The 71246-nt window shown below is 47.2% G+C and overlaps 1 protein-coding gene across 1 annotated transcript; it reads right to left on the bottom strand.

Annotated features, from left to right (window-relative positions):
• Positions 1 to 1191: 1191 nt before the first annotated feature.
• On the bottom strand, positions 1192 to 30099 carry CALB2 (calbindin 2). The gene is made up of 11 exons (XM_060650197.2): positions 29933 to 30099; positions 17733 to 17809; positions 15078 to 15167; positions 11837 to 11917; positions 8493 to 8549; positions 7834 to 7911; positions 7295 to 7350; positions 6941 to 6980; positions 6147 to 6200; positions 5483 to 5554; positions 1192 to 1890 (listed from the first exon to the last, which is right to left on the bottom strand). Exons 1-11 carry the CDS (start codon positions 30024 to 30026, stop codon positions 1774 to 1776), a joined length of 816 nt encoding a protein of 271 aa, XP_060506180.1. The 5' UTR covers positions 30027 to 30099; the 3' UTR covers positions 1192 to 1773.
• Between the last annotated feature and the right edge of the window lie 41147 nt (positions 30100 to 71246).

The following is a 71246-nucleotide window of genomic DNA, read 5'->3' on the forward strand; positions in this document are numbered from 1 at the left end:
GGCAGAGCAGAAAGCGGGCCTGGGAGAGGGGACTCCACCAAACCCCATCTAAGAGCTGCAAGCTCGGGTCCCAAGCCATGACAGCTGCTCCTCCCCCTCTTGCCTGGGATGCTTGGAGGGAAAGCGCAGGCGGGTGGAGCAGCTGTGAGACTGCATCCTCTGGGGATGCACCTGGTGGGCAGGAAGTGCCTTTGTCTGATGCCTAGGGAGGGCAGGGAAATCGGAATCCACAAGTGTAGCAGGGCCTCATGGGAGCTGCTAGCTGGCCCACCTGCCCTGCACTCTCTTTGTTTCTGTTTTGTATTCTATTCCTTCTTTCCTGTGTTTTTCTCTGCACGTGTTCTCCACTGCTCTCTGGCCGACTCCCTGTCCTAGTCGCTGGGTTCTACTCCAGCATTAGTTCGGGCTTGGTTTGGGATTGCCACCTCTTGCCTCCAAAGCTGTATCATCACCTAGCTTCAATGCCACACACTCTGATGGCCCTGGATGTCCACCTCGGGTCCCAGGAGACACTAACTGGCCCAGTCAGCTGAGGGCAGGTGGACGGAGGTCAGGTGACCTCCTGGGCTGTATCATGCAGGTGGGGAACAGGATGGGCTCCCTCAGGGGAGGGTGTGGCTGCGAAAGAAATGAGGCTTCTTTATGATCCCCGTATAGCCCTCCCTGCCCCCACCTCGGTGGTATACTGCCTCAGTCAAGTTGGTGACCAAGTGCCTAGCCACGTTGGTATACAACGTGGGAGTTGTATCACCCTGAAAAAGTTAATGTCTCAGCTCCAGGTTCTACTTCTGAAAATGGGATCCATCCCATAGGATTGCTGCGGCATTAAATGAAGTAATGTCCAAATGCATCCTGTAGACAGTGAATGACAGCATTTGAAAAAATTCTCTATTTTAGGATCTTAGCCCTGTAGATCCATGTGAGGCATCAGATGAGTTGTGGGGTAAATTACACTTTGAGGAGGAGTGGCTAAATGTGGGGGGGTCCAGAACTCCTGGTTGGAGGTACCCCTGCTGGGGGTGGGGGGCTACCTGGTCCCACTGTTGCCACACCCAGTTGGTGCCCCTACTAGAAGGAATGTGGATCCAATCTGTGGGATCCATCTCCAGGCTCTGCCCTGCACTGGCTCCCTCTTGGGTCAGTAGGCGCTGCTAACTGTAGACAGAAGTCAACCACTTGCCCAGAACTGGGTGAGCTTCCACACAGAACGCTTCCCTTTATTGTCTGTAAACTCTTCTTTGGTAAACAAGGAGACAAGGAATCCACAGAGAAAAGGAGCACGCTGAGTCAAGAGGACAAAGGGCCGGCACCCTCCACGAACAGGGACTTCGAGAAGACAGCTATGCTATTAGCAAGGTGGTGGATGGAGCTTGGGAGTTTGGGTGGGTGGTGGCATGGGAAGGAGGGGAGCAGAGCGGGAGGGAAGGGTCCACTCCGTGGGACACAGAAGCCTAAATCGTACAGCGGAGGAGCTCATGCATCGCAGCGGAGAGGGGCAGGGAAGCTCCGCCCATGCCCCGCCCACCTCCCATGCGGTTGGTGCCCTACTGCAGGCTGAGCAGTTTGCCGGGTCAGGTCAGGGGGAGGGTGGAGGGGGCATCGGAAGGCCCGTCAGCAACCCTCCCTCCGTCTCTCCTTTTCTGCTCTGCGGGCTGGTGTGTGCAGGTTGCAGGGGCGGAGGAGGGGCGCTCAGGATCTCTGGGTCCGGGTAGAAGTGGCAGGGCAGCCGGGGCAGGGTTTGGGGGCGGTGGAGAAGCAGCCCCTGGCCCCCCTTTACATGGGGGGCTCGCTGCAGAGGACAATCTCCAGGTCCTTGCGGTAGAGCTTCCCCGCCTCAGCCAAGGACATGACGCTCTTTCTGTAGTTGGTGAGCTGTTGGATATTCATTTCCTAGGAGACAGAAGGAATGAGTTAGAGACCCTCACTGGACGGCCCCACCAGAACGTCTCACCTACTCATTCGCAAACACTTGGGCCACAGCCTTTCTCTTCAGCAAAGCATGGGCTTTGGAGTCAGAAAGCTCTGGTTCAACTCTCACTTGCTGCATTGCTTTGGGGAGAGTATTGAACCTTTCTCTCAGCTCAGCTGCCTCATCTGTAAGATGGGTACACGAACCACAGTGTCTGCCTCATTGAGGTGTTAGGATGGTTAGCGGAGGGAATGGGCCTGAACACATAGCAGGGCACCTGACATAGAGCATGCGCCCCCAAATCGGTAGCTATTGTGATGGCAGCCATTATCTCTGCATAGTTTGTATCCGGTCCTTTACTTCACTAGGCCTCCAGTCCCTCCGTCTGGGTCCTTGCATGTGAGGAAGAGAATGCTGGGAAAGTGCTCTGGTCTTGTCTGCAGGCCCCATGGACCATCCTTTCCTAAACCTCACCCATTTAAACAAGGAATTCTAACTCCTGCCTCCTCCAGCAGCAAAGCTCACCTCCTACTTCTTGTTCACTGGCTTCTGTGACCTTCAGGGCCCACTAAGACAGGTGACCCACGGACATATGTCCATTGTCTCAGGTAAAATAGAGGCCAACATTAAACAGAACATTAATACCTGATATGCCTTGTGTTGAATACCTACTTTACAGTAATTGATTTGAACACAAATAACCATTAGGTCTGAAACATAGCAAGGTCATCCATGGCTTATACTATCTTATTCTTTTCCTCTCTCCCTGGCTTAGACACACCTTCCCTCCTACTCCCCCCCCCCCCCCATCTTTTTTTAATCTTGAAAATGTTGGCAGATTTTCTTTCTTTTCTTTTTATCCCTATTCAACTAATGAGAAACCTGAGTATAAAGACTAAGGTATTTGCTAAAGGGCTGGACCAACTCTACAGCCATAAATATCCTCAGTCTCCTGGGTTCCAAGGTCTATCTAATATTTACCTAGCTCACCTGTCCTCAGTCACCTCTTTTTTTGGTGCTCGAAGGTCAGTCTTTTGTCATTTGGTTTTCAGGACATCCCCTTATTTGACCGGTTCTTGGTTTTGTGCCACTACCCACCCCAAGGGCCCTTTGCGAGCGTCTCTAGCTTTGGGAAGCGTCTTCCCTCAAGTTGTGAAGTCCGTGGAAATATTACCTAGTTCATAATACTATCTACCATTCAAATTAGGAGCCAAGGAAGGAACCCCATATATCAACCTGGAGCTTGAGACCCCTCCTCCCCTCCCCCTGCCCCACCGCCGATTCAATGTGGCATCAAGAATCTTAGCAGCGTGAAGGGACGGGGCTGCACGGTTTTCAGGTCTAGAAGTTCTGCTTGGAGCCGAGGACGGCTTTCGCGAGCTGCAGTTGTCTCAGGAGTGGTGAGAAATACTGAGGTTGGGTCTCACCAGCCTGTTCCTCAGGAACATCAAACACGCATCTGCTCAGAAACCGTATCTCAGTCCTGCACCATCAAAAGGGAATGTGGGTCTGCTAGGTGGGTTCACAAGAATGGCCTCTCCCTTCCCAGCTCAGGTGCTGCTGTTTACGGTCCTGGGGCTCTATGGACTCATCCTGTCCAGCCCCGGGGGCCACATCTTGAGCTTTGTACAGGTAGCAGGCTCCCAGGTAAACAACTGTATTAATATCTTTGTTCTCTAACCTTCAGGGGTGCTTCCTAAACCCAACCCCTGACTCTGTTTTTGTTTCCCCACCTCAAGTGAGGCTGTGCAGCCATCTGAGCTGTATTTTGTGGTAATTAAGAAAGAGCCTACTTAGGTCACTTTCAAGATGTAATGCTTGGCCTCAGGGCTGATCACCCTCAGGTGTCCAGCAGGGCCATATGGAGAATAATTATGCCTCATTAATACAATTACAGTTAAAGATATTTCCCATTAGGATGCCCAACATTCCTTGGACACATAAGGGTGCATAAATAATTTTCTTCTAGAATTTGATGCCAGGAAAAAGTCTGCCGAGTTCAAACACCTGGTGAATATGTCCTTCTTCCTAAGTAGTATTTGTTTATAATTTATTTTCTGCCTCTTTCAAAAAGCACTTGAAGATAACAAAAACAAAATAAATATAGGGTGAAAGGAATGAAGAATGATATTCAGGACAAAGATGAAGAAGTCAGAAAGCAATTGGAAGGGGAGACAGACTCAGAGGCTGCGATGAATTTTTTTCCCCCTGAAATCGAGCAGTAAATTTAGTTCTTGCCTGGCAGCAGAGGCAGTTAGACACCACAAGAAATTATAGAGTGTTCATCTAATTAAAGAAAACCGCAAAACTATTTGCTCAGAGAAAGGCATTTTCCTGGAGGTGAAGGAAAATGGCTACAAAAAGAGCTGCTGGATCCTGGTCCACCTGCCGCCCCGCCCCCTCCCTGCTCCCCAGGCACCTGGATGAGCCCGTGGAGGGCCACATGAGGTCTGTCCCTGGAAGCAAAGTAATAGTTCTCCACCTTTTCTCTGAGCAACAAATGCTTCTGTGGCTCCTATGAGCCTCTTGCTCAGCCCCAGACTCTGCAGTTAATTGATTTGGAATATCTTCACCTCCCACTGGACCCTTCTATCTCAAATCTCTCCTTGTGCAAAAAGACTTTTCTGATGGCAATTTGGCTGACACTCCATGAGCTGTGCTAGTCAGGCTGCCAGTGCCCCATCATAGCATCATTCAAAACTGCCAACAGGTGGAAACAACCCAAGTGGCTGTTGACGGGTGAGCAGAAAAAAAGATGGTATAGACACGCAATGGAGTATTACTCAGCCTTAAAAAGGAAGGACATTCCAACACATGCTACAACATGGATGAACCTGGAGGACATTATGCTAAGTGAGGTAAGCCGATCATAGACAAATACTGCATGAGTCCATTTCTAGAAGGCACCAAGAGAAGTAAAATTCGAGACAAAGTGGAATGGTGGGTGCCAGCGGGCAGTGGGGAGCAGGGACTGGGAGGGGAGGGAGGAGCAGACAGCAGTTGTTTAATGAGGATGGAGTTTCAGTTTTCCAAGATGCCGAGAGCTCTGGGGGGTGCCTGGGTAGCTCAGTCGGTTAAGTGTCCAACTTCAGCTCAGGTCATGATCTCACAACTCTTGAGTTTGAGCCCCACGTCAGGCTCTGTGCTGACAGCTCAGAGCCTGGACCCTGCTTCGGATTCTGGGTCTCCCCTCTCTCTGCCCCTCCCCCGCTCATGCTCTGTCTCTCTCTCTCTGTCAAAAATAAACATTAAAAAAAACTTTTAAAAAAGATGCAGAGAGCCCTGGGCATGGTGGTAGTGATGGTTGCCCAACAGTGTGGATTATTTAATACTGTTGAATGGTTATGATGGTAAACTTTGTGTTAAGTCTATTTTACTACATTAAAAAAAAACATAAACCAACCAGCCAATCATCCAACCAGAAAAACAAAACAACAACCCCAAAACTGCCATTGCTTAGTTATGGGTGATCAGAAGAGCAAAATGCACCCCACATTCCTTTTCCACCCTCCCTGAGAAGCCTCTCTCCTGCCCCAGAACCACCTTCCTAGGCCTCCAGACTCCGTTGTTTACCTTCTTGTTTTTCTCATACAGGTCCTTCAGCAGGGCATCCAGCTCATTCTCATCAATGTAGCCACTCCCGTCCTGGTGATGGGGAGCAGAGGAGAGGCAGCACAGAGCTCTAGAACTCAGGCCCCGCCACCCCTGACCTTGCCTCCCCATTCCCCCAACTCTTCCCGGGAGCCTGCAGAGTCTAACCTTCCCTTTACTCTGTGCAGAAGGTGTTCACACTGTGCGGTGCCAGGATGACACCTAACTGCTGACTTTACCAGTCAAGGCAGGAACAGGACATTTTGGGGCAAATTTGCATTCTGGTGTTTTTCATTTACATTAAAAATATAAATGAGGTTCAAGAAGCATTTAGCTAACTCCATGCGATGTCAGGATGAATACAGGGGCTATTTGAAGTTTATCCCCCACCCTTCGGTTATGAGGGGGACTACAGGAGTCACACGGGTGGGGGCAGTAAAGGAAGGGCTCGTGCGTGGTCAGGAGGCCTTCTCACTCCCAACTTCTTAGCAAAACAATCGGCTCCAGTGCACAATTATGACCTGGCACCAAGGGCGCAGTACTGAGCGCCTCCTGATTCCGAAGGACAGGGTTGAGCCATTTGGCCAGGTGCTCCCCTGCGGATGGGGCCCCCTGCTTTTCCATCGCATGCTGTCCTCCCTCTTACCTTGTCGTAAAATGTGAAGATCGCATTGAACTCCTCAGAGGTCAGTTTCATGCCCTGTAAGGTCCAATGTATTAAAGAGAGAAGCAAAAGCCCTGGAGAGTGTGTGCGTGCTACTGAGGGCATGTGTCTGTGCACGCGTGTGTGTGCATGTGCATCAGTGAGTGCATTTGTGTGTGCACGTGTATGTGTGCATGTGTGTGCATGTGCACAAGTGAGTGAGCACGTGTCTGCATTTGCATGTGTATGTTTGCATATGCACATGTGCATGTATGCACAAGTGAGCGAGCTCGTGTGTCTGTGCATGTGTATGTATGTGTGTGCGTGCATGTGTGCATGAGTGAATGAGCGCATGTGTGTGTTTGCACGTATATGTGGGTGTGCACACGTGTGCACATGTATGTGTGCATGCACACACATGCGTGTGCACTTGTGCACAAGTGAGTGAGCATGTGTCTGCATGTATATGTGTATGTGTGCATGTGTGTACAAGTGAGTGCATGTGTCTGTGTGCACGTGTATGTGTGCATGTATGTGCATGAGTAAGCGAGCACATGTGTCTGTGTGTGCACACGTATGTGCGTATGTGTGCATGAGTAAGTACGTCTCACTGTGCACCTGTATGTGTGCATGCACACGTGTGTATGTGTGCACGAGTGAGCAAGTGCATGTGTCTGAGTGCGCATGTATATATGTGCATGCACATGTGTGTGGAGGGTGGACAGGAGGGTGGCAGAGTGAAGCACACAGGGATGAGGGAAGGGAGGAAGTGAAGAAAAGCAGAGTGGTTCTTTTACCTGAAATTTAAGCAGGAAGTTTTCCTGTACAGGCAACAGTCTGGAAAGAAAGTGTTAGAGCAGAGCTTAGGAGACAGGGCAGAGGCAAGAACAACTTGCACGTGGGGGGGATGCAGAAGCAGTGCCTGTACTTCTGGAACCATCTGTGAGCACTTAGGAATTAGTGGCAAGTTCTAAAAAGAGGGAGGCAGACACACTGAGGTACTGACACTCTATCTAGCTTGGTCTTGAGCTTCAGGACCCCTGAACTGTCACTCTCCCTGCTGATTGGTCTTAGAGCCAGGGCAGGTGGCACAGGAATGGTCTGCACAGGTCCTGGTAAAAGTGATCGTGGGGGTGAGGTCAGGCACTTACCGGGACATCTCCGAGAGGCCCAATTTGCCATCCCCGTTCAGGTCAAACATCCGTAGCTGTTTAGGACAGACAGAGGTGCCTGGGTTATTTGCTTTGACCTCTCATGTGGGACCTTGACCTGCCATCCCCTTCTACTGGAGAGGAAGGAGGATGGGTGGGGTGGCCTCCTGCCTCTTCTGAGGTCACCTGGAGGTCAGGGACCAGCACGGTCTAAATTGATCACTGCTCCTCTCTCCCCTTCTCGGGGCGAGGGCCACAGAAACAAGCCAGCCAGCACCAAAGGCCCACCCTCCCCAAGCCCATCCTCTCCTGGAGCTGTGGAGGTTGTCATGGAAACAGATGCTCCCAGTCTCCCACTAGCCCAGTGAGGATCTCAGAGAGAGGGTGTGTGGGGCCATGAACTAGCATCCCTTTTGCCAGTTGCCACTGGAGTCCCTTCACCTGGGCCTGAAGACTCAGCCTGAAAACCCAGAATCCCACTGGCTTGGGGCCCCAGTCCTATGCCCCTGGAGGGGTAAGGGACACTTCTGCCCACTTACTATGGTTTGGGTATATTCTTGGAGCTTGGGCTCGTCATATGGCCGGTTTGCCTTCTTCAGCAGGTCAGACAGAAATCCCTAGAATACAAAAGGTCTCTTCAGAGCTCCTGACTCATTCAGTAGTTCTTCCCTCATTACTTGTTCAGTTAGTCAACGTTGTTTTCTGAGGTCTACCATTTGTATGGTTTCCATCCTTCATAATCCCCTAATCCCTAATGCTTGTGGAATGACCATGAAGGCCTGGAGGTAGCTCCTGGATGCAACTTCACCCCATAAGATAGGCTTCTCAGAGGGCCCAGGACACAGGGCTAAGCAGTGCCTGGGGATCACTAGTTCCAGAGGAATGTAGGGGTATATGTAGAAGTCAGAACGCCAATCTGATAGGATTGCCTTGGAGGTGCCTGTCCTGGGCACTGACGTGCAAAGGAGCGCAGTCGGGTTGAACTCCGTGGCCCTGCAGCTCCATGTTACTGATTTCACATGGCTGTCCTGAACATGTTCACCAATTCAGAGCCAGGCTTAAGTGTTCCTAGGCAGAACACGAACCCATGTTCCTCACCCAACGTCTCCTCCCTCCCCAGGTTCCTTACACCTACCACCAACTGTGGCCTCAGTCCCTTTCTCCATGCCTTCCATGCCCTCCCCCAGGCCCATCCTACCTTGAGCTCGTTGGCTTCAATGTAGCCACTTCTGTCTGTGTCATACTTCCGCCAAGCCTGCAATGGGAATGCCAACCCAGTTGCAAAGACCTGTCAGTATCTATAAGCCTCCTTCCAATTTCCTTTAATGGACTGGGCTGGGTCTTGATGTTCAAGAATATTACAGTGGGATGGGGGCATGGAGATGGGCTAGCCCAGTCCCTTTCAAGTCACAGAAGAAATGGGAGAAAGTGTCTTGGCCAAGGTCACATAGAGAAGGAAAAAAAAAAACCTGCTCGGACAAGGTCTCCCTACTCTATCTGGCTAAAGCCTGGGTCTCTTTTTGGATCATTTTGTAACTAGGGTTATGTTTTGTTTTGTTTTTTTGAATGGTTTTCTAAGGTGCTAACCAAGCAACTTCTAGCACTAACATCTGATGGATCCAATTTTTGCTGTGGGTATATAGCGTGTCCTTTCACTGCTCTCAAATCTTCTCATTCTCTGGGTGGGGGACCTCACTGTACCCCCATCATGGTGCACATGGCAGCCATGTCTGCATGAGAGCAGAACTGTAGTACAGTCCGCTTGTTTGGAGTATCCCAAGGCCACTCCCCATCTGTGTGATAAAAAAACATTCCTTTTTCTGTTTTTAAGGAAACCACCCCTCTCCCTGCTCAATCCAGAGAACCCCGTTTCCCCAAATCTTTGATCTATGTTGGTGCCTGATCATATTTCTTTTATTTTCTTTCCAGTGTTCTTGCCTTGGCTTTTCCTCTCTTCTCCCTCAGCTCCAGACTGCACACTGGACACCAGTGACACTTGGTTTTATGAGAGTCAGCAAGCACAAATTATTTTGCCAAATTTGGATCTCCTGCCTCCCTTCCCTTTCCCATGCCATCTCTCCCTTTTATTGCCAGGAGTGTGAGTTTATGGATATCCTAGGATCTTTCTTCCATACCAGCAAACAAGGCTGTGTAATTCTCCTGGTATAGTTGTGGATCAGGATATCTGATAGTTTTCTTTTTATCCTGATTTTCTAAAAAGTTATGAGACACAAGCAAATCCCAACAAAAGGGCAGCCTTATATCAGAGACAACTTGGATAGCTGGTATCTGACTGTGGAGTGTCTTTTCTCTGGGGGGAAAAATGCTCTGGTTCCATCAAAATATTCTTTCTGATGCCCAGAAAGCCTGCCTTTGAGAAAGTACTAAGAAATATGTGCAGGTTTACAAGTATGACTTCACCATCCACCTGCATATACTTAGTACATTAGAATTTAGTTCATCCGAGTCTTGACTGGGAAAAAAGGCAGACACCCCCTAAGTTTCCTAAAAGGAGGGTAACCTGAAGGGACCCTAGTCCTCACTCAGAGCAAAGCATCACTTTGCTTTTCGCTTTTTTTTTGGAGAGATCCTCCCACTGGGTCTGACCTCCCTCCCTCCCTGGATCCTCCCCTACCCCCACGCTCTCCACCCCCATGCTCGCGGCTCACTTCTCTCCCCACCAGTACTTTGTGCTCGTCCATCAGTGAGTGGGCCATTCTCTTCCCATTCAAGGAAAAGAGTTCAAGAGACCTGGGCTTTGTGAAATCTCAAAGAAATCCTGAGGCATCACTAAAATTAGAAATTACAATGTTGTGCTTAGCAGTGGGACAGAGCTATCTGACAGCACAAGGCTTTCAGAGCGGCAGAGGGACCAATTCATGTTTCCAGCTGATAAAAATGGAGCAAATGAACAACCCAGGGGGGTGGTACTGTGGGATGGTGGGGTCTCAGGAAACTTGGTGGGGGTGTTGGCTCAGCAGTTATACTGTGGATTAAAGGATGAAGACAGATAAGAATATGGAATTATGTCAGCTACACAGAGAGAAGCCACTAATGATTTTGACACACAGAGACAGAGACAGAGAAAGATATTTTTTGCTTCTCTTTAAGCATTTAAGCAAGCTATCGCCATCCCCATTTTCCAGATCAGAGGTAGAATAGAAGCCAGTCTTTGGCTGCCTTCCTATCAGTGAAGGAGCCATCAGGCATAACTCTCCCTTTCCTACACAGCAAAATCGACACCCACAAAAGCAGCATTCTTACAAGTATATGCAGACTCCTCACCCCCACCCCCATAGGCAAGAGAATGGACTAAGAACAAAATCCAGATTCAATTATTAGCTATGGAATCTTGCCATCTTGAAAAAAAAAAAAAAAAAAACTGGAGAAAATTCTTTAAAGCACCATACAGTGAAATCCGTATCTGATGCTTAGGCAAGGTGCCACTTAAAAAATGACTTTTCTGCCCTTAGAATCGGTTATTTCCAACCAACTCTTTATCCATGAGGGGAACTCAATGCCATGTGGGGTTCTGGGCAGGAAGTCACGGAGAGGGGATTACCGGTGTCTGGAAAGGGATTTAACACGAGGAATGGCAACTCGAGTCAAGCTGAAGGCCAGTCATTATCATAGCAGGCAGTGTGTGTGGGGTATGGGTTGAGTTTCACTGTGAGGGACACATACATTGAATGGCTAGGGTGCAGAGTCCCAGAAAAATACCAAGAAATAATTGGTAGTTTTCCAGGTATCAGGATTAGTAATATATCTAGTTGAGCCATATGGAATTTGGAATTTTTGTAAATCAAAAATGGTCAAATAGCAACAATTTCACATGGTTCAATCTATCGTTTGAATATTACTCAAAAGACACGTGAGTAAGGATGTTCTATTTCACATGAAGATTTCAAAGAATTTCTGTTGCCAAGATCTATTTTAAAGGGGGGGGGGGCAGTGAAGCGCAGACTACAGTTAAAAATCAGGACTGGAAGATACCACAAGCTGGAATTCTCCCTGGGTTTTTCCATCTTCAGGATGGCACATAAATCCATGCTCCCCACGCATGCTCTTTAGAACCCTGACTTCAAGGGACACTAATGTTACTGAGAACAAATCATGTGAGATCTTGGAGCCAAATAATGTGAAACAGGCCTCTTCACTGCAGGATTTCTCAGAGACCATAAGATGCAAATGTCTATGACCAATTCCCAAAGGGGAGATAAGTGTGTACATGGCATTTCCCAAAGGTACTTGACCACACTTAATCCTCACCATACTCTCCACACTTTGACGTGCACATATCATTTGGGGATTTTGTTAAAATGTAGTTTCTGATTCAGTGGGCCGGGGACTCCGCATTGCTCACAAGCACCCAGGGGATGGTGATGCTGATGCCGCTGGTCCACGGACCCCACTTGGTGAGTAGGGCTCGGAGGGCTTTACCATCTCCCAAGGGACCATTCCCTGGCATCTGGGTGGGCCTGGCTCTGAACATGGGAGAAAGGCAGAGGAGTGTGCAGGGAAAAGGCAGCGCCTCGGCCTCACCTCCATAAACTCGGTGCTGGAGCCCACGTGCTGCCTGAAGCACAGAAGGAAGTTCTCCTCCGTCGGCAGGATCTGCGCCAGCTGTGGGGGCCAGAGAGCAACAGAGACATTACGGAGGGTCCTGCCAGGAGAGTGGGCGAGTAGCCTTTCCTGTGGGGAGGATGGTTAAATGGCCAGTGGCAAGGCAGGGTGGGAGCTGCAATTTGCTTGCTTTCTGAGATTCGTCCTTCAAAAGGGAAGAAGGATGTTCTGAGAAGTGCATCTGGGTCACCCCGATTCTTAGGAGTATGAGCAGCTGGAGGGACAGGAAACTGGTGCCACTTTAAAAGGCAAGTATCCAGTCTCAAGAGAATACTTAGTAGAGCATTCATTCCATCTATATAAAATTCTAAAAAATGCAACCTAATCCTAGCTTAGCGGTTGCCTAGGATAGGATGGCCCGCACCAGGTGGAGGAACATTTTGACAGTGATAGAAATGCTGTATGTTGATCGTGGGTGGTAATTACATGGTTGTACACAACTGCCTCAACTCACGGAACGGTACACTTCAAATCGATGCAGTTTATTGTATGTAAGTTTACCTCAGCAAATCTGATTTTTAGAAAATGCAGATACCTTTGTTCAGCACACACTGCTGGCCATCCCCCAGTCCCCCACTTACTTCGCTCTGGGCTTCCCCTGGTCACGGGCACATTCTGATTGGGCTGGGTCAGCTACATGTGCTCTTGTTTCTCTTGTCAATGATTGGCTTATGGGTAGGCATGTGATCTCGCTCTGCCCAGTGAAGTGTGAGGGGAGGTGTGCTAAGGGTACTTCTGGGAAAGGTTTCCTTGTACCTGTGAGGGGCCAAATGAGGTGGATCCTTTGTGGTTGTGTGTGGATGTGCTGCCTGGAACTGCTGCAGCCATCCTGTTTACCAGCCTGAGGATGAAGCTGCTTTGGGGGCAGAGAACAGAACCAAGAGAGGCAATGGGGAATCTGGGTGGCACAGTTGGTTAAGCACCCAACGCGATCTCGTCTCAGGTCATGATCTCACGGTTCGTGAGTTCAAGCCCTGCATCAGGCTCTGTGCTGAGGGTGTGGAGCCTGCTTGGGATTCTGTCTCTCCTTCTCTCTGCCACTACCTCACTTTCTCTGTCTCTGTCTCTGTCTCTCTCAAATAAACTAAAAAAAAAAAAAAAAAAAAAAAAAAAGCAAAACCTGTTTGACAGGCTAGTTGTTTTTTAAAAAAAAAAAAGAACTGCAGAGAAGCAGGGCTGGGGACCTGGACTCCTTCATCCGGAGCCAACCTTTCCCATGGCTTTTCTCATTAGGACCCTCTCATAGTTTAAACCAGGAGTCAGTAAACAATGATCCATGAACCAAGTCTGGCCCAGTGCCTATTTTCTATAAATGAACATATACTGGAACATGGCCACGCCCACGTATTTACATATTGTCTATGGCTGCTTTTGTGCCACAGTGGCTGAATTGAAAGAATTGTAACAATGTATGGCCCACAAACCCTAAAACATTAACCATAATCTGGCTCTTTACAGAAAAAAGTCTGGTGACCCCTGGCTGAAGCCCATTTGAGTCCAGATATTTTGAGACTTGCAGCTTTAGGAATCTGTGCCCTTGGTGCGTTTTCTAGATCCCCTTTAGCTTAGGCTGGTGGGCCATCCCTCATGATGTGAAGGATGACTGTAGTGGCTCATAGCTGTCCCATGCAGGAGAGCTGCCCTCCACCAAACTGCCATTGCCCCAGTCACCCTCCCCCCCCGCCCCCCCCCAAAGGGGGAGGGAGCTGCCTGTACCAATGACTGACTGAAATGGGAGTACAAAGGGCCACCCCATGCTTCGCCTCAAGGTGAGACCAACTGTGTGGCACAATCTACACTGCAGAGCTCCCTGTGAGATCAGGCCACGACCAGGATCCAGCTGAGACCACATCCTTCCTAAGCTCCTTCCTCTGCCCTCTCCTGCTGCACTCTTCCCTTCTTTTGGGAGTTGTCTCTTAGTAAGTCCCATCGGCTTGAATCTCTGTCTCAGTCTCTACTTCCTGGGCACTGACCTAAGGCAGCTTCCCAACCAGTCCACCCTGGGAGGAGCTATGCCCAGGTTCATGTGCTGCCATCATTATTCTTGACCTCTAGAACACAGGTCACCAACTAACTGCCAGAGCTATTCGGTTAGGCACGCACACACATGCATATTTGTATGTGTAAGTATGTATATATGTATGTATGAACGTACGTGTGTGTATACATAAGTTATTTCATTAAACAAGGAAGCCATTAAACGCAGTGGCCTTAATACCTCAGTGGCCTTTGTGAGCAATCCAAAGGTGAAACAAGCAGCCAAAACAGCCAACTAGGCTTTCCCAAATAACCATTTAAGCTATAGTCAATCAAATAACTTCCTTGCCCTGCTCCCACTTCTTCTCTATAGAAGTCTTTCCCCGAGCTACTGTTGGTGGAGTGTTCCTAGCCACTTCTGGTTTGGTGCTGCCTCATTCGAATCAATTTTTGCTCAAATAAACTCTTTTTTTAAATTAAAAAAAAATTAATGTTTATTTTCAAGAGAGAGACAGAGTGTGAGCAGGGGAGGGGCAGAGGGAGGGAGACATAGAATCCGAAGCTGGCTCCAGGCTCTGAGCTGTCAGCACAGAACCCAACGCAGGGCTCGAACCCACAAACCATGAGATTTTTGACCTGAGCCAAAGTCGTATGCTTAACCGATTGAGCCATCCAGGTACCCCATTCTTTAAATTTTTAATAGGCCTCAGTTTATATTTTAACAATATGTTTATATCTGTGCATGTATAAATGTATGTATGTATATATAAATATATAAATTATACCTGCTATATATGTAAATTATGTGTTGCAATAATTAATTGATTAAAAATTTTGCCTTTGGATGCCTTTAGGTGGGACATGAACTCTCTTGTTCTCCAGTCGTCTCCCTCCTTTCTCTCTTAAGCTGGGCTCATCACACATTTGCAATAGCTGTGGGGACACTGAGAGCATTTAAGGTCTCCATCCCTGTCTTAAACCAGTGTTTGTTGCTTCTTTCCTTGTGAGACACAGAAAAAGTCCCACCTGTTCTCTTTGGTCAGCCTAAGTGTCGGAGGTGGGGTGGGGGCTCCTAGCCCACCACCTCACTGGGAAGTGTAGAAAGGATGCTTGCCCACGGCACAGGACGCTCCCCCCCCCCCCCCCCCCGGCCCCAGCTCTTAGCCTGGACAATAGGACTCACCTCTGCCATTTCGATTTTCCCATCCGAGTTCTTGTCATATTTCTGCATGAACTCCTTCATCTTCTCCCCAAAGTTGTCACTCTTTGACATCTGGAGAAAAACAAATGGGGCTGATTGTGCTGCCAGGCCCCATGCGAACCGTGGATCTCTCACCTGCTGGGTGCAGCACCATTGCAAATCATTTTGCGCCCCAACTATGCAGGCACAGAACCAGGCTGGGCCAACGCCCTGAGTGGTCAGGGCTGCACTCTTCTCCTTGCCAAGGTCCCTCCAAATCTAAGTAGTCTCTTCTTCGAGGCTCAGTCACATGATGTTCAAAGAGGGACAGGACATATGCCCCTGTATCATGTAATTTGTGTAATTAAGCATGCCCCTCCCTCTGCCTTTGAGATGGGATTAAACCACAGCTCTATCAGAAGGGTGAGGACTCATTGCCATCACTCAGATGTGAGAACTAAGGCCCCAACATTTTACCAAGGCAGCTTGTAATATAACCCAAATTATTCCAGTGCCCCCCAGTAGGTACTAAGCACTGCACCGAGAAAGGTGAATTGTGCATTTTCTTCTTTCAGATCTAACAGCAATTCACCATATTTTTTACTCGGACTGCATCCCAGGAGGAATGTAAGGAGAAATTCTTCAGAAAGCCAAGGTAATTTAAATCATCCATTAGATTATTGTGACCATTACAAAGACACAGAACTTCAAAAGCTTCTTTAGCCCATTGTTGCCTATCTTAAATCTAAGGCTCTCCGAAATTCTCAAATCTTACCCTGGTTTGGGTGCTGCAGATTTAATTATATGCATCAATGAGCTCTTCATCATCCCTAACCAATGGTGAATCTGCTTGGGCAGCTGATGCCTCTCGGCCTCTATGACGACTCTGGGTGCTCTGTGTGCTTCCTTGAACTGGGCCCAGGAGAATCCTACTAATTCTTTACTTTAGAGTCTTTTCTGTATCCCTTCAATTGCTTTCTACCTTTGGAACTGGCTTCAATTTATCACTATTTATTCAACAATATGTATTGCTTTACACTTACAAGTGTGCACAGAATGATCCGAGGCTCTTATCACAGATGTGGTCATCTGATTTAGCTTTAACAACAGCCTCAGTGAGGTGAGAGGCCCGTCCATTTTACACACACATGGAGGCTGAGGTGAAGTGACTTCTCCCGAGGTCACCAGCTGGTGTAGCTAGAATTGGAACTTGTGGCTCTGGCTTCTAAGGCCAGTATTCCTTCTAGCATAGGACAGCTGCTCTGAATACCAGTCCTGGGTGGTGTCAGTTGAGACTGTTGTTGACAGACTTGAGAATCACCCCTGATGGCTTCTGAGGAAGGGAATGACTAAGATTTCAGACCAGAAGCACTTCATAAAAACACATTCCTCCTCCTACCCCATGATCCCAGAATCTGTTTTGAAGCCTGTATTTTCTGTCCTCCAGGCTTCATTATCCTAGTAATGAGGGGTGATGGGAGAACAGTTGATAAACAAACCCATGAATCACCTCCATCGCCTAAGCCCATCGCCTGGACCTCCTCCTCACTGGGCACTCTGTTGAATTCTGGACCAGGAGCTCTTTGCTGGGTTTGTGACTCATCTCCCAAACTGTGCCGTGAAGACTTGCTAATAAGCAACGGATTGGCCAACAGACACACAGCAGGGGAAAGCAGAGAGACCGCCAAAGGACCAGTGGGACCTGGGGTAGGGAATGGATCTGATTATGTATATTTGAGAACTAGACGTGGGAACCACAACAGACTAGTTCCAACTACCTTATCTTTTCAGTATTTCAGACAGTCCTCCAAAGGCCTTAGTGAATTTAATAGGGCCAGCTTGGTACTGTGGGAAATAATGACCCTGCCACTAAGGGGTGGGGACATGATTTGGAGTTGCTTCAGGCAGGCTGAGAAAGGCAGTCTGGCACCTCCATGAATGAGGCTGGTCAGTACTATCTGGTTCAGATACTGGTTTGGAGCAATCCTCTGTTTGCCCCTAGATCCTTGCTGAGGATTCTAGACTGGTCTAGAACAGTGGTTCTCTAGTGGGGATTATTCTGTGTCCCCCGCAGGGACATTTGATAATGTCTGAAGGCAATTTTGATTGTCACAACTTGGAGGCGATGCTAGTGGCACCTCACAGGGAGAGACAGTGATACTTCTAAATACCCTACAATGCACAGGACAACCCCACCCTCCCAATAAAGAATTACCCAGCCCTGTCAATAGTACTGAGGCTGAGAAACTCTGGTCTAGAATAAAGACACTCGAAACCCCCGAGGCATCCAATCTTGAGTCACGATCCCTCTGAGAATCTTAGACTCTGGACTATTCCTTAGGGGAAAATGAAGTTTTTATATACGCATACACAGACACAAAGCTTTGCAGTTTTTTGAGGGGATTCATTAACCCCTAGTATCCATTCATGAACACCCCTCAATCCCAGACACCCAAAGATATTGAAGCAAGGCTCTTTTTTCAAGGGATGATTCCAGTTAAAAAAAAAAAAATCCTTACAAATAAAAGAAAAACTTGGAAGGTCAAAACCAGAGATGTCAGGCCGGCTTAAGAGATACAGAACTTGGGACAGACAATGCTCAAAGCCATGGGCTAGATGATAGAAAAATCAAACAATGGGACAGAGTACTGGTCTTACCATTCCAGAGCCTTTTCTTGCCTTCTCCAGCTCTTGGAAAAAGTTTTCTAGCTCTTTACCTTCAATATACCCATTTCCTGTGAAGAAAGCAAAGAACAAAGCAATTGACCTCAGAGCTAAATAGTGAGACTGATGGGCGTGGGGGTGATGGGGAAGTGAGGGGCTTCGTGGAGAACTTCTCCTCACTGGTCAACAAGCAGGTGTCTGGGTTAGCCTTGGACTGTGTAGTGTTAGGGATGTGGGTCCTGCCCTCAGGGTGTTTGCAACTGATACAGCTGCAAGATTAATAGCTGTGTATCTTTGGGGGTGTACATTCAGTAGTCGGAGAACACTGGGAGGGACCAGCATCTGGGCCAAGCCGGTAGAAGTGAGCAGAGCTGGGAACTGTCCGTAACTGGCTGGGCAAGCAGCAGGAGCTAGAATCCAACAGGGGACAAAAGGTATCAGCATCTGGGTTTGTCAGCAGGTGGTAGGCCCTGGTCACAAGGGTGAGTGAGGTCCGAGGCAGAATTTGGGGCTCTGGAGTAGGAGGATGTACTGAGTCGAAGAATGTTTCCACACTGGGTGCCTGGGGGGCTCAGTTAAGCATCTGACCTCGGCTCAGGTCATGATCTCACAGTTTGTGAATTCAAGTCCTGCTTTGGGTGAGCTGGAGCCCTGCATCGGGTGAGCATGAGCCCCACTTCAGGTAAAACACAAGTCCCACTTTAGGTGAGCCTTGCTTCTCTTTCTCCCTCTGTCTCTGTCTCTGTCTGTACCTTGTGGGATTCTCTCTCGAGCCTCTCTTTCTCCGCTCCTTGCTCACTTGTACCACCCCCCTCAAAAAAAAACTGTTCTCCCTGGGGCGCCTGGGTGGGTCAGTCAGTTAAGCATCTGACTTGAGCTCAGGTCATGATCTCATGGTTTGTGAGTTCGAGCCCCATGTCAGGCTCTGAGAGCATGGAGCCTGCTTCAGATTCTGTGTCTCCCTCTCTCTCTGCCCCTCCCCTGCGTCTCTCTCTCTCTCTCTCTCTCAAAAGTAAATAAACATTAAAAAAAAAAAGTGTTCTCCCCTCCCCCCAAAACCATGTCCAATTAAGATGAGGTCATACTAGATTAGGGTAGGCCCTAATCCAATGACTGGTGTCCTTATAGGAGGCCATGTGAAGACACAAAGAGACACACAGGGAAGAAGGCTACGTAAAGACAGAGACAAAGACTGGAGTGATGTATCTCCAGGCTAAGGAATGCCATGGATTGCTGGTGACCACCAAGAGCTAGGAGACAGACACGGAAGGACTGTCCCTTAGAGCCTCTGGAAGGAAGCCATCCTGCCAACACCTTAATTTTGGACTTCCAGCCTCTGGAACTGTAAGGGGAAAAAAAATTCTGTTGTTTTAAGCCACCCAGTTTGTGGTACTTTGTTACAGCAGCTTCAGGAAACTAACACAGAGAGGAAAAGTGGGAGGAGAAAGGCAGGACATCTGTCCTTTGGGCTGGGGGCACCTTGGTCACCGGGATTACGTGTAGGGGAGACAACCCACTGCAAGGCAATGAGTGGAGGCCATGAGGTCTGTGAGCACAGAGTAAAGCCCTGTTCTGCACTTATTACCTGCAGGACTGTGGAAAGGCATTTCACCTGCCTCATGTGCAAAATGAGTAATTACAATTAAATGGGATTTTGTATGTAAAGCCCATCATCCAACCCGTTGAGTGGACGGTAAATGCTGCTGTTGTTTGAGTTCAATTACTAGAACCTGTGTATAAGAATCTGGGTGAAAACTGCAATTATCAGGACCGGGCCCCAAGGTCAGGGCCTGACTTTTAAGATCAGGACAGGCGAGAGACCCTTTAGGCTCTCAAGTCTTGAATCCAGATAGCCCAGAGACCGGGTTAGCTGAGTCCATGGCCATGGTCATTAGTCTCTGCTGTGATTGAGAGGAGGCATTTGCGGCTGGGAAATCAGACAGGTCTAGGGCAGTGCTCCCCACACTCCTGCAAACTGGACTCTCCTGGGATTTTAAAAAAAATACATGGACATCTGGCTCCTACCCTCAGACATGCTGATGTCATTGGTTTGGGGTATGAACTAAGCATCATGATTTTTTCTGAAAAAAGCTTCCCAGGTGATTTCCATGTGCAGTCATGTTTGGAAACCACTGGCCTAAAGTCAGGTTTCAAATCTGATCTAAAACAATTGAGCACGGTTCTTACAGAGAATAGTCAACTGGTAGCTTTTCTTCAAGGGCATTGGAATTACGAACGGCACAAAGAAAATTAAAAAGGGAGTATTTATCCTGGCCTTTGGGGATGGGGTATGTGTGGGGAGGGTCTTTCTCCCCCTTAACTTCCCTCCTCCCCCCATCCCCTGAGAATTTCCATTCCCAGTAAATAACCAGAGAGGAGCCCTCTAGTGGAGAAGACGCCACAATACACATTGCATGCAGAGAACAGGGGGGAGATAAATGATGTACTTTTGTCTGGGGTGGGGAGATGTGATTGTAATTAGGGTGTGGGGAAGGAAGACCTGAATTTCCTTTTTTCACAGAGCATACAGTGGTCATCGTTCTTGGGAGAGTTGGAATCTCATGAGTGTGCGTGTCTAATGGCTTGTGAGGCCAGCTGGAGAGGGGGAATGAGGGAAGGTCCAAGGGCTTTCTGGGCAAGAAGGCAGTCTAGTTGATGAGAACTCTGAGTTGAAGGAACAAGCAATTTTTCTCTTCCTCGGTACTCCTTGCAGTGGTCTGGCTATTCCCCCATTTCTGAGGCGGAAAGCTGAGATGAATTCTGGGCCCAGGCACAGCTTCCAGAAGCCTGGGGCTGGGTTGGAGTGGGGCTCAGAGCCGGCACTGTGAGCACGTATTGGGGTTCAAACCGGCAGAGGCCCCAGAGGTGGGCCTCAAGGCGGGGTGGGACAGACGCATGAAGGAGGGAGTGTGAGTCTGTTTTGTGAGTGTATTAGGAGGAGGTGGACGCGGACTTGAAGGGGTCAGCCCCAGATGCAGGAGAATGGATTTGAAGGAGCAGCTGCCACTGAGCTCTGAACAGCACCCCTCACCACCATTGCTCCTGCTTTGCATGGTGGCAGCAACGCACTGTCATTTCTCCGCTGGCTCCCGAACCTGCCGTGGAGGGGTGGGGCGGGGGTGGGGGCGGTCATTCGCACTTCTCGTGGAGGCACCCACACCCAGTTATCTTCCTGGCTCTACCACTCACCGGTTCACTCTGGGGTGTCGCCTCTCCGAACCTCAGTTTCCTCACCTATAAAACGGGGCTAATGAGGGTGCCTTCCTCACACGGTTGGCAGTGAAGACCCACGGAATAATAACACAGATAATGTGTTGGCCCACAATGAGCCTCCGAGATGCCAGTGGTCGTTACCACCATGGCGGTGTTTCTGCTGGCTGCCCAGGCTGGGGAACACCTTGGCTTTGGGCTGCTTGCTTTGGCTAGTAAAGTTTGGGGTGCAGAGGGAGGCCGAAGCACGTGAGGCCAGCACTGAGCCATGTCCCACTGAGCAATCTGAACGGGAAGAAGAAAAGCATCAAGGTGCAGACCTGTGTGACCCGCCTTTTCCTTGGGGTGTCTCTGAAATTTACAAAGCATACATGTATTTGTGTTTATTCTTGTTCTAGAAAAGTTTTAAGGTGGTTTAACAACCTTAAGAACCAGACAATCAGCCAGCGCCTAGCCCAGCAGGAGAGCACGGACACTTGTGAATATCAGTTACTCCTCACAGATACAACACTTTTAATCGCTCAAAGCACATCTGCTTCTCTCTTTGCTGCAGCAGATCGTTTGAAGCCTCACTATGTGTAAGGCCCTGTGTAGGTTACCATGTGGGGGTATGACGATGTACAAGATCTAGCTCCAGTCTTCCAAGCTGTCACAATCCTTTCAGACACACAGGATCACAACAGGGCAGAACAGAATCCTCTTCTTGTGACAAAGAAATTTGAGGCACAGAGAAGGTAAGCAATCTGTTCAGGAACACACAGCAAGGCAGGACCAGAATTGGAGTATCCTAATTCCTGATCTAGGTTTTATTCATTCACTCATTCATTCACTCAACATTTATTGAGCATCCACTTTGTGCCTGCTGTATGCTAGGCACCAGGGATGTAAAAGTGAGGTAGACAAGGTGTGCCGTGATGGGGCTTATGTTCTAACTGGGTGGGGATAAGGGAGGGGCAGATGGACAGCAAGGAGAAGGAATGATGAGGCAACAGAACAGAGATGGACCTGCCAGGGCTGCTTGATAGGGTGGGCAGGGAAGGCCTCTCTGAGAAGCCCCAGCTACTGGGCAGGGAGGACAAAGGGAGGCGTAAAATCAGACACGGAGAGGAGCCAGGATAGTGCCACGGTAGAAACCAGTCCCCTCCCTGGATCCACCTTGCACGGCGTGGGCAGCAGGACTGTCCCAGAGGCTGGCAAGCCCCTCTCACCCTGCTGAATATCCCACCACCGCTTCCTCTCTGTGCCCCCAGCAAAGGGACAAAAGGTGCTTCAATTCAACAAACATATATTGTCTGAAGTAAACAACAGTTCAACTTTGTGCCCGGTGCTCAGGGAGCTGTAGATAATTCTAGATGTGGGCTCGTTCCCAGGGAGCATTTAATGGTCTAGTGGGGTGAGGCAGCCAAACAAGAATGGCCAGGATCTACCAGCTGAAGGTGGAGGGAGAAGAGCAGAGATGGGATAGGGAGGCAGGGGCTGTGGGCCTGGAAGGAGCATCCTCCATTTTTGTGGGGGAAAGGCCTTTGCTACTTGATCTCCCTCAGAGCCGCCTCCGTCCATCACCCAGGCGGCAGCTACTGTCTGTCTGGCTGGCCAACATCCTTCCAGGGAGGACTCTAGCACTAGACAAATGCATTGCTTTTTCTATGACCCTCTTATCAGGGCATGGGGTGACCGGCCACCACAAAAATCTCAAAAATCTCATGTGGATGGGCATTGACAAGAATGTGGTTACCATAGCAACTGCTACTCCTCACCTTCCTATCAAACCACTTCCTGTGAATGTTAGGAAGGGGCTGGGTGGGAGTCAGGGACCCTGCCTCTTTCCTTATTGTACTCTTGCTACCATTCTTCACCACCGTGCCTCAATTTCCCCAAATTTATTTATTTATTTATTTATTTATTTATTTATTTATTTATTTTTAATGTTTATATCTGAGAGTGAGAGAGAGAGAGAGACCGAGCATGAGCAGAGGAAGGGCAGAGAGAGAGGGAGACACAGAATCTGAAGCAGGCTCCAGGCTCTGAGCTGTCAGCACAGAGCCCGACGTGGGGCTTGAACTCCCAAACTGCGACATCATGACCTGAGCTGAAGTCGGATGCCTAACCTCAATTTCCCCAAATATAAAGTGAGACAAAACTGTTTTACAATTAAGCTGATCACAGACACTGGAAAGCCTTGACCAAAGGTTGCTCTGCCCCATGCTGGAAAGAGGCCGACTTGTTTCTCACTGAGACTTGTGTGTACATCCGGAGTTTCTAAGACCTGAACAGGCAAGGGAAATTGGAGTAAGAGGTAACAGCCACCAGCTCTGTGGCTCCGAGCCTCAATTTCTTGATCTCTAAAATTGGTATAACTATGTATGCCCTTTCTACTTTATAGAGCTGTTGTGAGAGCCACACAAGGTAATGTTGTGAGAGCATTCTGGAAAATGTAAAATCTCATACAATTGGAAAGCATCATTTTTATACTCTGACTTCTGAACCAGTCCATGGCTGTAAACTCTTCAGCTCAGAGTTTAGAGCATTGGTTCTCAGCCCAGGAGGTGTATTTGAGTCACCTGGGAAGCTTTTAAAACAACACCATTGCCTGATTCTCCCCTCCCCCCGCCCCCCCCCCCCCCCCCCCCCCGCCCCAAGCTTCTGATTTAATTGATGGGATGGGGACTTCTTGTGGGCATGTTTTCAAAGCTCTCTCTGTGATCTGAACGTGCAGTCAGGGTTAAGGACTGCTTTAGAGCAGTGAGTCTCAAATGTTAAGGTGTGCAAGAATTGCCTGGGGATCTTATTAAAATGGAGAGTCCAATTTAGTAGGTCTGGAGTATAAGGGCCTGCTGTTCAAATTGTGGTCTGTGGAACAGTAGCATTGGAATTGCCTGGGAGCTTGTTAGAAATGCAGAATCCCAGGCACTATCCAAGACCCACTGAGGCGGAAGCATTGGGAGTGAGGTCCAGACATCTGTGTTTTAACAAGCCCTCCTACACGCTCAAGTTTGAGAACTACTGTCTGTGTCTCTCTGTGATGCACAGGTTAGAGAAATTGAGGACAGGAGTTACGAAGTTTCAGACTCCTCGTTAAGAAAGTGTTCATGAGGCCAAGCCACTTGGTTGTTTGTCTGGGGTTCGAATTTATGGCAAGGCAAACAGCCCTGTACCTCCCAGCCTAAGCACCCTTTGAGACAGTCAAACACCACCCTTTGGGGCTAGAAATTGGCTTCCTGAGATCCTGCCCTGATACTAATATTACTTTTCATGGTGTGAACCATTTACAAAGAGGGTCCTACTCCCCACCCCTGCTGGTTGGTCTTCAGGACTCGGCCAGGTAAGCAGACAGGTAAGGATGCTAGAGAGAGGGAAAGAGATGAGTCACAGCCTAGAGCCTGGTGTCCTATTCATCCCAGGGACGACCTCTGTCCAAACCTGCATTTGTCTTGGCTTCTCTCTTTGTCAGTCACCTCAGTGACTTCTAGGGGTGAAAAAACACAGTGCAAACAGCTACTGGATGAATGTTCAGACACGACTTTGAATCTGTTTCTGGGCTGCGCCACTTCTGGAAGAGTGGTTCTGGGGCTGGGCTGGGTCCCCTGAACCTGTGGACATCTGGCAGCCTAACGCTGGGCCGATTCCCAGGCATGGGGGAGGTCAGAAGTATAGGCAGATTGGGCGAGAGAGGAGGGAGGACAGTAGAGAGCCAGGGAGGAGCGGGGGAGGGCCGAAGCCAGAGGCCGCAGATGGGCCTGGCTGGGCAAAGGAGGGCATGGGATGCCGTTGGCCAGGAGAGCCACCAGGGAGAGGCACTGTTTTTGAAGAGCCTCGCGCCTGCTCTAGTAATTCTGGCTCCCCAGGTGTTGGAAGAGATTTCCCGGAGGGGTCTTCTTAGCCTTGGAAACCTCCCTCAGGGGCTCAGCGAGTGCAGCCACTGGAGTCTAGAGGGGAATAAACAGGGTGAGCGGGCAGGGACGTAGGCTCCCTGGGCTGGTGGCTGCCCTGGCGAGGCGGGCTCAAGCGTTTTGTTTGTCAAAACGGGTCTCAGGGCTGCCTCCCTGGGGAGCCCCAGTGCCTCCCTGGCTGGTGCAATCACCCCGCGGAGGCAGGCTACTGGGCCTGGGGCACACATGGAGGCCACCAGCGCAGGGCCGCCCAGCACGCCGTGAACACTCCATATCAAAGGGCACTGTTAGAAAAGCATTTGGGAGTTTAGGGGTGAAGCAGAGCGGGGGACTGATTCCTAGGGCTTACTCTGGATAGGACAGGAGGCTACTTCCAAAGAACCCCACATCCTGCCATCACAAACCCCAAATCTGTGCTCTGCTCTCCCAGATGGACACATGGACCTGACAGAGATTCGCTTGACGGGTAAAAGAAAGCCTCCCTCAGATAACTCTGAACTTGGCTCCCTGCACCAGATGCCTCTGACTTTTTTGTGCCAAGAAGTGGTCGTTTTTATGAGTCCTATAGTCACCTTATGAATAGCACAGTTATAGTGCATTGTAAATGTTGTAGTATTTGTGTAAATAATATATACCGGATATTCTGTAACCCTGTTTGGGAAAAAAAAGTATCTTTTTTCACTGTTCCAGGAGCCTTCATTTAGTATTTCATTGCGAGTGGCCCAGTCCTCTCTCTCCACCTGGGTGAGGCCCTATGGCTTAGCTCCCTGCAGGTCACAAACTTAGCAGTGACCCACACTCTGGCAGAGCCTGCCTGGGCGCTCGGGTTGGAGGGTGTTCGCGGTGCGTGTGTTTTAGGGATGTTTCTGTCACTCCCATTGGGTGTAGGAGGGCAGAGCAGGGAAGAAAGGGCAGGGCCTCCCTCTCCCTAATTTTCAAAGGTCTGCAGGCCCACACAGATAGGGAACACAGCTTCCTCTCTGCAAGAGGCTTTGAGAACCACCCCGTGTCACCAGGGCCATCTGGAGGCAGACGAATGCCCAGAAGAGTCTGGGCAGATTCCCACAACTGGAGATAAATAACTTTTTACATCTTTACTGTTTGCCAGATGAACACAAGAAACACAAACTCTTATACAGTTTTCAAACATGACAGAAATTAACTTAGTAAAAGCAAATGCCTTTTAATTTTATCTCAGCCAGTCTGTAGAGAGAACCACTGTTCTCTATTGTCTATGTTATATTCTGTCAAGTATCTTCCAGCAACTTGCCTCATAAATAATGAAAATGGGGTCATACTATAATCATCCAGCTACCATTTAAAAAATCTTTCTTTTTACATGTTTAAAATGTTTATTTGTGTGTGTGTGTGTGTGTGTGTGTGTGAGAGAGAGAGAGAGAGAGAGAGGGAGAGAGAGAGAGAGAGAGAGAGAAAGAGAGAGTGGGGGAAGAGCAGAGAGAGAGGGAGACACAGAATCTGAAGCAGGCTCCAGGCTTTGAGTTGTCAGCACACAGCCTGACATGGGGCTCGAACTCACACACCATGAGATCATGATCTGAATCGAAGTTGGACGCCTTACCAACTGAGCCACCCAGGTGCCCCATAAAAAAAATCTTAATAGTACATCTTGGACATTTTCCCACAGCAGTACAAAAGACCCACCTCACTCTGCTTGGTTGTATAATATTCTGCTCTAAAGACTGGCGCAATTCATTTTTCTCCTCACTAATGAAGCACATTCCCCCTCAAATTTTCAGTATTCCAAAGAACTCAGTAAGAGACTCCTTCTCATACCACTTTTTGCATAGGTACAAGTGTACCTATGTCAGATAGATTCCTAGGGTGAGTGGGATTCTCTACTTGGATCTGGGATGTCTGCTGGCCTCTGGGAGAGAGTCCATCTTACCCTATGATTTCAGTTGCTTCTGAAAGCTAAGGTGTTTCCCTTTAGGGCCACGACTTGGTTCTCCATGGAAATTCCCACTAGCAGAACAGGAGGCTGGTGGCCTGTCTGATCAGAACCACTCAGCTGCTTGAATCTTGCAGAGTGAGGATATTCCTGACAAAGAAGTGAGCAGGTAACAACAGGGCAGTGGACTTAGATATACAGGGCCATGGAAGGGTCACTCAGAGCGTGGAAGTGGCACGTGGGCCATACGGTGTGCCTGGCTACTGTCTTTCCTACCTCTGCCTTTGAGAGATGACATCTGAATCTCCCCCAAATGCGTGAACTTGGGTGACTGAGGAGGAAGGGTTCAGGGATGGTACAGGATTCCTGGCCCCCGCCCCCAACTTTGCTGTGTGATCTTGTACAAAGAACTTTGACTCTCTGAGTCCCAATTTCTCTCTCTCTCCAAACACCCACTCCTTCCTTCCTCCACCATGAGACTGATGATGATTTTGAAAAGACTCTAACTCTTAGGGCAAAGTCACCAGGATGACTCTTTCTCCTGGTTAGGAATAGGCTGAATTAGAGTCAGAGCCCCCCACATCATCTCCACTCTCTTTGGCATTCAGCTTCTCCTAGATCTCCTTGTCTTTGTTTCCTAGGGGGTCCAGGAGGAGTGGGGCGGTGGCTCCCTGCCCCTGGTGGCTGTGCCTAACTGGGCTCCAGGGACCTGTGAGCTGCAAAAGAGAGGCCTGCCAGAGCTCTTTAAGTTTGTGAGTGGCAGGGGACTCTGTATCAGGAAGAAACCCCCAGATGAAAATAGAAGCCAGACTTAGCAAGCGGGGTGCTGGTGGGGGAGCAGATAGTGCAGGGAGCTACTGGGGCCTCCCCAGTAGCCTTTCGGTATGCGGGACAGGTAGGGTAAGGAAGGTATGGAGCAAGGCAGCCCACAGCCTAATAATTCTGGGTTCTTTAGTAGAATGCTAACTTGACCATATCCTCATTTTTCTAAAGCACCTCTGAGCCATCTCTGGCATTTTAAGCCCTTTTGTCTTCTTTCTCTGTTAGGTCTGCAGCCCTTTCTTGGGAATTCCCTGAGGCCATGACCAGAGAGGGCAACGGGGTGTCTGGTGGACAAGGAACCAAGAAGCAAGCATTTAGCTCCCCTTTCATTTCGGAGGAGACAGCCAGAGGCACAATGGCTTTGGGGGCCTTTCAAGACTATTGTGTCCAGTGCTACCTTAGCTATGCTCCAGCCCAGACAAGGACCCATTTCTGAGATTAAAGGAACCGTCCATCACCTCCAAGCCTGCGGATTGTGGAGGCTCTTCTGTGGGCAAATGAGAGGGCAACTTGTACCTATCATCATGGAAAAAACCCTCTTCCAACCCAAACGCATGTCCAAAAAGTAGGGCATAAACACTGGCCAGGAACCAGCCCCACTACTACCTTGCTATACAACCTCAGAGAATTCACGCCTTGTGTCTGGTTCCTTGTCCGCACAAGGAGAACCGCGACTGCCCAGCAGCCTCACAGTGTGGGACTCAAGAAGGTGTGATTGTATATTGAACAGTACGAGGTCTCAGATAAATGTAAGGAGTCGCCTGATTATTGGGAGTGCTATTGGCTGTCCCCCCGAGCACAGGGGGGAAGTAGATCTATGGAGTCCTCTGTTTATTATAGCTGACTCATCTGGCAGGAGGCCGGTGGTGTAACCTTGGCCACTTGGTAACTTTCCTTGAATCCTGAAAGTCTCTGGTGCAGATAAACTGGCAGAAGGATCCTTAGGGAAGGTGCACGTCATCTGGAATATTAAGAGGCTGCACCTTACAGCCCTTTTCACCAAGGGAGTTTTATGGCACAAGCTGGGGATTGGAAGTACAACCCCTCCTTAGCCCCATTTTACAGATGTAACAGTCTACCCACCTCCTTCAGTAATTCACAGGCAGATCACTGTCCTAGCCCAGGTATTGCTCACCCAGTCCTTTGCTTGGCTCCAAGAAAACAAAACTTTACTAATGAGCATCCCTGGACATTAACCTTTGCCTCTCCAAGCGCTATGGGCGGAGGGCCTCTGTTTTGTCATTTTCATGCTCTAGGGAGGTGAGGAAAGGAGGAGGGAAGAATTAAGTGAACCAGGGACTGATCCTCTCTCTGGTTCCCATCCCCCTCACTGTCAATCCCAGGATAAACACCCTGAGCCACCACCCTGCCAATGGTCTGAGATGCCAGAACATTTTGGATGCCAACCCCAGCCGGGAATTCAGAGAAGGGAATCAGATCACTTAATTTTTTTTGGAGTGGTGGAGAAAACATTTCTAGTGATATCAGAAGCTCCTGAAGGGGGGCCTCACTTTATGCCGGAATCAGACCATTCATAGACTCTTAGAATGCCAGCGCTGAGAGCCACCTCCAAAGGTCATTCAGTCCAGCCCTCGATTTCTGGGTAAGTCGATATCTCAGTTGCATTTAAGATTGTGCCTCCCCCACCCAGAGATGGTGTCACCCAAAGCACCCAGGATTATCACCATGAGGGAATGTCAGGTTTGTACCTCACCCCTGCCCCCACCACACCTACTGCTGCTGTGTACGGGACTCGTCTGCCCAGGGAGGATGGGAAATGGGCAAAGGAAGCCCAAGGGGTGTTCAGGGCCCCGATGTCACTCTCCACTCCCGCTCCCAGCCAATCACTCTGGGGAGGCCAGGGGTTTCCCTTCGGTATCCCCCAGCTCGCCTCAGCCTCCAGGACAGTGACGGGGGTCGGGGAGGAGGTGGGGGGTAACCTAGTATTAAACAAAAGGGGAACCTCAAGAAAGAAACGAGTGGGCTTTTGAGACCTGTGGCTGCAGCAGCTGAAGGCAGGCCATTACCTTGAAGAGAAAGGCGGGGAAGGTAAGATGGCAGGGGGAATCATGGGGAGCCTTGCTGGCCCAGGCCTCCTCCCTGGGAAAGCTCCAACTTGCCCAGAATGAGGCTGCAGAAGCTGGTGGGCTCTCTGCCGTCTATGTCAGGGAAGAAAAGTTGCTGACAGTTGTCACCAGAGCAGCCAGGTGTTTCCCAAACTCCAGACCCCGACCTCAAAAGGTTTTGCTACCCAAACACCCCCAGGGACCAACGTACACCTGCCCGCATCAGCAAAGTCCCCTTCCCCTCCACCGCAGGCTCCCTGGGGGCCAATGGGCACAGAAGTTGAGAGATCTACTGACCGTCTGCGTCAAAGTGCTTCCAGATTTCCAGGAACTGGGACGCCGTCAGCTCGGCCAGGTGCAGGTAAGGGGGCTGCTGCTGCGGGCTAGCCATGGCGAGCGGCTCGGAGACCTCAGGCGCACAGCGCTGTCCCTGCGCCCGGCTCCGCTCCCGCACTCGGCCAGGTCCTGCGCGCCACGCTGCCTTTATATACAGTCCGGAGGCTGCGCCCGCGCCCGGCCGCCAGCAGGGGGCGCGCGCGCTCAGAGAATCAGCCCGGGTCTCGGCGGGCGGCGGCCGCGCAGCGGTTCGGCCAGTGGGCGCGCGGCGCGGGGAGCGCCGGGGACGCGCACGTGGGCGCTAAGACCGCTCGCCGCCAGGCCAGGGAAGCAGGGGCCCTTCGGTGCAAAGAGCGGGGAGAGGCTGCTCTTGCCTCTCTCTGACCTTCTTCAGCACAGCTACCAGGTATTGTTACTAGCAGTAGCAATAGTAATAAGGGTAGTAGCCGCAGCACGACTAATAGTAATAATAATGTAAGCTTGACAAATAGCATCTGCACTTCACGGTTCACTGGGTGTCTCTCATGCCTGCTCCCGTCTGACCCTTACACAACAGGAAGAACAGGGACTAATTTTCCGAGGAGGGGACTTGAGACTTCAAATGACTACATGATTTGTACAGCAAAGAGGGGCCCGAGCTAGAATTTGAACCCAGCTCTTTCCCCACACTCTCATGGTCCCTAAATGGGGCGCATATTGGGGAGAAGCCAAGGATTCTCAAGGCTCTGGAGGTGGGGGGAGCGGCTGGAATCAGGGACACCCAGGGAAGATCCAGATGGAGTGGAGGAGGGGCTTCCACTGTCCCCCTGGGGTCTTGGTTGTTGCCCTCCCCAAGTCCCTCTGTGCCCTGGTTACCTGCCTCCTCCTGGACAGGCTCTGGGGGCTTTTAGACAGTTCTTCAAGGAGTGGCAGAACTACCTCCTGGTGCTGGGTCTTAACCGCACCCACCTAAGGACATGATGGGAATTTGCCTAGGCCAGTGGGCAGAGAATATCCATTGCTGACCTAGGAATGTTCTGTGCTGGTCTCAGAGAAAACAGAAACAGCTGCTGAGGGCAGAGTCCTGAGAACAGCAGACAGGACTCCCCAAGCTGGGCACTAGGCTCTCTCCCCACTCTCTCCAGTAGCCTGAGCTCCTGAGCCCCTAGGCCTGTGCACCCATTACCCCTGGAGCAGCTGCTAGTCCCTCCTTTCTCCCCTCTCCTGCTGAGCGACTGAGAAATGGATTGATGCTCATTAACACGTACTAATGAGTGTTAGCTGAACTGCCTTCCGAAGGGAGAGCGAAAGAGAAGGAGGTAAGTGAGAATCAAAAGGAGGTCGCTGGGGCAGAGGAGCCAGGAGGAGACAGAGGGGGAAGGTTGTCCCTTGGAGGGAGGGACAAGCCTAGAGCGAGACTGAAGGAGAAATACAGAGTGAAGGTCCCCACACCACTTGATTTTGCTCAGAGCAAATGTGTTCAGAGTTTCTTGCAGGAACAGACTGGGAGAGAGGAATCAGAAAAAGCCAGCTTTTGAGGACTGTATGCATTCCCCTCGCCTTTGTGCCAGAGGAGAGTCCTGAGCTGAGAAGTTCACCAAAGCCAGTGGGTCTCTTTTGTACTGCCCCCGGGGGGGCAGGATTGTTCATTGGTTAGGAGCAGACACTCTAGAATCTGGGTGCCCAGGGTTTGAATCCTAGAATAAGCTGTGTGACCTTGGGCAAATTATGTAACCTATCTGTGTCTCAAATTTTCTCTTCTGCAAAATGGGAATGTGAGTATTTACTTCTTAGAATTGCTCTGAGATTTAAATGACTTGATGTTCCCACTGCCCTTCATGGAGCCAGAGATCAGCTGTGATTAGCTTGGCAAGATATTCTTTGGCCAGCATCCATCTTCTGGAGTGGTGAACGGCTCCTGAAGGGGCCAACCCCAGAGGGAGGCCAAGGGGAAGGCTAAGCAGGAGCTCTTCACTGTGCTGTACAGCCCCACAGGGGCCAGGCTCAGCCCCTTCCAGCTTTGATGCTGTCCCTTGGGCTCCTCTGTCTCACCTCCTGCTCCTCCCCTTTCTCAGATGTGTGGGGTCAGAGAACTCATCCCTGGTACCTCCTTGTTGCTTTGGTTTTCCTGGTGAGGAGGAGAGAGTGGATCTCCTGCTTTGTACTTTTCAGAGCTGCTGAGATGGGGGTTGGGTATGAGGGGGGTACTTTGGCTTGACGGGGGAGGTCCTGGGTATGACTGTAGTGTGGCCCCGGTGACCTCCAGCTCTGCATTGGGACAGCCTGCATCATTCATTTTAGATGCATGGTTAGAGTCTTTCTGAGAGGCCCATTCCTGGGCCATCTCAGACAGAGAGGGCTGTAAAACCCAAGCAAGTCCCTTTGTCCTTTGTCCCCAGCCAAGTACTGCAGGAGCAGTGATGTTTAGGACTTATAAGCTCTGCTCTGGGGTCAGAAAGCTGTGGGGTCAAACCCACTTTGAGGGCCTTGAGCAGGCCATTTAACCTCTTTGAACCTTAGGAAAAATAGAGGTAATAAAGGTGATACTGGCCACACAAAGTCAGCGTAAAGACCAAAAATAATGTAGTCAAGGCATTAGCTAGCAAGAATCCTGGTGGTGGTATGTGCTTAATTAGAAGGTAGTTATTACATTAACATAGGGTGTCGGGAGGAATTTTTCTTGTTGTTCTGAAAAGGGGCTAAGTACCCCACTTGTAAAGTTACCCCACAGAATCCAGGCACCTCCTGTCTGCTGGACTCGCTAAGCCTGTCCTTCACTTCCACCCAAGGCCATGGGCTATTCGAAGACAAGGCTGTGGGATGGGGGGGGGGGGGGGGGGCTTGTGGGCGGAGCCTTAGCCTTTGGGCAGTGCAGCATTTGTGGCTCCTCTGGGGCCAAGTGTTTTGGGGGGTCTTCAGAAGACCTCTCCAGGTCATGGGGGGACATCTGCAGTAAGAGGATGCTGGCATGCCCAGCTGGTCCCGGAGTAGAATTCTGGAGCCTGGGACCCATGTGAAGACAGAAGCGGTGCCGTTTTTGACTCAGGGTTGCCTGAAGGCCCGCACTGTCCTGTCCTGTGCCTGGAAGGATTGCACCCCATTCCTGTTTTGTGCAGCCTTTGGAGGGTGCTGTGCCTCCTGAGAAAGGTGCATGGAGTTTAAGGAAGGAGCGGAAGCCAGATACCTGCCGGTTAGTCCTTGGTGTTGAAGGAAGTCAGGGCGGAGCTGAAGGCCGCTCTAGGAAAAGCTTCTTTCTACTGTGCTAGACCCTCTGACTCCCCAGACACCAGCAGCAGTAGCTGTTCCAGCACACGGGGACCAGATGGGTGAGGAGAGTTCCTCCCCAACTTCTCCGGGCAAGGGGATGTTTCAGAGCACCCCCTCCTCACCACGTCATGCTTAGCCCAGGTGGAGCCAGAGCCCTCATCCAGTCTGCATTGGGGCAGATGGGAAGCTTTGAATCGGAGAAGACTGGAGTTTTAGGCTAGACTGGACCACGTTTATGTAACTGAACTTGAGTAGAAAACCATGAACTCAGAACAGGAAATTGCTGAGGGATGGGGAAGAGAGATTCGAGGAGCGTGTTTGAAAGCAGTGATGATGCTTATATCTCAATGAGTTGAGACTCTTGTAATTCATTTTAGATGTCTGAGGTTTTGCTACTTTAGATGCTTTTATAGAGGGTTTTGGTATGTCTTGTTTGGTTTGGGCCTTGCAACTAGCCTAGCAGATGTGCAGTGCGAGAATTAGGCCCATTTTAAAGGTAAGGAAACCAAAGCTGGGAGAGATTAACACCCAACCGAGACCCAGCCAGGGTGGGACCCTGAAAAGCTCTGGCTTTTTCAGTTTCCTGTTTCCAGGGCATATGGAGTCCTTGGGGACGAGGTGCCAAGCCCCTGGCTGGTGTGTGCAATGTGCTTCCTAGACCCTGGCCACAGGGCGCCTCCCTGCAGCAAGGAGTGATGCCATGTCCGCTGTTTCCAGGATGCCCATGGGTTCAAGGTGATGGCTGGCTCCTCCCTTCTCCAGAAGGGGAAAATCTGGTAACATTCTCCTTTTTGCAGCCCCAGCCCACCAGCTGTGCCCCGAGTACTGCAACCTAATGCCAAGGATTGGCAAGAAGACCTGCCCGACTTGCCCTCTGCTCAGACCCCAGAATCACTTTCCGAAGGGAGAGAGGCCTGCTGACTGAGAGGTGCTGAGATGCTGGGGAACAGATGACAGACTCGCAGCCAGCACCCACTGGGCCCAGGTAATTGGCTGAGCTCCTCAGAGCACCTGGTGTTAGTTTGGAGCGCATCAAAGAGAAAACCACAAGCCCGATATGGTTCCTCCCTCTGCCTAGAAATATTTCTTCCAGATATTGCTTCTTTGGTCTTTATAATGGTTAGGCCTGGCTACCTGGGTGCTGGAAAGCTGGCCTTGCTTCCCAGAAAGGAGGATAAAAGGGATGCAGGAGCCCAGCAGTTTCCATGGAAACGGATCAGGTGGAGGAGAATAGAGTCCGGAGGAACCCAGAGGTGGGAGCAGGACTTTTGAGTAAATTCGGTCTGAAGCCTGAGATTCTATGGATAAAACATTTCCCTCTGACGAGGGGGTTTGGGTCACCATAATGGCAACAGGATGTGGAATAAAAAGAGCTGGAGGCTGTTGAGGGACACCCTCCCCCAACTGGCAGGGAATGGGGGCCGAGACCTCCGGCTCCAGAATCCCATAGGTCCCTCCCAGCTTTTTTTTTTTTTTTTGGTTCTGCTGCTAATCCGCAGTTTTGCCAGGTGATGGCTGTGTGATCCTGGGCCAGGTGTCTACCCTCTCTGAGCTTTCATTTTCTCACTGGTAAAATGAGGATAATTCTGGTAAATTACTTGTATGGCTTTTGTGAGTGTTAAACATAGTAACACATGTAAAGGGTGATGTAAGGCCTGGGATATGATAAGCGCTCAAATGTTGTTATAGATGAGCAAGTAGAAGGCAATTGGCAAATCTAATCCAATGAGTGTAGCAATCCCCCTGACCAAAGTGATTGGTTCAGAGATAGGCAACGAGAGATTGTATCTCAGAATGTGAAGGAGCTACAGAAAGGATACCCTCTCCACTTGCAGATGTTTTGGTGCGAAGCAGTGAGGTCTGGAATTGCTGCAGTCATCTTGACACCATGAGTGAAGAATCTAGAGTGGCCTAAGATGGGGAAGGGCATAGAGTGGAGATCGAGGATGAAGCCCATATTGCAAAAGGCAGGGCAAAAAGACTGTTAGAAGTTGGGTTGATGTGATGTTGGGGTCTGGGAGCGAACGGTCGAGGAAGAATTCTTGAGACCTTTTCAGTGCGAAAAAGGTGGTTTTATTAAAGCATGGCGACAGGACCTATGTGCAGAAAGTTGCACTGGGATTGTGAGGAGTGACTGATTATGTATATTTTAGTTAGTGGGGTTTAGGAGTAGCATGAGTCTCTAAGGAATTTGGAGCAAGGCTTCCAGGATCTTAAGGGGTTAGCTGCTGTTAAGATAAGGTTAATGGGGGGCGCCTGGGTGGCTCAGTTGGTTGGGCGTCCGACTTTGGCTCAGGTCATGATCTTGCGGTCCATGAGTTCGAGCCCCGCGTCGGGCTCTGTGCTGACAGCTCAGAGCCTGGAGCCTGTTTCAGATTCTGTGTCTCCCTCTCTCTCTGCCCCTCCCCTGTTCACGCTCTGTCTCTCTCTGTCTCAAAAATAAATAAACGTTAAAAAAAAAAAATTTAAGATAAGGTTAATGAGACCCTTCAGATGTATACCAGTGGGCCATACGTTTGAAGGATGATTGCTAACATACATCGTGAGGGTGATAGACATAAAGGAAATTTCCAAAGGGGTTTTTAAAGAAGACTTACAGGATCCTGGAGGTCTGGCTAATGTCAAGCTACAGTTGCTTTTTGCCTCCAGCAAAGTATTCGCATTTAGGTAGTTGAGTTCCTGGAGGAAGGTCACTCTGCCTGCCTCAAGTGTTTGTCACTGGGTTGCAAGTTGTAAGGATATTTCATTTTTTTTTTTTTTTTAACATTTCTTTTGCCTTTGTTCTTCACATCAGGGTCCCATGTGACATCATTTGAACTGTTGGATCAGGCTGAGTCTGAAGTACTGTTAGACTTCCTCAGTTGTATGAATCGATATACCCCCATTAATGTTTAAGCCCATTTGTGTTGAATTTTGAATTTTGTTTCATTTGCAACCAGAAAGTTCTAACTCCTAATCCAAGAAGAGGGCAATTGTTCTAATGGAAGCTGAGCTTGGGGAAACTTTAAGAACAGAGGCTTCTCTCTTTCTTGTTTTCTTAGGGTAGCAGGGCCACTCTTTCATAGATTTTGTCTCCATTTGGACAGTTTCTTCTCTTCCACACCAAGCATCTTCCCAACCTTGCCTCCTCCTCGCCTATCGTAGCCACCCAAGCGTCAATTTGTCCTCAAGAGTCATAGCTACCATTTCTCCTGATAGCCTCTCTGTTTCCCTATACCAAATTCCCAAGAGAAGAATGTGATTGGTCTAGCCCATCTTTTTCTGTTGGCCTGTTCAGATCATAGGTTGCTGTCCCATCGTCCAGCTGGGGGCAGGAAGTGGTGACAGGACAGGGAGGGGGATTTTTCTCTTAGAGGTGGGGGCATGGTGGCATTAATTGGGTGCTCAAGGTGGAAAACTCAAACAGGCAGTGGGACATGTTTGCTGTAAAACTGAGTAAAAAACACTCTGACCAATGAATCCACATGTAAAACACAGAGTGGGATGTGTGAGGAGTGTCATCTAGAACAGGGGTTGACAATGTTTTTGTTTTTGTTTTGTAAACTTTTTTTTAAGGCCATTAGTAAATTCTGGGCGGCTTTGCAGGCCAGAGGGTCTCTGTCTCAACTGCTCAACTCTGCCACTATGGCACAAAAGCAGCTACAGACAATATGCAAACAAATGAACATGACTCTGTTTCAATAAAACTTTATTTATGTTATTTTTATTTTTATTTTTTTATTATGAAATTTGTTGTCAAATTGGTTTCCATACAACACCCACTGCTCATCCCAACAGGTGCCCTCCTCAATACCCATCACCCACCTTCCCCTCCCTCCTACCCCCCATAAACCCTCAGTTTGTTCTCAGTTTTTAGGAGTCTCTTATGTTTTGGCTCCCTCCCGCTCTAACCATTTTTTTTCCTTCCCCTCCCCCATGGTCTTCTGTTAAGTTTCTCAGGATCCACATAGGAGTGAAAACATATCGAATCTGTCCTTCTCTGTATGACTTATTTCACTTAGCATAACACTGTCCAGTTCCATCCATGTTGCTACAAAAGGCCACATTTCATTTTTTCTCATTGCCACGTAGTATTCCATTGTGTATATAAACCACAATTTCTTTATCCATTCATCAGTTGATGGACATTTAGGCTCTTTCCATAATTTGGCTATTGTTCAGAGTGCTGCTATAAACATTGGGGTCCAAGTGCCCCTATGCATCAGTACTCCTGTATCCCTTGGGTAAATTCCTAGCAGTGCTACTGCTGGATCATAGGGTAGGTCTATTTTTAATTTTTTGAGGAACCTCCACACTGTTTTCCAGAGTGGCTGCACCAGTTTGCATTCCCATCAACAGTGCAAGAGGGTTCCCGTTTCTCCACATCTTCTCCAGCATCTATAGTCTCCTGATTTGTTCATTTTGGCCACTCTGACTGGCGTAAGGTGATATCTGAGTGTGGTTTTGATTTGTATTTCCCTGATGAGGAGCGACGTTGAGCATCTTTTCATGTGCCTGTTGGCCCTCCGGATGTCTTCTTTGGAGAAGTGTCTATTCATGTTTTCTGCCCATTTCTTCACTGGATTATTTGTTTTTCGAGTGTGGAGTTTGGTGAGCTCTTTATGGATTTTGGATACTAGCCCTTTGTCTGCTATGTCATTTGCAAATATCGTTTCCCATTCCGTGGGTTGCCTTTTAGTTTTGTTGATTGTTTCCTTTGCTGTGCAGAAGCTTTTTATCTTCATAAGGTCCCAGTAGTTCATTTTTGCTTTTAATTCCCTTGTCTTTGGGGATGTGTCAAGTAAGAAATTGCTGCAGCTGAGGTCAGAGAGGTTTTTCTCTGCTTTTTCCTCTAGGGTTTTGATGGTTTCCTGTCTCACATTCAGGTCCTTTATCCGTTTTGAGTTTGTTTTTGTGAATGGTGTAAGAAAGTGGTCTAGTTTCATCCTTCTGCATGTTGCTGTCCAGTTCTCCCAGCACCATTTGTTAAAGAGACTGTCTTTTTTCCATTGGATATTCTTTCCTGGTTTGTCAAAGATTAGTTGGTCATACTTTTGTGGGGTCTAGTTCTGGGGTTTCTATTCTATTCCATTGGTCGATGTGTCTGTTTTTGTGCTATAAAACTTTATTTACAAAAACATGTGGTGAGCTGGATTTGGCCTATGGGACATAGTTTACTGACCCCTGATCTAGTAGAATGAGTTCTAGGCTCTCTCTGACCTCTCCAAGCTTCAGTTTTGCTTTCTGTGAAATAGAGACTGTAATAGAACCCATGTAGAAGGACTGCTGTAACATGTCGGTAAAATAATGTATGTAAATTACTCAGTACAGTGGCTGGCACAGAGTGGTAGATATTGGCTGCTTTTCTTCTCTTTATCATTGGGTGGGATCTCAGAATAACTGGATTCTGGATCCACCAATTTGCTTTGTGAATCTAGAAGCGTCCCTTCATATTCTCTGAGCTGAGCTAGGAGCTGGTAGTCCCTCTTTTCAGAAGGTGGGACAGGATTCCTAAAGAGACTATTGGAGGAACTAGAGAAAGGCAATACTCTGGCTAGGAGGGCAAAGGGAAGGATAGCTGCAGATGAATCCAAATCTGGATGCCCTGTGGCCTCCGTGTGAGGCTGCCTTGGCCTCTGCTCAGGGACCTGGCAGGGAGCCCTGGGCTCAATTTGCAAACAAACCTACTCCGTTTCCTGCCAGCATGGGACTTCCTGGTGGCCAGGAATTTGGAACCTTTCACCAAGGCTGGGAAAAGGGTCCCTGAAGGAGGAGTGTCCTACTTCCAGGATTTCCCAGGAGGCGGCAGAAATGTCAGAATGAAATACTCAAAGATAAGGGCTGCATTCCTTTTATTAATGGATTCATTTAAAATTTAATTTGTTCGGGGCGCCTGGGTGGCGCAGTCGGTTAAGCGTCCGACTTCAGCCAGGTCACGATCTCGCGGTCTGTGAGTTCGAGCCCCGCGTCAGGCTCTGGGCTGATGGCTCGGAGCCTGGAGCCTGTTTCCGATTCTGTGTCTCCCTCTCTCTCTGCCCCTCCCCTGTTCATGCTCTGTCTCTCTCTGTCCCAAAAATAAAAAAAAAAAAAAAAAAAAAAAACGTTGAAGAATAAAATTTAATTTGTTCATGCCATCAAAAAAAAAAAAAAAAAAAAAAAGATTGACTAACCATCTACTTTGTGCCAGGCACTGTACTAGGCCCTGGGGATTCAATGGTTAGCAAAACATAAACAGTTCCTTTCCTCAGGAGTTTAAAGTCAAGGTAGGGAGGCAGACATTGATCAAACCACACAGTTGAACACAGAAGTGCAAAGTGAGTGTGTAACAAAAGTCCTGTAAATACCTGACATTTATGGGAAATCCATCCTGAGAGTGAATTAGGTGAAGGGAGGTAGTGAGCACGCCTGAAACTTAAATCCCACCACGCAAAGGCTAGAGGGGTTCTGTGGTGGAGAAACTGTAAGAAGGTCAGCGGGACTGGAGCATAAAATGGGTGGAGTGTATGGTGGGGTGACCCTGGAGAGGTAGGCATCGGCCAGGGTCCGTCTTCCAAAGTGAGGGGCACCTCCCTTCCGCCAAGGGCAATCCCCTAGAGAAGGATACAGGTGTGACAAGTGAGTGGCCGACACCTGCAGCAGCTGCAAGGTGGGAACCCTGGCCAGGGAGGGGGGTGGGGGGCACCCAAGAGTAGCTGCTGCACCCCAGATATGACCAGGTGCAACTGTGCAGTCCAGACAGGCAGAGACAAGGCCAGCCCTTCTGGACCAGTGGCCAGCGGGGAGGACTCAGTGTTTCTCCAAGTGACCTCCACCTTCCACCTTCCACCAGTAGTTACACTCACACTCAGGTACTGTTCTGGACAAAAGAAACCAAATCTTCCCAAACTGCCCTTCTTAAGTGAAACCGCATGGTGGTGCCATAAATGGGCAATTTTAAATTGTGTTCCCCCATTCCTGTCCCTGCCTGCTAGCAGGGTGGGAGGATGATTGCATTGGTTATGGGAAGCAAAGAAACTGCATATTCCTTGTGCATCTCTCTGAGTGCTCTGTGACCCTGATACACTCATTTCTTTGTCACCCCTGCTGGAATGGAAGCAGGGATCCGTCTCTTTTGTTCAGATTTTCCCAGCTTTCATATGGACTCAGTCATTGTTGAATGAATGAATAAATGAATGAATGGCAGCAGAGTGGAAGAGGATGTTTCTGTGTATAGAATCAGACCCTCCGGAGGCTCTAAAAATGACTCCAGGCACTGACCTGGCCAGCTCATCTCCTGGCAATCAGGTATCAGGCAGTGGGCCCATTTGGGTGGCCCTCGGGAGGGCAGCTGCTCACCCTGTTGGGGGCTGCGGTACCGGCTGGTGGGGAGGAGCTGCCTGGCTCTCAGCCTCTCCCCTCATTCACTAATCCCCAAGCCTGGCTCTTGGCTCTTTCCCTGCCCTGCCTTCCTGATCACATCACTGGGAATCCCCTCAGAGGCAGGCCACAGGATGGGGCTTGAGGGGGAACAGGTCTAAGCTGGAAGAGGCCACAGTGGGGCACTTCCTAGAGTCTTCAACTCTGGCTGTTATTGCTGATGGTCTGATACAGGAGCCAGAAGCTCAGGCCAAGCCCAGCCCAGCCAGTGCTGGAGGGTGACAAAGGAGGAGGTCCAGAAGGAAGAGAGGAAGACAGGGAGAAGGGTAGAAAAGGGAAGGGGATGCGGTTTTCCAGGAGTTGCAGAGCCAGTTAGTAAAGCCTGGGCCTCCACGGTCACCCACTTATAGTAGATGCCAGTGGTGCCCTGCCAAGGTCCTTCTAACAATGGGACAACAGCCCCCAGCTGCTTTGAGTGTTGACCGCTAGAGCTCCAAGTTGCACCATTCTCTGGAAAATTGCTACTTGGTCCAGAGATGTTCCCCACAGCCCCACGTAGGACAACCCATAGCCAATGACTGACAGATACAGGGCATCATGGCCTGGCCCCTTGCTTCAAGATGTGAGAAGCCCTGTGGTACCATTCATGCTCCAGAACTCCCTGTGGGATGAGGCTGAGGCCAGACTTCAGCTGAACCGGCACCTTCTTCCTCTGCCCCATTCATCTCCCCTGATCCTTCCAGATTTCTCCTTGGCCCGCTCCCTCAATAACTCACTTGCACAAGAATCCTTGTCTCAGGCTCTGCTTTCAGATCAGTCATAAGACATAGTGTCAGACTAAAATCTCTCTTGCTACTTGCCGGGAAGACAGCCCTGCAGTCTAGGACCCCAGGTTCTGATGTTATCTAGAAACATGTGTGCTTTCACATGAGGACAGGGTGGCTTCCGGTATGTCTAACACAGCGCTGTAAGCACCACCACTTAATCAGCTGTTTGAACTTGGACCTAGACTGTGGCTTCTTAGAGTTTCCATTTCTGCACCTGAGGAATTGGGATCATAATGCAGTCTTGCAGGGGGGCTGCAAGATAGGGAGAGCCAGGGGAGCCAGTGACAATGAACCTGGCTTGGAGTCACACAGACCTGCCCAGCTGTGTGACCTTGGATGTGTTGTTAACTTTTCTAGCCTGTTTTCTCATCCATCAGATTAGGATAATACTAGTACTGAAGGCATGGGTTCCTGAGGGCACTATTACATACATGTAGAGCAGTTAGTACAAAGCCTGGCCCCTGAGTAAACCTAGCTGTAGAAAGTTTATATGGTACCTGCATAGACTAAGTACTCAATAGGAAGTGAGTGTTGTTTTCGTTAATGAGTATATGTCTAAATTAGTTGGTAATAATAATAATAAATAGCTTTGGTAATTTGGGAGAAGTGCTTAAAAGGTGGCCCAGAAGTGTGGCAGATGGGACCCTTGGGACCCGATGCATGGGGTGTGGGCCGAGGAGGGGTAGGCAGATGGAACCCATCCTGGCTCACTTCTCAGTCAACCAGCATGAACCCCGAGGCCACTGTTCTACAGCAGCCTGCTGCCAGTGGCTTGCCTGCGTGCCAGCCCATTTGTCACCCTGTCATCTCCTCCACACTTGAGAGCAAATCCCCAGGGATCATGAGCAAAGCACGCAAAACAAAGAGCTGCTTTTTTTCTCTAGGGCTAGAGGGGAAGTAAGGATGGTGAACAGCAGAGAGTGACCAAGGGCTTGTCCTTGGTTTGATGCGAAAGGTGCAAGTTCCGCCCTTCATGAGGGGCAGGGGTCAGTGAAGTGTGGCTCTCGGGCGCATCCAGCCACCTCCTGTGTCTGCATGGCCTGCAAACTAAGGATGGCCTCTCCATTTGTAAATGGTTGGGAACAGTGAGGAGAAAAATAATATTTTAATGACAATTAAATGAAATGCACATTTCATTGTCCACAGTAGTTTTACAGAGACACAGCCTCGCTGTCTATGGCTGTTTTCATGCTACAACGGCAGAATCGAGTGATTCCAACAGAGACTCTATGGCCTGCAAAGCTGAAAATGTTTGCTCTCTGGCCCTTTCCAGAAAAAGTTTGCCACCCCCTGACTTAGAGCATCAGGCTGACCAGGAAAGGTCCAAAAGTAAGAAAAGCAGAAAGCAAGTTGATTCTCCCTGCTGACATTTGTTTTTCCTTTGCTATTTCATCTTCCTTCAGTAACGTTTCCCTTCCTGTGCTTGGTACTTTCTTAACGCCTGGCTAATGCAGAGGAAAGAATCTGATTAATAACTCACACTAAGGTGTTGGTGACTTAATGTATTGCACCTTCTTTCTCCCAGGAGATTGGATTAAAGGAATGAATCTTGAGTGGTGGAATTTTAGGAACCGTGGACCGTGTATGTGTGTATGTGTGTGCGAAAGTTCATGAGAGAGACAGAGAGGGAGAGAGAGAGAGACTTGTAATCACCAAGGGTGGAAACTGCAGAGTCCTGGCCCAAAGGAAATGAACAAATAGATTCTTTGGGAACGAACTACCTGGGAATGAGCAGAATGAGCTCACCTTAGTGGCTCCTGGAACCTCAGAGGACAGCTGAGAGAAGGTGCTGCCTCTTCTGATGTGAGCTCTAAACCTGGCTCCTTTGATGGCTAGAGGAGCCAGGAGGACATGGAACCTGTGACCAAGTCAGGACACTGAGGGTATCACCTGTCACCCCCAAGGCTCTGCCCAGCAATTCAACCCTCCATGGCTTGGCCAGAGGACAGGTGATAGCTGGCTCTCTGCCCTTGTTGGCCTTGACACTTGCTCTGTGGGCCTTTGGTGTGCCTTTGTCCTTCTTTTCTCCTTGCTGCCTGGATCTGAAGGTCAGTTACAGCCGGGGAGTGGGCCCTGTTCTGCGTGGCCACTGCTCCTCGGCCATCCCATAGACTGCAGCCTCAGCCCCCCGACTGCAGGCTCTCATTGGCTGGCCAGCTGCAGTGGGGCTCTGCACAGCCTGCCTCCCCTGGCGTCTGTTCTCCAAGTTGCCCTCCCTACTGGAACCAGGGTGAGCTTTCTGAAATGCCAGCTGTTATGGGCTGGATTGTGCCCCCCACCAAATTCATATGTTGAAGCCGTAACCTGCCAGTGCCTTAAGCAGGACTGTGTTTGGGGATAGGCCCTTTAAAGAGGTCATTAAGTTAAAATGAGGCTGTTAGAGTGAGCCCTAGTCCAGTCTGGTGTCCCGAGAAAAGGAAATATGGGCACATGGAGAGACGCTGGTGGTGCACACACAGAATGAGAGGGTGACCACCTGCAACCCGAAGAGAGGTGTCAGGGTGAAGCCAAGCCTGCTGACACCTTGATCTTGGACTTCCAGCCTCTGGATCCGGTGGAAATAAATCCCTGTTGTTGAAGCCATGCGGCTTGGTCCAGCCCTGGAAAACATACACCAGCTAAACTCCCTATCTGAAATCCTTGACTCCATCACCTTAGGTCTGCGCTCAATGTGACTCCTCTATGCCCGTGGCCTCATTTCCCACCACCCCTCGCTCTGCGCCTTCATCCACCCACCCCAAACTCCTTGCAGTCTCCGGCGTGTGACTCGTTCCCCAGCACCAAGCTTTTGCACATGCTGTGTCCTGTGTTGGAAAGCTCTTTCCCCAACCTGGCAATTCCCTCCCTCCCTCGAGATTCCTTCCCAGTGCACGTCCTCCTCTTCTGACTTCCCTAATGGGAATGCCAAGGAGGGCTCTGGTGGATGTTACACACTGGATCCCCCAACAACCAGTCCAGTTGCTCCTGGAGGACAAAGACTGCGCCTCACGGATCTGTGTGGCCCCAGCACTCAGCACACAGCCAGAAGCGTGGTATGTGTGGTTCCTCTTGGCGGGTGCCTTGTGTGAGGCCAGTGCTGGGCTGAGACTTCATCTGTATCATCTCATTTACCTCCCAGCTGTAAAGTGGGCATCATACATTTTCCACCTCCTAATTCTGCCGCAAGCGGTATTATAATGTACCTCAAGTGCTCGGCACGATGGCATGGGCATGTGGCAGCTTCTGTCACCTGCTCCCTTCTTCAGGGACCACCTGAACCACTTCACCTGCAGGGGGACCGGAAGTGCTCATAGCGGGTCAGGCAGAGGCTGAGACTTTACCTGATGTCACCTCCACCCCCTTACTGGTTCCTCCTGGCAGCATTTCCTTGATAAATCACTTGCCCCCAGATCTTTGTCTCACGTTCTGCTTCTGGGAGAGTCTGATGTAAGACAGAGTTGGCAAACTTGTCCTGCAAAGGGCCAGATAATAAACATTTAATAAATAGTTTAGGCTTTGTGACCCGTACAGGCTCTGTCATAACTACCCAGTTCTGCCATTGTAGCAGGAAAGCAGCGCTGGACAATACATCAATGAATATGCATGGCTGTGTTCCAATAAAACTGTATTTACAGAAAGAGGAGGTGGGCCGGATTTAGTCTGGGGGACCATGGCTTGCTGACCTTTGGTCACGACAACAGCCCTAGAAGTTTGGTGCTTTGTCCCCTCATTGTTCCTATAGATGAGGAAACTGAGGTACAGAGAAGTTAAGTAGCCTGCCCAAGGTCACATGCAGGTGTGTAGCAGGGCCTGTAGACTGGTTCTGAAGCCTCTATGCTAAAGTGGTCTTGCAACAGAGGTCTAGCAAGTGAATGGCTCCAGGTGTCTTTCAGGCAGGTGAGAAAAAGGGGCGGCAGGGGACAAAGTTCCAGTTGGCTTAACTCCCTTCCACCTCCAGTAGGAAGACTGGCAAATGTGTGCCTGGGGTGGGGCTGCAGGGATGCATCTCCCTAAAAGTTCTAGGTGATCTCCACTAAATTTTCAACCAGTTCATTTGCCTTCCTAAAGCACTGAGTGGACTGAGCGGGACTCCTGGAATCCTTAGTGAAATCGACGTGTTGGAAAGATTTTAAAAATAGCACCAAGCCCTTTGACAAGAGAGGGCTAATTACCCTGATGCTCTGGCACCCCAGCTGATGTGCTGCCACAGTGTAGACTTGAAGCCCTCCCGGCAGCCCCGAATTGTGAAGTCTTTGTAGAGAAGTGAGGTGAGGCTGAATTTTCTGTCTCAGGCCAGGGAGCTGCTTCATTATAAGGATCGCCAACCTGAATGGGATTCTAGCAGGAAGGCGGCAGAACCTGCTTTCCGCCCCTGTCAGGGAGTGGGGTGGGGTGAGAGGAGCCCAGGTCCACCCCACCCAGGGACTGGCCAACCCAGGAAGCACAAAAATCATTTATATTCATTGTAGTAAATGCTGCTAAACAAAAAGCAGGAAACCCACCCAACAATCCCACATCCTGGGTGAGCGATTTATCAACAGTTTGGTTTAATTCCTTCCAGTCTTTTGCCTGTGCCTATATTTATATATTATTTATTTATTACAAAAATGGGATCCTACTGTGTGTATGGCTTAGTGTCAGTGACATATTTTGACCGTCTTTCCATGCTGTTGTATACTTTTCCTTTTTTAAAATTATTTTTTAGTTTTTTTTTTCATTTACATTCAAATTAGTTAGCATTTAGTGCAACAATGATTTCAGGAGTAGATTCCTTAATGCCCCCACCCCTCCACCCACAACCCCTCCTTTCCTATGGTGTCTTTTGAAATGGCTACGTGTAATATACTTAATATACTCTTCGTGTGCATGAAACATATATACTTACCAATTCCCTATTATCAGGGAAAAGGCATCATTGCCAGTCATTGTACTGTTATAAACAAAGTAGCTAAGTCTTTGTTTGAGTCCTTGATAATCCCCTTACATTTTTAGGTGTGGAATCACTGAAGCTTGGGGTAACCTTTGGGGAGGTTGGAATCTTATTGATCTGTTATAAGTTATCCGCAGTTTCTTGACAAGACACTCTTTTTTTTTTTCAAAGTTTATTTATTTTTGAGAGAGAGCATGCGAGTGGGGGAGGGGCAGAGAGAGGAAGACAGAATCCCAAGCAGGCTCTGCCCTGTCAGCACGGACAGAGCCCAATGTAAGGCTCGAATTTACACTGTGAGGTCATGACCTGAGCTGAAATTGAGAGTCCAGCACTTAACAGACTGAGCCACTGAGGGGCCCCATTGCCAAGACATTCTAGGGGAGCAGTTAAGGGCACGTATTCTACAGCTTGAGCAGCTGGGTTTGAATTCCAGCTCTGTCTAAAAAAGGTTTTGAGACCCTGGGGTGTATCGCTTAACCTCAGTTTATCTGTAATGTTGGAACAACAATAATATTCAACTCTGTCGTGCTATTGGGAAAATGATCTGAGTTCCTGCCACTGCTCTGGCAGGGTTCCCTCCTGCTTTTGCCCTTGGTCCTGCCCCGCAACCCCACAGAGGGAACATTTGCACCCTGCACTTACTGTCCTTTCAGTAAGATACATTCTTTCTCCGGATTGCCGCATGGTTCACTTCCTCACTTCCCTCTGATCTTAACTCAGATGACCCCCTTTCTGACCATCATTCTCTGTCACTTCCCTGGGTTCTATTCTTCTTAAACCACCATGACCTCCTGATGTATAACATGTCTATTTCCCCCTTCCCCGAGAATAGAGGTTCCTTGAGGGCAGAGAGTTTGTTGTTTTTGTTCATGGCTATGCCCCCAAGTTCTAAATTATATTGCCTATCACATAGAAGGTGCTTGAACATAATTTTTGGCTTGGATGGATTTTTCACGTGAAGCACTGAGCATGGGGCCAAGCCCAGGCTGGTGCACAATAAATTGTTATTCACCTACTAGAAGAGCTGAATGGAATGGCTGGGAGGTTGAAATGGTGTTTTCTGCCAGCAGCCATGGCACTGAGGGGACAAGAGGTGGGAGGTGGGAGGGATGTCCTATTTGACAGCTCCTCTAGATCTCTGTTGAATGGGGGTTGAGGCTGATGGGCACTGGGGAGGTGTGGCCACACCTCTAAGCTCCCTTCTCAGGGACATTGCCCTTCCTGCCCCAAACACAGGGCCTCATCTCAATGAATCTCTCCATCTTTCCTGGGGATGTTTGATTTTTTTAAAGTTTATTTACCTATTTTGAGAGAGAGAGATAGAGAGCGAGCGGGGTGGGGGAGGGGCAGAGAGAGAGAGAGAATCGCAAGCAGGCTCTGTGCTGTCAGCTCGAACTTGCAAACCCATGAGATCATGATCTGAGTGGAGACCCAAGAGTTGGATGCTTAACCAGCTGAGCCACCCAGAAGCCCTGGGCTGTTAGATTTTGAAGGAGAGCCAGGCACTGGAAACCCTTCCTTGTCCTGAGCTCACTGTCTTCTTAGGTTGCATTTCCTCTCTCATTTACTCTCATTTTCTGCTGCAACAGCCTGGAATTGCTTGGAATGCTCTGCCCCACAGGCCTTTTCATATGCTGTTCTCTCTGCAGGGAGTGCCTTTCCATCCACTCCCCTACTGCATCCCACTAACTCTTGCCCATCCTTCAAAGGCTCAGCTCGGCTTTCACCTGAGAAGTGCCCATGACCCCTCACCCCAGTCTGGTGCCTTCACAGCCCCCACGTTGTTTTTCTCACACTGTGTTGTAATTCCCTGTTTTCTCACTGGCCTCCCGACTAAATGGCCCAGGTGAACACAGGGACTCCACAACACTCACCGTTTATCCTCAGTGCCTTGCCTGACACAGAGAAGGCGCTCGGTATTGTTGAGTGAATGAATTAATAATGATGAAATAGGCACACGGTAGGTGTCGGGGTCGGGGGGATGTCTTCCGTGTGGGACACCTGCTCACAGTCATGTGGTGAATTATGCCAGGGGCCTGGAGTCCCGGGGTCTGTCTCGGGCCAGGCACTTCCACGGTTTTTTTGGAGAAAGCATCCTTATGTGTCTGGGGAAGTGACATTCTCTGCTTGGTGTCCCAGTCCTGTCAGATTCAAATGCTTCAGCCAGTTTCTATAAATGTGAACATTTCAATTGGGCAGCAGCTGCCATGGTAACTGGCTGAATCTTAGAACTTGGGGACTGGGAACAGACCAGAGACCAGGTAGCTTTCAGAAGGCTCTTTTTTTGTGCTGGTGTGTGGAAGCTCACCAATGAGAACTGACTCTGCCCAGGTGCCCCTCAATGCCGACACTCAGTGCTTCCTTCTGTCTGGGAAAGGATCTTCAGGGGCTTCAGTGGCCATATTTGTAGTATCTTCAGCTTATCCTCTTGGATCCTAGGTTGTTGGAGCTCAGAGGAGGAAGACTGAGATTTTTCTTGGTACACTGAGGTGATAAGACTGGGGAAGGACATAGTAAAGCAGGGAGAGGAAGGTCACTCTCACCTTTGCTATTCTGTTCCAGTCAGACTTGCAAGTAACAATCCAGGCTCATGGGCACCTCCTCCTCCTCCTGGAACTTTCTCAAGTGGTAGGACAATGTTTTTGAAACATTAGCTAATATTTTTCCCCCATAGCTTTTTTTCTTCCCGTTCAGACTGTACTGTGGTCAGTGTTTTTGCAACACATACAGCTGTACATATGCATACAGCTGTTCAGGTTGTGCACTGTGTAAATCCATCCAGACTGTGTGCATGATGCTCCCTGAATTGTGCAATGTGGTAGCCCTGAGAAGGGAGCTAACAAAAGAAAAGGGAGATGCTTCAGGGATTTTGCATTCAAAAGCCTTAGCCTTGGGGGAATGAAATGAACTCTAAGTATAGATAAAAGGATGAGAGAATGTTGCATAACCAAGAACAAGGTTTTCTTCAGCCCCAGTCTAAATAAAGAAAGATTCCTTCAAGTATCAGGGGAGAAGAGACGTCCTGGCTCGTTGAGAAGAAGACCCTGAACTCTGTACCCTGAGCCAAGTCCAGGTCAGGGCAGCGGGTGTGGCAAAAAACCTTGTCAGTTTGCCGAATCCAAGACTCACAGAGACTTGTGCCCCATTTCCCAGGTGGGGCTCCAGAAAAGAAAGGGCTGCATGGTAGGTAGATCTGGGCAGGCAGGGCCTCCAAGGGTGAAGAGCGGTGGGATGATTTCAGTGTCTAGGGCACAGCATCAGATCCAGCCAGAGAGCTGCTGAACATGAGTGATCCCATGGCCAGGATGGGCCATGACCGAGCAGCCTCCTGTGTTGATCAACGGTCAGGGTGGACGGGTGGTGGCTGAATCAGGAGGCCCCGATGGACAGGGATTGCAAGGATCACATCCCCCTCTTCCCCCACTCCTCAATGGTCCTGGGAACCTAGGTGTAATGGGATTAGGGGGTCCTCAGTTTGGCCCAGAGTTAGTGTCTGTTTTCTGGTGGGATGAGAGGTGAGAATAGAGATTAAGTGGCACTAAAGACAGATAAGGTAACGTTTCTTGCAGTCAGTTCTGAGTCTTGGATGCAAGATTTATTCCCACAACACATTGCTCTGAGATTCTCAGAAAGGAGCCTGACTCTCCATCATGGTTTACATAGTGGTTATCACCAGGCCTGCTTCTTAGCCTCACCTGGGGAGCTTGTGAAAACACACGGATGTGCCCTTAGACTTAGAGAATCAGAATATCTCAGGTGGGGCTGGCCTGTGTACTCCATTGGCTAGATCAGTGCCTAAAAAGTAGCCAGTGAGACCCTTTCTTAGCTGGATTTTCTGGGTGCTTGGGAGAAGCTTCTTCCTTTTTTTCTTGGTTATTTATAAAAATGAGCAATTTCCCTCTCTGTGATTCCAAACACTTAGAAATTTTTCTTTTTTTTTTTTTTTTTTAATTTTCTTTTTCAACGTTTTTTATTTATTTTTGGGACAGAGAGAGACAGAGCATGAACAGGGGAGGGGCAGAGAGAGAGGGAGACACAGAATCGGAAACAGGCTCCAGGCTCCAAGCCATCAGCCCAGAGCCTGACGCGGGGCTCGAACTCACGGACCGCGAGATCGTGACCTGGCTGAAGTCAGATGCTTAACCGACTGCGCCACCCAGGCGCCCCAGAAATTTTTCAAACAGATCTTAAAAGAATAGCAGTGTTAGTAAAAAACAATCCATGATTATTGTTTAAAAAGGGAGGCTTTGTCACTTATAAATTCATTCTTTAATATTAGCAGATAAAATAATAATCATAAAATTAGGTAGCTGAAGGAAGAGAGGGAACAGGTGGAGGGGACAAGGACCAAAATTGAACTTGGCAGGATGTACATAGGCTGTAGATTTCACATTGGAACAGTGTAAATGTTTTCTGTGATTACAAAACAAAGTTAACTCGAAAATGGAAATAACAGTCTTTGAACAAGGAAAGAAACACAAAACATGTGAACCTAATTGTGTTTTTGGTTGGAGGTACACAAAGAAAAATTATTTCATACAACTTTATTTCATATAACATTATTTTAACTGTACACACTTAGTAGAATATATCCTAAGGGCAAAAGAACTGAAAAATAGATCTTAAAGTGTTTTCAGCAAAATTATAATTAGAAATAATATTGATATCATTATTCAAAACTATTTCACACACACATAGTAAAATAAACCATATAAGTAATGATGTTACTAGAAACTAGGATTTTCAACATGAAAGGAAGAGAGGCAAACATAAAATTAAGGGCTTCAGGAAAACTTCTGTAATTTAAACTTTGAATTCTAAATATCATTTTGAATGTATGATACACTTTCTTTTTGGAAACACACACACACACATTTGTATTTCTTATATCTGTGTACCCTGAAAGCTTTGACCAGTGACCACCCACTCAATAGCAGTGAAAAGCTCAGGGCCCAGTTCAAGGTCTCCAAACCATTCCCCACTAGAAGGGGGGATAGTTCATCAAAAGGCAGTGAATAGGGGCACTTGGGTGGCTCAGTTGGTTAAGCGTCCAACTTTGACTCAGGTGATGATCTCATGGCTTGTGAGTTCGAGCCCCGGGTTGGGCTCTGTGCAGACAGCTCAGAGCCTGGAACTTGCTTCAGATTCTGTGTGTCCCTCTCTCTCTCTCTCTCTGCCCCTCCCTCACTTGTACTCTGTCTCTGTCTCTCAAAAATAAATAAATATCTTAAATTTTTTTTTAAAAAGGCACTGTATAGAACCTGTTTAGATCCTGATTTGAACAGAATAACTGTAAAGAAACATTTATAAAATGATCAAGAAGACGGTTAGGAAATACCTGATGGAACTAAGGAATTATGATAATTGTATTTTGGCTCTGTTTTTAAGAAGAGGTCTTACCTTTTTAAGATATGTACTGAAGTTTTCACAGATGACAGCTCTTGGTTTTGCTTCAAAATGATCCAGTAGGAATGGGGGAGAAAGCAGGTGGAGGTTAGAAGAAAAAAGATGGGGCATGTATTGGTTATTGGTGACATGGGGGTTTGTTCTTTTCTCTGTACTTTTGTATATGTTTGAAAAATCTCCATTAAAATTTTTTTTTGGGGGGGGTGCCTGGGTGGCTCAGTTGGTTAAGCGTCCGACTTTGGCTCAGGTCATGATCTTGCAGTTTGTGAGTTCGAACCCCGTGTCGGGCTCTGTGCTGACAGCTCGGAGCCTGGAGCCTGCTTCCGATTCTGTGTCTCCTCCTCTCTGCCCCTCCCCTGCTCATGCTCTGTCTCTCTCTGTCTCTCAATAATAAATAAACGTTAAAAAAAATTAAAAAAAAATTTTTTTTAAGTAAGAGGAAAAGAAAGCACAGGAGGAGGAGAAGGAAGAGTAGGGGGCATCCCACAGATGTCCCAAGTTAAAGGAATCTTAGGTTGTCCTCAAAGAGAGAAAGAAGCCTAGGTCTCCAGGGAGCATGGCCACTTCTCTCTGCCCTAAAGGTCCCAGTGCCTACTGGGCAGAGAGACACATGATCGGTGACCTAGACAGTGATTTGGAAATCACAGCAGTGAATTGGATAATCCATTTAGAGGCAGCTGGCTGAGCTGGCCTGGTGGAAGAGCAGCCGGGAGCCTGGCACAGGTAGAGAGAACTGGGGAACCAGGAGCTATGGCGCCCTAGGCTTGTAAAGGGAACAAATCCTACTTCTTCTTCTTCTTATTTTTAAAAAAATTTTAGATGTTTATTTTTGAGAGAGAGAGAGAGCGAGCAGGAGGGGGCAGAGAGAGAGGGAGACACATAATACAAAGCAGGCACTAGGCCCTGATGCAGGGCTTGAACTCACAGACCAGGAGATCATGACCTGACCCAAAGTCAGAAGCTTAACGGTCTGAGCCACCCAGAAGCTTAACCCAGAAGTGATTCCTGACAAGGGGATACTGGGAAGGTATCAACTGAGTCAGGCTCTGGAGGCACTTGTATGATACCACAAAGTATTTTAATAATGCTAATGCTTTTTTTTTCAGATTACGAAAATAACGTGGTCTTGATAAGATATGCTATTAAGTAAAGTATTACAAGAAACCATAATGTGTAAAAGGAGTCAGATATAAAAGAATACAGACTATATTATTTCTTTTATATAAAACTCAAAGAGCAGAATTAATGATTAGGTGGTGATTTTAAGGAAACAGAAGGATGTGAACAAGACAGTGGGGAGAATGGTTATCTTTAGGGGGATGGAAGGAGCTAGGATCAGAAGAGACACAGGTGGTGCTTCTGGGGTCTGATATGGGTGGTGGTTATGTGGGTGTTTGTCTTCCAGTTTACGAAGCTGCAAATTTATGTTTTATGCATGTCCCTCTAAACCTGTTATGTTTCACAATGTAAATATAGAAACAGTACGCTTTGCCTGTAGGGAAAAAGTACAAAATAGAAAAAGTCACCGATGATCACTCTACCTAGAAATTGACGTTGTGGTGTGAATCACTTTAGAAGGAATGGGAGGTTGATAGTTAAGAAGTATGCTTTGAAATTAAACTGACCCGGCAAGGTTTAGATGTTGGCCTTGCCACATGCTAGATGTGAGAACTTGGACAAGTGACAGAAGTTCTCAACTGCAGAGTAAGGGATCATAACAGTACCTGCCCAGGAGGGTTGTCACGGGGATTGAATTAAATAATTCATGAAGAAACCCAGAACTTTCAGTGTTAGTTATTTTAGTTCATTCCAATTTTTTTAAAAGCATATGTATACGTATATCTAGTTTATATATTATATATATATATATGTATATATATATATATACATATATATATATATATGGTGTATATGTTTTTTGAAACTATGATCACTGTTCTTAATAGTTCTGACTTGATTACACATACACACACAACAAAGGCACTGATCCCTTGTGGAAGTCCTTAGAGGGACAATTCTATACAATAAAACCTGAATAATCTGATATAATATTCAAAGCTGTCAGTAACCTACACTATGCCATCATTCTCCAAAGATTGATTGTCTGCCTGTGCCTTTGCTTACACCATTCCTTTTGTCTGGCATCCCTTCTCCTTTTTTGCTGGTTGAAATTTGATTCCTTCTTTGGAACCTAGCACAAGTGTTGCCCCATGAAACCCTCCTTGGTTCTACCAGGTGGGGCAGAAGAGAGTAGTCCTCTACCTGGGGGTATCCTGTGCTATGGAAGCCCACACCATCTCCTTAGTGGAACCTTAGTCAGCGTTTACCTATAAGGGCGATGAACAGGTCCCCAAATTGCCTTCTGCTGATTTGAAAGCCACTGGAAATAAATCTCATGTTAGACCTCAGGGTGGGGACAATCTACCCAGATGCTAGGGCCTTGAACAGAATCTTAAACAGTACAAGCTAGAATGAGTCCTCATCATCGAAAAGCTGAAAAAGATTGCAGACTCAAACATAGAAGAGAGTTTTTCTCATGTAGAAAAATCCATTCATGTCTTTTGCCCGTTTCTTCACTGGATTATTTGTTTTTTGGGTGTTGAGTTTGATAAGTTCTTTATAGATTTGGGGTACTAACCCTTTATCTGATATGGCATTTGCAAATATCTCCTCCCATTCTGTTGGTTGCCTTTTAGTTTTGCTGATTGTTTCCTTCTCTGTGCAGAAGATTTTTATTTTGATGAAGTCCCAATAGTTCATTTTTGCTTTTGTTTCCCTTGCCTCTGGAGACGTGTTGAGTAAGAAGTTGCTGCGGCCAAGATCAAAGAGGTTTTAGCCTGCTTTCTCCTCTAGGATTTTGATGGCTTCCTGTCTTACATTGAGGTCTTTCATCCATTTTGAGTTTATTTTTGTGTATGGTGTAAGAAAGTGGTCCAGGTTCATTCTTCTGCATGTCGCTGTTCAGTTTTCCCAGCACCACTTGCTGAAGAGACTGTCCTTTTTCTATTGGATATTCTTTCCTGCTTTGTCAAAGATTAGTTGGTCATATGTTTGTGGGTCCATTTCTGGGTTCTCTATTCTGTTCCATTGATCTGAGTGTCTGATTTTGTGCCATCATGTAGAAAAAATCCAGAGGTCGGTGGCCTGTGCCTCGTCATGGAGGCTCCACAGTTTTATGAGGCCAGCTCTCATGTCTCTGCTTTTCACCTCCAGGGCACAGCCATCCATAAGTCACCACAAGGTCTAAAATGACTACCAGTGCACTAGCCATTAGATATCCAGGCCAGGCTATAGGGCCAGGTTATAAAGGGAAATAAAAGGGGGTCATGTCTTCCTTTTAAAAGAGTTTTTCCATGAGTCCCATACGACACTTCCATTTACATCTCATTGGTTAGAACTTGGTCACCTGGCCATACCTAAACTCAAGGGAGTCTGGGAAATATTGCTGCCTAAATATAACTGGCATCCTGTTATAAAGAAGGAAGGAGAGAATGGTTTGTTGGGAGAAGCACCAAGCAGCCTCTGCCAGAAGACTCTGCCAACAGGCAGTGTTACCTGAATGGCTCTTACCTGTAAGGAGAGCTGGCGCAGAACAGGTATTTCTGGGGGTAACAGTGGGCTGAGGTGGAGCGCATTAATGTCACAATCACATAGAAATGCCCTGGGGTCCTAGAAAGTCGCCTGTCCTGCACAGCAGTGGTTCCCTCGGGCCTCCTACATCTTCTTTGTCTCGTGTGTCCTTCTTTTGACCCCTTCTTGAAGGACATCCTCCTGAACCCCAACTCTGAGGTGCACTGGCGTGATTCCCAGAAACATTTAGAGTTTGCTCGTTGTTTGTGTTTTAGTACCCTATACGCTTCAAAGTCTTTTATACACACAACTCTGCTTTATTTTCACCAAAGCCTGGTTTGCTAGTAATAGGGGGTGTTTATGGGTCTTGCCATATGTCAAGGAAATGCTGAGCACTTTTATACGCTTTATTCTCACAATGACCCAAGGGGCCAGAACTGCTGGAAGCCCATTTTTCACATGAAGAAATGGAGGCTCTGAGAGGTGAACTGACTTGTCTGAGACCACAGAGGATATAGTTGGAGTTTGAATCTGGTTGTATCTAATTCTGAAGGCCCTGCTCCTTAACTATAAGGCTAGGGTAGCTCTTATTCTTGTTTGAGAGTTGAGCAAAAGAAACCCAGAGAGGGTTAAAGTGGCTTGTGAAAGGTTATAAACCAAGTGGGTGGTGATGCCAACATCAGGACCCAAGCTCCCAGCCCTCTCATCATTGAGCTACATGGTCCCATTGCCCAGGACCTCTGAGCACTGCCCGGGTCAAATGGACTGATGTGGCCCAGAATTACACCTAGGATCCCTGCCCCTCCCCCTCGCTTCCAACAGAGGCAAATCAAGGCCAAAGGGGGATTTGTGAGGTGTCTGGGAGAGGCAGCAGACACAGCAGGAGGGAGCGATAAAGATCTTTTGAATTGTGAGCTGAACCTCTTTGATCTAAAAATCAATAGGAGTAAATTGGTTAGATCCACCAAAGCCTTTCCCTGCCATGCCCTGCATGAGGTAGTTCTTGAACTTGCTGTGGTTTCCAGTCCTCCAGCACTGCGATTCCCTCAGGATGGCCCCTGCTGCTGCCTCTGTGGAAAAGCAGGCATCAGATGGCGCTATCCTTCTGCCAACCTGTGCTGTGACTTCCACATCTCTTCCCCACCATGTGGCAGACATTGTCCCAGAGTCTTAGCTGTAGGACGAAGGCCTGAATTTAAGAGATCTTTATAGAAAATGCCAATAGACCCTAGCAAAGCTTCCTGGAGATCCCACAGGGAGCACCTTGGGGCTATTTCAAGACTTCCCAGCTTGTTCAAGGGCTGAACACTGTGGCCAGCCAGGCATTTGGGATGCATGGGCCGCTGCTTTGTCCTGTTAATCCCTCTGAACAGTTTCAGAAGCAGCCAGGATCAGCATACCCAAAGCTGGAAGGGAATGTTATGGTTATCTTGTCTACTTCTGGATCTCCAGGCCAAACTGTGGCCAGCCAGACCTCCTGGGAATATTTTCCAGTTGGAAATAATTCAGCAGATGGTCTTGTAACCTGCTTCAGCGCCTGATATATCCTAGGCACTCAATGAATAAACACTGAATGGATGAATACAGGAATAAATGGCCTCTGTAACTAATGACTTTTGAACGTGGAAGGTCTGTGAGGAGTGCTGAGGACTCATGTTTAGTCATTAGCTGTACAGGACTCAAGAGGAGTGTGAGCCCAAGAAACCAGCATCTTAGTGTGTGCCTGGAACTTTCCTCACTGAGCAGTGACCTGTTACTTGATCCCTTGCCTCAACACAGGCAGGTTTCTTAGACTGGTGACTATAACATAGTGAAGATCATGAACTTCAGCATCCAACAGATTTGGGTTCAAATCCAGCGTTTGTCACCTGTTAGTTACATGACCTCAGGCAAATCACTTCATCTTTTTGAGATTCACTCTTCTCATCAGTAGAACAGGGCAATAGTTGTACCTAACTCTTGGACTATTTATAGGATCTCCCTAGACAATGTTCTCAAAGAGTGCCTGGCACCTAGTAAGATGGTAAAAAACTAGTAATGGTTACTGTGACATCACTACCATGGTAGGTCTCTGGGTCACTCTCTTGCCCACCCTCACCACTAATCCAGCCAGGTTCTCCTGGCTTCAGTATAGACCTTACCCTGCTCCATTTTTCCAAGGCCAGAAGTTTTCTAGGGGAACTTCACTAAGAAAAGAAGGGTTGATTAACCCTTTTAGTGTCTAAAAATAAAAAATTAAGCAAATACATGTTTGCCTACCAGAGAATTGGTTTGGCTGGCTTTCCATATCTGATGTACAGCTCTCGAATGCTTCTCTTTCATCATATTTGTCTGAGGATGCTTAAAAATAACATTATTCATGGATAGCTTGTTTATATATTTATCGCATGCCTACTAGCATCCTGGCACCAGGGATACAGTGTTGGGTCAGAAAGACAATAAACATTTAAACATTTGGAACATCAGATGGGTGTTGATGCCCTACAGCCAAGACCACGAGGGTTGACCTGTAGTTGACCAAAACTGGTTTATTGGCTGTTGGCAGTGAGGGAGAATGTATACTAGAGGGCCATGGGGTTTCTCAGGAAGATGTGAGATAGGACTGATTATAGGACTTGGGGTTGTGTTGGGTATTTTGGAAGAGAATTCCAGGAGGTGGGGCTTTGATCCGGATTGGATGCTGTAAAGAAATAGGGATAACTCTGCATTAGTTTCCTGTCGCTGCTGTAACGGAGCACCATAAACTAAGCTTAACACAACAAAAATTTATTCTTATAGTTTTGGAGATCAGGTTTCTAGGTCTGAAATCATTCACACTGGGTTAAAAGTCAAGGTGTCTGCAGGGATGGTTCCTTGTGGAGGCTTCCGGGGAGAATCTGTCTTCCTGCCTTTCCCAGCTTCCAGAGGCTGCCTGCACTCCTCCAGCTTCACTGCAGCGTTACCACGTCTCCTCCGCCTCCCTCCTGTTGGCACCATTGTAATTATATTGGATCCACCTGGGTAATTCAAGATCACCTTCCCAACTAAAAATCTTCACCCTAATCACATCTACAAATTCCCTTTTGCCATATAAAGTGACATTTTCACAAGTTCTTGGGACTAGGATGTGAACATCTTTGGGAGGCAATATTCAGTCTACCACAGTATTTTAATAATTCTCACCTAGAAGGGAAGAGGGATGGGGCAAGGCCAGCTATGTAACTGGTAAAGCCACAGTAATCACTTACATTAGCCGGAATATGGAGACGTTTGGTCACTTTTGCGTTTTGGACAATGTTCATATTTTTTGGTTTGTTTGAATGTGATTAGGGAGTAGTCTTGTTTTTGTCTTGATCCATCATAGACACAGATTGGCTTTGTCTGATGTTGTTCCTTAAAAATTTTCGTGTTCAATAGGAAAACACCATGGCCCACCCAATGGCAAGTTCTTGGCTGTTAGGGCTGCTTTTCTCTTTCTCCTGGTGATGAATTCTGTGAAGAAAAGTAAGACAGTTTTGGGGGTTGGGGTGGGGATAAGGTGTAGTGTGGCAAGGTGTGCTTTCATTTTATAGGTCTCTTCAGGGAAGGCCTCACTGATGAAGTTGACATTTGAGCAGAAACCGGAAGGATCTAAAGGAGGAGGTTGCGTGGGCAGAGGAAAGTGTGTGGTAGGCAGAGGGATTAGCAACTGAAAGACCCTGAGATGGGAATGTGCTTTGATGTTGGGTGTGGCCTGTGGAAAAGAGAATAAAGTCAATGGTGACTCCATAAGTTTTGGCCTGAACAACTGGAAGAATGAAGTTTCCATTTATTAAGATGAGAAATACTGTATTTTATTGTGGGAGAGATTTAATTTTTTAATAAACTTTTAATGCTAGAATAGTTTAGATATATAGAAAAATTGTGAAGATAATACAGAGTCCCCATACACCCCACATCCAGCCTCCCCTATTCTTAACATATGTTAGTATACATTTGTCACAGTTAACGAACCGATATTGATACATTATTGTTAATGAAAGTCCATTCATCATTATTCAGACTTCCTTAGTTGTTACCTAATGTTCTTTTTCTGTTCTGGGATCCCTTCCAGGTTACCATATTACATTAATTGTCATGTCTCCTCAGGCTCCTCTTGGCTGTGACAGTTTTTCAGACTTTCCTTGGTTTTGATGAACTTGACAGTGTTGAAGAGTGAAGGTCAGATATTTTGTAGAATATCTCTCCATTAGGATGTGTCTGTTTTTTCCCCTTCTCACAATTAGGGTTATGGTTTTTTGCTTTTCTTTTTTTCTTTTTCTTTTTCTTTTTTTGGAGGCAGACCTCAGAAATAGAGTACTCTTCTCATCATATCATATTAAATGACTTACCATGTTGATGTTGAACTTGATAGTCTGGATAAGATAGTGTTTTTACAAATTTCTTTGAAGTTACTCTTTTACCCTCTTTCCCTGCTGTACTCTTTTGAAAGGAAGTCATTTTGCACAGCCTACATTTAGGGCGTGTTGTGCTCCATCCACCTCCTTGAGGGCAGAGTCTCTATAGAAATTATTTGAAATTCTTCTATATTTAGCTAGTCTCCTCCATTTACTTATTATTTATTCAGTCATTTGTATCTGTATGGACTCATGGATCTTTATTTTACACTTTGGGCTATAATGCAGTGCTACTTTATTTTGTTGCTTAAGTCGTTCCAAATTTGGCCCCTGGGAACTCTTTTATTTCGCTCCTATGTTTGTTTGTTTGTTTTTTTGACATATCCCCATCATTATTATTGTTTTTTCTTTGAGCATTTCATTACCTCCTAGCACTGCAGCATGCTCCAGGCTTGTCTTGTGTATTTTCTGCCCCAGTTCCAGAATCAGCTAATCTCCAAGGAGCCCTGGTTCCTTTTATTGCAGAATGGTACCACCAACATCTAGGAGACACATGCTTGCTGCTACTGGAATGTTGTTGCTTCTAGTCCAGGGGCTCAATTTCAGTAATACTAGGTTCAAGCCTCTCACTGGACATTCAAGTAGAGATGTATACCCAAATGGCAGTTTTATATAGCAGCCTGGAGTTCTGGGAAGGGTGTTGACTGGAGGAGATGCACATTCAAGAGTCATCATAATGAAAGTGGTAATAAAGTTATAAGGCTGGATGAGACTTCCTTGTAAGCAAAAAACAGCTAACAATGGAGAGATGAGGAGTGAGCAAAGGTGAGGACTAGCCAGTGAGAGAGAGGAAGTAGCATTTACAAGCCAAATGAAGAAATGTTTTCAAGAAAGGATGGGGATCAGTTATGTCAAGTGTTGATGAAATGGTCGAGTGAAATGAGAACTGAGAATTCATCAGTGGATTTAGCCATGTAATACTAACCAGGACTCTTATTAGGGAAGTGGTGGCGATAAAAATCTGACAGCCCCAAAAGAGAATGGGAAGAGGGGCGCCTGGGTGGCTCAGTTGGTTGAGTGTCTGACCTCGGCTGGGGTCATGATCTAGCAGTCTGTGAGTTTGAGCCCCGCATCGGGCTCTGTGCTCTCAGCTCAGAGCCTGAAGACTGCTTCAGATTCTGTGTGTGCCTCTCTCTCTGCCCCTCCCCCACTCATGCTCTGTCTTTCTCTCTCTCTCTCCCTCTCTCTCTCTCTCTCTCTCTCTTTCTTTGTCAAAAATAAATACAAATTTAAGAAAATTTAAAAAAAGAGAGAGAATGGGAAGAGAGCACCCAGACACATTGTGCTTGGGTAGCTTTTTTTTTTTTTTATGCTTATTCACTTTTGAGAGACACAGATAGATCACGAGCAGGGGAGTGGCAGAGGGAGAGAGAGACACAGAATCTGAAGCAGGCTCTAGGCTCTGGGCTGTCAGCACAGAGCCAGATGCAGGGCTCGAACCCACGAACCATGAGATTGTGACCTGAGCTGAATGAAGTTGGACACTTACCTGACTGAGCTACCCATGTGCCCCTGTTTGGATAGGTTTTTAAAGATTTGCTCTGAAGGGAGCAAAGAAATGGGGCAGTAGCAGAAGAGGGATATGCATGAAGAGAAGAATTTTTAATTTATCAGTAAAAAAATTAGGAGCAATTACAGTATGTTTTATGCTTATGGAAATAATCCAGTGGAAAAGAAAAAAAACCCTGGTGATTCAGTAAAGAGGGTACAATAACTAGAATTATATATTAAGATCTTACTGTTTGCTAAATGCTTTACTTGAATTACCTTTTTAAATACTCACAAAAACCTTACAAGGTAAACATCATCTTCCTTTTAAATATTAGGAAACTGAGGACCAGGGAGGTCAAGCAACTTAGCTAAAGTCAAACCTAGTGAGTGGGAAATCCAAGGCTCAAATCCAAGTTCTTCTGATACCAAAGTCCATGGTCTTAGCCAGTGTACCTAAAAAAGAAATCTTTGGGGAATTCTCTCTTTTCTTTCCTTCATTTGCCTCTATCCTCTTCAGAGAAATAGTTTTTCAAGTAATGGGTAGAGTGTGGGCTGATAACTCTTTGTGTGGTTGGACAATGGAGCCACAATACTTCTCATAAACCATATTAACAAGGCAATAGTCTCTGATGGCTTTGAGGTGCTCCACATGTTTCTCTTCTCAAATGAGGCCCAAGCTTTCCATCCATCCATCCATCCATCCATCCACCCACTCACCCACCCATCCATCCCAGAAATATACTGGTATTCTGAATATGTTAGATGCTAGGGATACAATAGAAAATAAAATGGACACAGTGAATGCCTGCCCTCATGAAACTTACCACCTCCTTTCTGAGTACCTTTGGACAGAGAAAGCCAATTCTATGATGGGCAGTGAGTGTGACCTTCTACTGTCCTACTCATATACCTATACCTACTCAGGTAGGTAATATAAGGAAGGCAAAGGAGTTGGGTGTAGTACAATAGAGATAAGTGGAGACTCTGGTTAGCTGGAAAGTTCAGGGCCCACGTAAGGGGGACAGCCAGTCCTGAATTCCAGCTGAATGTGGTCCTGAGGCCCAGTGTTGTTAGATATTTGTATTTTGTCAAAGGAGGGTGGTTATTTACATTTTTATGAGAGAGTTCCCAATTTTAAGATATGAGCAATTCGTTCTAATAAATCTTCCCTTGTGTTTCCCCAGGCAAACCCACTCCCTGCCTCCCCCCCCACCCCATACAAGTCTGATTCAATCTGTGGGCTGTTGGTTTGCAATTTTTGCTTTATAACAACCAAGTATATTACATAAGAGTGGCACTCCCGATTTAATAGATACTATTTCATCTTTGCTACTGTTTTATCTTTTTAAAAATTCAAGATTGGCACTCTAGCCCTACAACTATCACCCCTTAGGAATAATTTCTCTGAAATATGCCTTCTGACTAGCAAGATTAGTGAGGTGTACCTAGGGGATGCATCCATAAACATGCACTTAGCTATGTGGGCATTATGCTTTAATTTAATTAAAAAAAATTTTTTAATGTATATTTATTTTTAAGAGAGAGAGAGAGAGAGACAGAGACAGAGCGTGAGCGGGGGAGGGACAGAGAGAGACAGAGACACAAAATCCAAAGCTGGCTCCAGACTCTGAGTTGTTAGCACAGAGCCCAACGTAGGGCTAGAACCCGTGAACCGTGAGATCATGACCTGAGCCAAAATCAGATGCTCAACCAACTGAGCCACTCAGACGCCTAGTATTATTATGACTTTAAAAGCCACCTTATTTAAGGTGGTTTAAGGAAGACACTTTGTCTTTTAGAGCCCACTTTGATATGAGTTATAAGAGCAGAGGGACAGGGCAATACAACTCAGAATCTATAACTGGGACACAGACAGCCTTTCCTGTCAAGGTCACTGAATTGCATCCAGCCCAAGGCAAAACTGTCTAAAACATGTAAGCATCAACAGCTGCCTAGTGGACCGTGTGTGAGAGACTCGGGATCTCAATTTGCTGTGGTGTTTGGGTTTTCTCTACCACTTTGTGGCTGTGCTTAGGTACCACTCTTCATAACAAATACATGAACACTGCCAGCACTGATTCCCTGCTCAGTAGCTGTAGAGACTGAGCTAGAGGGGGGATGGGCTGCTATGTGTAACAAGCCCAAGAAGAAGCCAAGCTTCAAGTTGTGGTCTTGAATTTAGGTTATTTGCCTACAGTGTGTGATAGAGCATTTCCTAAATATCCAGGCATTCTTATGTTGCCATTTTGATTCTTACCACATCTTTGTACCACCTCTGCTCTTATTTATACAGTTTAAAACAGTTGACTCATATTTTTGCTTGAATAATTTATTCTATAAGGAAAATGTATCTCGCCACCGTTCATCCAAAACCGTGATCACTTGCCATAAACAGAAGGTAACGATAAGGTGTGCTAAGTTACGTAGCCGCTACAGTTTTGTAAAGGTTTAATCCTCATGTTAGTTATGCATCTTACGTGCCATTAGTGGAATGCCTGAGGTCTAAGTCCTTCTGTGAGGAAAGATGTGAATGCCTAGCTGCGGATTATACATAGGTGACGGGCTAAGTACACCATTCTCATACATCTCTTTCTAGGAAGATGTTAGTTCATTAATTCATTCATTGAATTGACATTCATTAGAACTTAATATGTGTAAAATGACAACAACAAAACCCCACCGCTGTGGGATTTAATGAATATGTGAATAGAGCATTTGTCTTTGAGCCCCAGCTCCTTTCGCTGAGTAACCTGTGAGATCTTTGGCAAGATGCTTCCTAGGAAACTTTTCTGTGGTCCGAGGCCAAGTCAAACCTCCTAGTATCTCTCCTGGGTTGATATTACCCAGATCGGAATTCTAAGGCAGATGAGTCTATGGAGGCCTTCCCCAATTCATAAGCACTTTAACTAGTGCCTCAAAATTAATTAACTTGTAGGTAGTACTCTGCAATTTGTCAGCCTTGTGGGGGGAAATAGTTCGGTTAATTATTTGCTATCAAGTAGATCAAACCCCAAATGTCTGGCTGAATTTTTGAGTCAATATTTTTGATATTTAGGGTGCTACCTTAAGTACCCTTAAGGAGGGCTTGCTGGGCCATTGGGCCTGCCTTATTCATTGTGGCTGTGTCGTGAGAAATGCCATGTGTAACTTTAATCAGAGGGAGACACCAATAGTCAGTCAAGCCAGAAATAGTTTGAGAGTAGGTTTTTTGGAGAAAAGTGATCTTATGGATCAGTTGTTTTCCGACTTCTGACATATATATTTTAAATTTCAGCATACACACACACACAGAGAAGCACAAAATTTACAAAACAATACTTACCCTATGTGCCAATATATGGTGCATTTTTTATTCCATTCTTTTCTCTTTAAAATGCTAGTCAAACCCTCTAGTATTGATTTCGCACAGATCCATAATTTTAAAAACACTGATATAGATGGTCCAAGTTCAAAGCCAACTACTTCTGCCCTATTTCCTCTTGGTAGAGCTGTCCACATTGTTGATTCCTGCCTACTGAATTGACTTGTTATATAAGAAAAAGCATTCTAAAACCTCTTGAGTTAGCCAACAGAAGATGCACTTTTATGCTTGGTTTCTCTTCTTTCCTACCTTGAAAAACATTCTCTGACCACAGGGCTGTAAGTATCAATGCAGAACTGTGTGGAATGACAACAGTCCTTGCTAGCAGTCAGCCACTGTTTTGAGCACTTTGCACACAGTCTCTCTCTCTTAATCCTTGTACTAACCCCATTCATAAAAAAGTAGACATAATTCTTATCTCCATTTTCAAATAAATAAGTGGATTCTCAAGGAGATTTTAGAACTTGCTCAGGGTCCCACAGTTACATAGAGGTAGAGGTGAGATTTAAATCCAGACCTCTCTGACTTCAAAGATTTTTAATAAAATTTCTCCTTAAGAGGTGTAGGTATGGGAGCTGAATAATTCAGATTAATTCCACAGCATAGTATTTACTTTTTTTACGGAAGGTCCAAATAGCAGTGCTCACCCGAGGGCTCAGAGCCATGGCGGATTGTCGTAGTGCATAATTCAGTGTGGGTGACTGGCCGAACTGATGACTAAGCCCTGCTTATGGCCAAAAACACATTCCTCTGAGCTCCAAGCACCCTGCCATCTGGAGAAATGCTTCTTTTATGTTTTGAGGAATTGCTAAACCCAGCAGGCTCTCCTGAAGCAAAACATACTTTCCACATGCTTCTGTATGTTCCCTTAACAGCAAGTCCAGCCAACAGAACACAGCTAACTCAAGAGAGCAGGAAGAGAGCACACATATTTAAAGGGTGCCTCTATTTGCAATCCACATAAATGCACATAAATATGCTCAAACCAGGGAGTTTAGTATACCTATGTAAATGGCCGATATTATACCAGTACAAGCTTCCCCAAGGTCACCTAGGCATGGCAATATTTTACAGCCCAGACATCTGACGTGAACCAGATGCCTCCCTTCTTTTTTCATAATAACGTGTTTACTTCTTCTCATCCTGTCTGACATTTATGGAATACCTGGTCAGATGAGCAAAGAAAAATAAGACAAGGCTCATGTGCTATTGAAGTGAGGCAGTGTCCTCCCTTCCACAGCTGTCTATTACAGGGCTTTGTGCATTGCCCGAAGCATCACCTGTCTCTTTCAGTTCTTCAGTTCTGTTTTTGCAAACTCCTCCCTCCTCTCCCCAGAGGTGAACACAAATTAATGTGTGCCTCGAGACTCGCACAGGATGACATCAGGATTTTAAGAAAGCCAGTTTTCCCTGTGCAGACATGATAGGGTCTCTTCCCCATGGTTCCCCAACTTCTAATCAAGTATAGTAATTTGAACCCCATAAACAAGTGAAGACTCAGAAGAGGGTGGCTTCAAAGAGGTTAAGTGTGGAAAGCTATTCTGAACTCTGCTTATGTCGTGAATGAGTATTTCCTATCCTTTGTTCTTCATCAGTAAGTATTCTGCTCTCAACCTTCATTCTCTTACCTACTGTACAGGATTCCTGAGAATATTTTGCCATCATTTTTATCATAGTTAACAAGGAGCACATACATAATTTTGGTGCTTGATCGATTGATGCTCCATAAACATAGGTATTGGCATCTTTCTTGATCTCCTTTTGATTACATTTGATAGGTGCCAAATACATGTTTATTGAATGAATTAATTAGAAAATGATACAGGCAAGTATCCACGTGATTGTCTTAGTGCCAAGATGTTGAATAAAGCCCAGGTCCATCAAGAAATGGTTTTCATTGTTCCTAGGTGGTATGATATGGAACATTCTCAAGACAAAATACTTATAAAGCGAAAACTCTGAGAGTCAACAAACATCTCTGGATTAGAGGCAAAGGTCGCACCGGCCAAGGTTAACTACCATCTTTTTTGACAGTGCCCTTTTGATCGTCATGGGACGTGATTATGGAGGTATAGAAGAGATAAGAAAGCTAAACCTAGAAGTGGGCCCTGAATATTGCAGTGAGAGAAGTTTTGGGGACATTTTCACAAAAAGTCTTTTTGAGTTCCGTGAAAGATGGTTAAAGCCTGATTGCCATCGTTGGAATTATCTATAGCATCTCCTAGAATTCCACAATCTAGACAGATCTCTCTGTTTCTCTTTTCTTCACTGGCTCAGGACTCCAAGATGCCCCAAGGTTCTTAGAATTTTAGAAAGAACTTTTGATATCGTTGGATCCAAATGACCTTATTTCATAACTGTCTCAAGCTAATTGAATTCCTTAATTTATTCATTGACTGAACCTCTGTGTCTTTAAAAAAAAATTTAATGTTTATTTATTTAAAAAAAATTTTAATGTTTATTTTTGAGAGAGAGACAGACAGAGTGTGAGCGGGGGAGGGGCAGAGAGAGAGGAAGACACAGAATCTGAAGCAGACTCCAGGCTCCGAACTGCCAGCACAGGGCCCAATGCGGATCTCACGAACCATGAGATCGTGACCTGGGCTGAAGTTGGATGCTTTAACTGACTTAGCCACCTAGGCGCCCCAGTGTTTATTTTTGAGAGAGAGAGAAAGCGTGAGTGGGGGAGGCGCAGAGAGAGAGGAAGACACAGAATCTGAAGCAGGTTCCAGGCTCTGAGCTGTCAGCACAGAGCCCAGCGTGGGGTTTGAACTCATGAACCATGAGATCATGACCTGAGCTGAAGCTGGATGCCTAACTGACTGAGCCACCCAGACACCCCTGATTCAACCTCTGTGTCTTGAAGATCTACCAGATGCCAAGCATGGAGCTCATGTTCTACAGGACCACAGTAGTAAATGAAACAGGAACATCCTAACTACATTCTTTGCTTTTGCGTAGTTTATTCTGATGACACAGAGAAAACCAACTAAAGAAATAAATGAGCATGATGGTTTCAGATAGTGGTGAATCCTGTGAGGGAGATAAAACAAGGCGATGAGACAGTGACTGAGAGAGGGGCTGGGTATGAGAATAAGGGAGCACGCCTCTACATGAATATTTGAATTGGGATCTAAATGACAAGGAGTCAGCCTTGCAAAGTTCCACGTGAAGAGTTTCCAGCTGCTTCTCTGGCAAATACCACAAGATGAGAATAAGTCGTTATCTTCAAGAACAGAAAGAAGGTCAGTGTGACTGGATCACAGTGAGGGAGGGGGTGGCGAGAGATGGGCAGCCGTCATATCATGCACAGCTTTGTAAGTCATGGCACATGGTTTGGATTTCACTCTTTGTGCAGTGGGAAATCTGGGGAAGCTTTAAGTAGGGAAGCAAAGTGATTTAATATTATTTTTCAGAGGACTACTCTACCCATTTAAGGGAAATAGTCCATCGGAGCTGGTAATGGATAAGCCCGGAGGATAGGGAAGAGGCTTCTTCTATGATCCAAATGAATGATAACTCCTTAATCACACAGCGAGTTAATGGCAGAGCCAGGGGTAAAAATACCAGGTTTCTTCCAACAACAAGTGGATTCAGTTCACTTGAAAAAATATAAAAATAAAAGAGCAGTTAAAATTTATTAAATGCTCAGTGTTGCCAGACTCTGTGCTACATGCTTTATGTGCAGCAATTTATCTAATAGTTGTCATAATTATCTACGTTAGGTTTCTTTCTTCTATTTTACGAATAGAGAAACTGAAACTTCAAAAACTTTAGTGGCCAAGTTCACACAGACAGCAAATGATAGAGAGGTGGAGTGAGGATTAAAACACAGACTAACTCCCAGAGCCCATATGCCACAAAGATCAGTCTCATTACTTGTAGTGAGAGGTGGTATCGCCCAGTGGTTAGGCAGGTGGGTGTTGGAGCCAAACTGCCTGGGTTCAAAGTCTAGCTCTTTTGCTTACTAACTCTGTGACCTTGGTCAAGTCACTTCAGTTTTTGTAATATGGTTGAAATTTTTGCTGTCTTGCATCCCTCTCCCCGCTGCTTCCCATGGTGGTTAGTAGTAAAACTCCGGAAAGAGATATGATCCTTGTGCTTTGTCTTTGAAAAGGACAGAGAAGCTGGGAAGACTGGGTCCGGTGTTATAGCCATGGTTTAGTGAGTAGATTGTACCCATGCCTCAGGGAAAGGAATAGATGTCCATTCTCTGGATTCCGGAGAAGAAGGAAAAGTGGAGGTGAGAGGGGGGATTCTGTATTAGGCCTAATAGGCAGCCTTGGGGCCGGGAGAGCAGAAAGTCCTCATAGGTTTCCTGGTACATGTGTGGTCTGGTGGTCTCTGAAACCCAAGTTCATGGTTTTCAGGACTGCTCAGTGTCTGTGCTCTTCCATATGATGGTCAGCAGGGGGCAGTGCAGCCAATGTATTACTTGTGAGTGAGGGGTTGTCTGCTTTTGGCACAGGGGTCCAAGAAAGAGTTTATGCAGCCTGAAACTGCACCCATCTGGGCAGGTTCTGGGTAGAGAACACCACCTTCTTTCTCCTCCAGGATCCCATTCTTTCCTCTTTCCTCTTGTCTCCTGTTCTATTCTGCATCCTTTGCTCTGCCTTACATCCCTATGTCTCACCTTTTATCTTTGTAAAGCGAGCTCATACCCATTGCCTCCTGGCATCCTCCCAAGTATTGTTTGAGAGAGACAGGGCCAGGTTAAATATTTATCGTTTACAGACGAAGAAACAAAGGCCTATTAGAGGTGCCTGGTCCCTAGCTCCTGTTCTTCCCTCCAGTATACTTACAGGACATGCAAGCCAGGTCGAGGCTTATCGTGTTTCTTATTCTGGAGAAGGCGATCATGCCACCAGTGCACCACATGCACCTTGGAATTAGAGCACAAACCGCCAAAGCAATAAACTGAGAAGGGGCTCGTTCAGAGTTGTGGGCCGTGAGGAACTGTCAGTTGCATGAGGGCCTCCACTGAAAGGATGAAAAGCCAAAGGGCTAAACCCTTTGAATACATGCTCGGGACCAGGTGGGTATAGATAATCTTTGTGCTTTTGAAAGAAAAGAAGCCACCGGGGCCCTCTGGCTCAGGGCCCAGTTGGTTGGACTGAGCCAGTGAAAGCTAAGGCCACACCCTTTGTGCAGAAACATTGGACTGTAAGCAAATTTCTTCATGTCTTTAAACTTTGCTTCTTCTCATATAAGGGCCAATTGTAATAGAGCAGTCGTGATAGAGCCTGCACAGACTCTGAATTCAACTAATATTGCTCCTGGTGTCAAAAAGGGGATCGACTGTTTTCATAGCTACTCATTGTGGACGATTGATTACATCAGGGGCCTAATTAATGACTTCCTGTATCCACATCCTTTGGCATGATAATTTCTAGACCCTGCCCTCTCTGACTTCAAGCTGGCCTTGTGTCTTGCTTTGGCCAACAGAATGGGGCATCTGTTAGTTTCAAGCCTGGGCCTCCAGGAGCCTTGTACTCTTTTGCAATCTCTTGCTGGCTTTGAAACCCTGCCACTCCTGTATGAAAAACCCGGGCTAGCCTGCTGGAGGATGAGAACCACACCTACAGCTCAGGTGTCCTAGTGGGTGTTATCAACCCATAGACCCCCAATCTTGTGAGAGAGCCCAACTAAGATCAGCGGGACTGCCCACTGGACCCACTGCTGACCTCAGGCACCCATATAGCTGGGACCAGAACTGCTCAACTCACGCATATAGACTCCTGAGCAGCAACAAGTTTATAGTTTGATGTTGCTTAACTTTGAGGAGAGTTTACTATGCAGCTATAGATAACTGATACACTAACAAGTTTTAGTTAGGCTAATTAAAGGAGGGTAATTTGGGGTGGGACTCTTTGGAAGATTACTAACTATGTTACTAAATACTTAAAGCAGTGTAATATTTTTAGTCTGATATTTCTCCCAAGTTCAGAGACAGTTCATGGTGATTCAGAGTAAACACTGGAATAAAACAGACCTGGTTCCAAATCTCTGCTCTACTTACTAAACGTCAAATTTCTCTATGACTCAATTCCTCTTCTGTAAAATGGGGATAATAATAGTTACTGGGAAGGCTGTGAGGATAAAATGGGATAACGTACGTATTTAGTGTGGTGCCTGGCATGTAGCAAGTGCTGAACAAATGCTAAGCATTCTTACTGATGATGAATTTAACCTCCAAAGGACATCTCTACATACGACTACATGATTGCTGTAGGTCCAACTGGTAATCCAGGCAGGATTTTGCAGTGAATTCTTCTAAAGCTTCGATAAAAGGAGAATTGCAATTACATATATGTTTTTCCTCCTTTCTTTAATTATAAAAGTAACCTATACTGTATACCTTAATCAAAGTCTCTTCTAGGGCAAAATTCCTGATACAAAGAAAATACGTATTGTGAGTCATGACTTATAATTATGAATATTGAACTCTACTTCAGTGCATTGTGGCAGACCCTATTTTCTTAGAAAGGAAATGTGCACACCATGCTCAATTGTGAGATAGGGGCATAAATCTCTCTTTGTTGCAAGTTGTGACAACTTACCTCTTATTTTGTTGAGCAAGGTAACAGCAATTATCCACCATAGCTAAGGTGGAAAAAAAATAACCTGACTACATAGCTCTCATGTAAAGATTTAACTTGACAGGAGATCTGAAAAGGAGATCAGATGTAGATTTAATGTTCAGGGCAAAACTTCC

Source organism: Panthera onca, chromosome E2 (genome assembly GCF_046562875.1).
Source record: "Panthera onca isolate mPanOnc1 chromosome E2, mPanOnc1 haplotype 2, whole genome shotgun sequence".
Taxonomy (NCBI): domain Eukaryota; kingdom Metazoa; phylum Chordata; class Mammalia; order Carnivora; family Felidae; genus Panthera; species Panthera onca.

Coding starts and splice junctions, on each gene's coding strand:
- CALB2 (XM_060650197.2), bottom strand. CDS start 30,026: ATGGCTAGCCCGCAGCAGCAGCCCCCTTACCTGCACCTGGCCGAGCTG. Junction 8,550..11,836: donor CCAGCACCGAGTTTATGGAG/GTGAGGCCGAGG, acceptor TTCCCATTGCAG/GCTTGGCGGAAGTATGACAC. Junction 7,351..7,833: donor AAGAATATACCCAAACCATA/GTAAGTGGGCAG, acceptor TGTCCTAAACAG/CTACGGATGTTTGACCTGAA.